General features: G+C 31.9%; 3 protein-coding genes and 1 non-coding gene across 4 annotated transcripts; 3 read left to right on the top strand and 1 right to left on the bottom strand.

The window, feature by feature from the left end:
* The first annotated feature begins 341 nt into the window (after positions 1-341).
* LOC110654915 (zinc finger CCCH domain-containing protein 20) lies at positions 342-2,414 on the top strand. The gene has a single exon (XM_021811045.2). It carries the CDS (start codon positions 900-902, stop codon positions 2,010-2,012), a length of 1,113 nt encoding a protein of 370 aa, XP_021666737.1. The 5' UTR covers positions 342-899; the 3' UTR covers positions 2,013-2,414.
* A 14,707-nt stretch (positions 2,415-17,121) lies between these two features.
* LOC110671699 (transcription factor MYB8) lies at positions 17,122-19,569 on the top strand. The gene is made up of 3 exons (XM_021834248.2): positions 17,122-17,458; positions 18,239-18,368; positions 18,564-19,569. The coding sequence occupies exons 1-3, from the start codon at positions 17,323-17,325 to the stop codon at positions 19,237-19,239; spliced, it is 942 nt and encodes a 313-aa protein (XP_021689940.2). The 5' UTR covers positions 17,122-17,322; the 3' UTR covers positions 19,240-19,569.
* An 11,115-nt stretch (positions 19,570-30,684) lies between these two features.
* On the top strand, positions 30,685-33,514 carry LOC110671697 (cytochrome P450 714A1). The gene is made up of 5 exons (XM_021834244.2): positions 30,685-31,054; positions 31,887-32,113; positions 32,200-32,450; positions 32,539-32,887; positions 32,981-33,514. Exons 1-5 carry the CDS (start codon positions 30,754-30,756, stop codon positions 33,404-33,406), a joined length of 1,554 nt encoding a protein of 517 aa, XP_021689936.2. The 5' UTR covers positions 30,685-30,753; the 3' UTR covers positions 33,407-33,514.
* Positions 33,515-50,971: 17,457 nt separating this feature from the next.
* LOC131170824 (small nucleolar RNA R71) lies at positions 50,972-51,078 on the bottom strand. The gene has a single exon (XR_009141591.1). It is a non-coding gene; the product is annotated as a small nucleolar RNA R71 (small nucleolar RNA).
* Positions 51,079-53,700: the final 2,622 nt, after the last annotated feature.

Below are 53,700 nucleotides of genomic sequence, written 5' to 3'. Positions count from 1 at the left end.
TATCACTCTTAACTTTTAAAAATTAAGGGAGCATTTTGATAAGAGTCAAATAAGATTATATAATTATTTTTATATTTAACAGCTAATTCAATAATTATTTTTTTTAAATACTTCTACTTTAATAGCTATATAAATAACAAACTATCAACAATTAATATCAAACTATTAATAGTTAATAAAATCTCAATAATTATTAAAATAATTAACGACTATAAAAAAATTAATAACTATTAAAATAATTAATATTACTAAATTTGATTTATATTATTTAATAATATAAATAAAAATAATATTATAATTATTATTAAAATATTAAATATAATCTTAAAAGTTCCCGTAGAATAGGATCTAAATTTAAAGTAGCTGTTGATGATGAAACATTGAAACTTTCATCGAATACACCCCCAGACATTTAATCCAAACAACCCCTTGTTATCAGGGCAGGAACAACTAATGGCTGATTATAATTTGCTGGAGCCAAAATCACGAGATTTACACCGATTATCCTGCGATATATGACAACTACCTCAAAATATCCGAGGGCTCCTAGCAGTAAGCCGTCGGTTTCAACATGCGGATAAGATAATAGCGTCACAAGACTACAAGGGTTTCTTTTGGTCACAGTCGCTCAACACAAGATAATGGTCGGGTCCATGAAAGGATTAATCAAATCGATAATTAAGATCAACGGTTGAGATAGGTCCGTGGCCTTAATTTGTCACACCGAAAATCGACACTATTGAAATCTCGCAACTATAACAATAGTGGAATACTGGAAAAGGAGGCAGTTGATTTATAAACCAAACCATAGTTAACAAGAACCTAACCATGGTTAAAACATGCAGTTTATATTTCAGAGACCCTCCTCTCCCTCAGACCATCCCCGATAATGTGCAAAAATGATGATCGGAGAATCTCAGCATTCAAATCCGACTGTCCAAATCCCTGCTTGGGACCCTTTTATCGACGAGCCAACGTCACCCTTACTGTCGCCGTTTGCGAAATGCGGGAATGCCAGTTCGCCTTTTCTCGACTCCTTAACGGCGCTCCACCGGTACCTTCCATCAAACGAGCCTGACTCGTTGAGCGATGACCTGGACTTGCCTGTGGATGCCTTCTCCTGCGATCATTTTCGCATGTACGAGTTCAAGGTGAGGCGCTGCGCACGTGGGAGGTCACATGATTGGACAGAATGTCCGTACGCTCATCCTGGGGAGAAGGCTCGCCGCCGGGACCCACGCAGGTATCATTACTCCGGTACGGCCTGCCCAGACTTTCGCAAAGGTGGGTGCAAGAAAGGTGACTCATGCGAGTTTGCACATGGTGTTTTTGAGTGTTGGCTTCATCCGGCTCGATATCGTACCCAACCATGCAAGGATGGTCCAGCTTGTCGCCGTCGGGTTTGTTTCTTTGCTCATACTCCGGATCAGCTTCGGGTTTTGCCTCCGCAGAGCCCGAGGGGAAACGGGTCCGGATCGGGTGATATGGAGGTTGGCTCATCTCTGAGGCACCATTTTGACTCGTATTTGACTAAGGGTGGGTCTTTTCTTTCTTCACCCACCTCGATTTTAATATCACCGCCTGTGTCGCCGCAGTCTGATTCGCCGCCAATTTCGCCGAGTAGCCCCCAGGTGGTTGGTGGGTCCTTTAACCCGATGAGCGAGCTCGTTGCGTCTATGCGGGGTTTGCAGCTAGGTAAGACGAAAGTGGGACCAGCATCCTGGAGCATGCAGAACGGATCCGGGTTTGAGTCGCCTCGTGGATCGTCTCTACGTCCCGGCTTTTGCAGTCTTCCTTCGACCCCCACCCGGATCATTAGTCGTCCCGGATTCGGTCAGCTGGACATTTGGGACTCTAGTTTGGGGGAAGAGCCTGCAATGGAGAGGGTGGAATCTGGAAGGGACTTGAGGGCAAAGATATACGCAAAGCTCAGTAAAGAAAACTCGATGAACGGGTCTAACCCGGCCGCTTCAGCACCAGACGTTGGGTGGGTTTCTGAGCTGGTGAAGTGAAGCCGAGTCGATTCAGCATGGAATTTCATTCCTTTTGTTGTTTTGTAATGGGAAATTAATTTCGGTGGCCATCGATTCTTCTTTCTGACTCTGTGAATATGAAGTTGAAGAATTTGGAACTTTGGAAATTACTCCTCTGTAAATAGTAGATGGGGAGAGAGATTTCAAGTATCTCTGTTTTGTGGCACCGGCGAAAAGAAAGAAAAAGAAAAACCTGCGACTTTTGTGTACAGACAAGAAGGATTCCTTTTGGCTTCCGCAGAGTGGGTAGCAGTTGGTTTGTTCATCAAATTTGTCTATGAACTGTATTTTCTTTTTGAACCATCTTCATCTAATTTTCCCGAAAATTAATCTTTGTAAGCTGTTATGTTTATGTCTAATCAATATAATTATCTTCATTTATCTTGTTTCTGAGATCAAATTCAAATCTCCCTTTTTCCTTGGTTATAATGTTAATTTGTTTCTCAGGAGAAATTTTCCATTGTTACATGGAATTTAATTTTATCACGCAAGAATATTGATATTGAATACTCGAGTGAAAGTTGATTTTTGTGCGAGGATACTGAATTCTTGAAGCTGCCTCTGAACCATCAAATCCATAGAATAGCTTTTTCAAGTGATGGAAACTATCTTTCATCTCTCTGGTTGCTTTGTTCTAGTTTCTTTAGCAAAGATTATCTTTACTTTTTTAAGTGAACTGCTGGCAGATTTGCTTTGGCAACATAGCAGGCTATAGATCTGTTCAATCAACTTTTTTAAATTCCAATCACAATCCAAACTGAGCCATATTCTATAATGTAAAAAGAAAAAAAGGCACAATCAGGTGGGCATAAATTATTAGTATTAATTTCTTAATAATATGGCAAGTAGCAAACTTGTTAAACAAGTGTTTTTTTGATATTATCCAGTGGGACTAGATTCGTGACGTGGGTGTTGAACTGACAAACCCGTCCTTATCTCCTGAAAATCTTTAAATTTATCTCTTTGGTGCCACTTATTATTGACCAAATAATTAAAATCCTTATTAATTAAAACTCTAATTGATGTACAGCTCCCTCTTGAAAACAGACAGGCACTAATGTGATGCCTACTTGTCCTGTAGGTTCCCTCTTAAAAAATCTATGGCTTGATTTCTAGTTTCTGATAAAAAAAATAATTTATAAAGAAGATGGGTTTCAATTAAGGAGGATTAAAAAAACATTTTTTTAAAAAGATATTATTTTAAATATTATTAAAATAATAATTTTAATATATTTTTAACACTAATTTTAGGAATATGTCAATCTAAGAAGGAATGAATTGAAAAGGGCCGACAAAGTTGACGGTAGTTCCAAGATATTGTTCATTTTTACTCCTGGAATTATGCCCTAATAAAGGTGGAATGGTTCTGCAGTAGCGTGTTCTTTAAAACTCTTTTTAGTTTAAAGAAAGCCCACAGTTCTTGAAAGTTGTTGTGTGCTTTGTCTCTGTAACAATTCCTTTACTCATGGAAAGATGCCATCTAGCAGGGAAAAAAAAAAAAGGGACTTCTCACGTTATGAAGGAAGGCTCTGGTCCCTAGCCATTTGCTGCTACAGCTAAAGCCAAAGATTGGCACCAATTCACTGTTATTATCGTCAAAACTTGCAATTCTTGAATCTTTCTTTATGGGACAAATGGGTGTATGATGTGGAATCCTGGGTAAACTTGCCTTCGCTTCTTGTACATGGGTACAAACAAGCATTGATTTCCAATCGTTGAATTTTAAACAAAAACCTTTTGCATCATTAAGTGTAAAAATAGTAACAGAAAATATGGACCTGTTTTCTAAAGTGGCGGATCATCAGAGATTGACTTTTAATCCATACGTCTTTGACTAGTATTAATTATCTCACATGCAATGTTTGTTATTTATAGACGTTGGGTATGTTTGGCATTGATATTCAAATTAATATTAAGAAAATTATTTTTTTAAAATATATTAGTTAGAGAGTATTAAAAGTTAATTTAAAATTAAATATGATAAATTTTAATCATAAGAAAATAAAATAAAATATTTAAATTATTTTTTTTAATAATATTTAAAATAATATTTTTATTCAGAAAAATAGATTTAGACATCTAAATATAATGCACGTTGTAGTTTTACTAGATGAAAAAGTAACATATTTAATTAAAAATTTGAGTTGTAGAGAAGAATTTGTTTGGATAGCGTTTTGGTTTCAAGATGCAAATATTCTAGGTTTTTAAGTTTAATCATTCAAAAGGACAACATAATAAATGAGGATATTACTTATAATTTTAAAAAATTATTGGATGAAATAAAGGTATGCGATGAGTATGGTATATAAATATAGGATTCTTGATAAAGTGAAAAGTAAATTATGTAGAATTATGGTAAAATCATGTATGTTTTATGATAATAAATGTTAAGCATTTAAACTACAATATATGCACGACACTGAGTATGATAGAAATATGGAGATTAAGATAAATGTCTGTTAATACAATAACATATATGTTTAAAAATGATAATATTTGTCAGAGATCGTATGTAACATACATAAGGTCAATTAAAATAGTTTGATCATATCAAATGTAAAGTATTAAATATCTTAATATGAAAGTGTAATAAGTTATCGGTAAAAGAAGTGAAAAAGAAATGGATAAGACTTACAATGATGCAGAGAGAGATAATATTAAAATATTTATAATTTTTAGATATTGAAGCATAATTAAATTTAAATAGAGATAAATGGCAAAATAGAATTTATCTAACCGATTTTAATTAGTGTAAAATTAAATTTTAATTGTTATTACTGTATTTTTTCCAATTAATTGTAACAAATTTATTATTAAGTAATTTATTGGATCATCAATATAAAAATAATAAAGTGTAATCAATGAGTAAGAGTAATTTTGGAGCGGTAAGAGTAATTTTGGAGTGGTAAGATATCAAATAGAGAGAGATCTAATTAATTTTTAAATCTTTTATTTAACAAAATTTATATATATATATATATATATATATATATATATATAAATGATTTAAATATATTTTTATAATTCAAATATATAACAAAAATAAAAAAAATTATCATCTAATATTTTAACTTTATTTATCATATAAACAATATCTTGATTTTCATAAAAAAAAAATTAAATTCAAAGTACAAATAATTATATTCTTCCAAATAACAATTATTAATATATTATTTTATAAAATAAAATAAAATATTTATAATATTATAAAATATAATAATAGATATAAATTAACTTATAAACAAATCGAACTCACTATACTATTCAAATGAAACTTGATTCATGAGGAAAGAGAATTGTAAATTATTTTTTGCAATCAATTAAATTATATTTTATAAATTAATCATTATTATCCGATTTCATATAAATTTTACCTATAAAATTAAGAAATTAAATTTTATAATTTTTATTATTAAGAAGATTTTACCTGAATATTAGAACCTGAAAAATTATATATTTAAAAATAAAAGGAAATAAATTAATCATTACCTTCTAGCGAAATGATAATGGTTTACTAAGTGGCGAGAAAAATAAAGTAGAGACAATATAAATAGAAATAAAGTTATCGAAAAAGATAGGATAGGATAGAATGATGATATTGCCACTTTCTAATTTAAGCCTCCAGCTCAAATGCCATATATTTTCAAACTATAATAATGTTACCATATCAAAATAGATAATTATTGCCAATTATATTAATTATTTTTCTTTATTTTAAGGTTATTTTATTTTCCCTAATAATTTATTTTTCTTTAATCAAATTTCCCAAGCACTCTTAAACATTGCAAAATAAGCAAAATATCTTCAAACAAACAGAGTCTAATTCTTCACGCTATTTGATAAATATTTAATTATTAAATTACTAATTAATTATGATAAAAATATATATATATTTTTAATTTAGATTTCACTTGAAAGCATTTAAAAATTAGTATTCTTAACTTAATTTTGATATACATGATTTATTCTAGGGATATCTTTGATTGTAAGTATACAAAATATTACTTACCCATTGATGAATTTTAAAATTTCAATTCTATTGAAGAGCATTTCAAAATTAATAATCTTTAATGCATTAAGACTTTGGATGAAAATTCACCCTTAAAATTGATTGATCTTTATTAGCCTGTATAAAAAAAATAATTTAATTCATTGATGAATTTTAAACTTTTTTAAAAAATGATTAAAGATTGACAATTGCTTAATAACTTAAGCATTCCGTGTGGGAAGCTTTCCCATCAAATTGCATCAAGAAGAAGGAAGGTGTTAAAATAATTGTTGTTTCACGTTAATTTGAGATAAAAATTTTATGCAATATAAAATTTGAATAAAATTTGAATAAATTTTAAAATTAAGTTTGATTTATTTTTTTTATAACAGGCACGTAAATTTAAGATATATATATAATCACACAATTATAATAAAATGAAGAGAAAAAGAATAAACATAAAATTTACATGGTTCAACTAGAAGATTTATATTCATGGGTAAGACACAAAAGAAAAAATTTTAAAATACAATCACTCAGAACTCTCAAATTCTAACTCAATTTTTTACTTGAATTTTTCACAATAAAATATAATATTTATATTAGTTAGGAGGTATTTGGTTCACCTATTGGGTGCAGCTGATAGTTGATAGACACCCAAGTGAATAAGAGTGTTTGGTAAGTTTTAAAAAATAAAGCTGATAACTAATGGATAGCTGATATGGTACCCATCATCTGCAGTTTGTATCAGCTCTATTTTTAGAGTTGTTTCTCATAAGCTGATAACTGATTTGATTTTATTTTTTATTTTGACCATATTATCCTTTTTTATTTAACTCAAAAATTAATATTATTAATACTTTTGTACTTTTTATTTATAATTTTAATATTTTAATTAACACATTTCAACCTTATTAAAATATCTTTTATTAATAACACAAAATATAAAATATTTATTTATATCTAAAAACTTAAAATTAATTATAAATTTTTTTTCTTTATCAAAATAATAATAATTTTATTATTTTACCTATATTTTTAAAATTATTTACTTATTTTTTAAAAAATTAATTATTTTCTTATTTCAATAATAAAATAAATAATATAATATAATAAATTAATAATTATATTTTTATTTTAATAATATAATAAATGATATAATATATTAATTTGATAATTGTATATTTAATTTAATAATAAAATATATAATATAATATAATAAATTTATAATTTTATATTTATTTTAATAATAAAATAAATTATATAATATATGCCCTTATTTGTTATTTCACAAATCAACAGCAACAGCTAAATATAGTTTTACCAAAGACTTAACATAAATCAGCTATCAGCTAATAGTAACAGCTATCAGCTCTATTCGACAGTTAACTCAAATAGGCCCTTAATACTGTAAAGACAACCACATACCTCAATATATTTTATTTGGGTTGTAATGTGAAATTTTTCAGACTAAATTACTATTTAGATCTATGAAAATAAATTTAAAATTTAAGCCACATAAAAGAAAATAATGTTTGTAGGAGAGCATGTGAGGAGAAGGTAAAATGAATAAAACGTTTGGTAGAAGATTAGAGAATGAGAAAGGGATGAAAAACTTGTTATTGTCAAAGGCATGTGGAAGAAGTGGTGGTTGGTAATGGTAGCAAAACTTAGGCTCCACTTAATCCTCATGTTATCTAATTCTAACAAATCAACCTTTGGCCTCACTCAATCGTCTCATGTTATCTTCATGGGACGGTGGGTTCCATTACGAAGACGACCTCCCCATTCTTTGTTTTTTCCTTTTGGATAAAACTTGTTGCCACTTCTCCCTTTTTTTTTTGACAACATTTTCTGTTCTTTTGTCAAGATCCGGTTTGAGTCAAAATTAAAATTGGAAATCCGTCAAAATTATAGCTAATTATTGAATCAAAATCAGATAGAAATTGGTTAATTCAGTTTCTGATGAAATTAATTTTTTATTTAAAAATGAAAAATAAAAAATTAAATTTAATGAAAATTAAATTGAAGAGAATTGAAATGAAATTATGATCACAATCCGAATCAAAATCAAAATTAAAATCGAGATGATTTAGAGTCTATTCATATTCATAACTCGGTTGCCACTTCGCTCCCCAGAAACTGTGACCCATGACAAGGCAACGTCGCCTTCTTTTTTTTGTAATTTATTTAAAATGTCATAAAAATCCATTAATTTCTACCAAAAATCACTCTTTTTTTATTATTTTATCGCATTACGATAAGTTAAATTTATTTTCTAATTAGATATTTTAGATTTTTAATCCTAAAAAAAATCAACTTGACGAAATTTTCTAATTAAATTATGAATTTAATTTTTTTATTTATAAAAATAAATTAATTAAAGCACATATAAAATTAATGCAAAAAGTATTTATTATAAATAATAAAATATAAATAAATAAATTATTTGACATCCTAAAAGGAAATATATTTTCACATATTTCTTAACTTATAATCAATTTTGCTCTTTTAATAATGCCCTCCTTTTAGCTTTAATATTTTTTCCTCTCTTTAGCTCTAATTTTTTTTCCCACTATGGGAATATATAAAAATATTTTTTACACTTTCCATGAATGAATTCTCCATTATTGTTTGGCAATAAGTGGTGGTCCTTTGCTCCTTGCTGGATGATGGAATTGGTTTCCAATTCTAATTTAGGCTCTTAAACCATTGATTTTGAGTTTGATTTAATTGATTTTGGTTCAACTGAAATTCTGAATTCATATCTAACTGGCTTTAAATTACTGAGTTAAAATTTATTAATACGATTTAAAAATATTTTTTATACATTAAAAAATTTGTAAAATATATGAAAGCTATCAAAATTTGAATTATTGAGATTTCATATTACAAAATAAATGCTCAACTATTGAAGCATGTGGTCTGAAACACTAAATCTTAAAATGTGGGAACATTTTACCATCTGCCCAAGAATGATGTCCCCATGCTCCAAGGCCTATCAATTTATATATGAAAAAATCATAGGGATCAAGTGGATCCATATTAAATGTGAAATAATAGAGATAGTAAAATCATTTTATATAAAAAATTAAGTTATTTTATTAAAATATCCTTTAAACTATTTTTATTGGAGAATGTAAAAATTTAAATTTTAAATTTTAAATTGTGTCTGTTGTATTTATTATAGTTACAAATTTTAATGCAAATTAAAAGTTTTATTTACTTGCTCTTTCTCTCCACTTTTCTTTAATCAATGATTTTTTTTTTAAAAAAAAAAAACTAGGTTTACACATTTAGAAAATAAAAAGTTACTTATGTAAATTAAAAAAAAGAAACTTAAAAATAAAAATAAAAATAAAAATATATTTTTATTATTTATTTTTATTTTGATGTGTAAATTAATATTAAAAAAGTACAATATATATTACTTTGTTATAATTGAACAAATGATCAATGTGAATTTAAATTGATTAAATTAACTCAATTAAACTAACAATATAAATCGATTAAATTGATTCGATATAATAAATGATGAATTAATATTATAATTTCAAATGAATTCAATTGACTTAATTAAAAAAAATTTCATATAAATAAATTATATATTTTTACTCAATTGAATCAATTAAATGATTAATTTACTAAAATATATGATCAATCTAATATGTCACATATTTAATTCATTCAGTTGACTAAAATATATATTCAATTGAATCATTTAAATAATAATGGTTATAGTTGATCCAAATATATATGAATAATATGACATAATGTGACATATCGCATACTCAATTGATTTAATTAACTAAAATATATATTCAATTAATCATTTAAATAATAATCGTCACAATTGACTCAAAGTATATATAGTCAGTTGATTTCATTGATTCAATTGACTCAAAATATATATGGTCAATTGACATAATGTGACATGCTACGTAATCAATTGATTCAATTTACTCAATTAAGGGCTAATAATAATCATCACAATTAACTCAAAATATATATGGTCAGTTGATTTAATTAACTCAAAATATATATCGTCAATTAATATGATGTGATGTGTTACATAATCAATTGATTCAATTTACTCAATTAAGGGCTCAATTGATAAAAATATATGATTAATGTAATATATATGTCACACACTCAATTGATTCATTTAACTAAAATATATGATCAATGTGATATATCACATACTCAATTGATTCAATTAACTAAAATATATATTTCATTGAATCATTTAAATGGTAATTGTCACAATTAATCTAAAATATATATAATTAATGTGACATTGTATATAATTAATTGATTCAATTTATTCAATTAAATATTCAATTGACTAAAGTATATGATCAATGTGATATGTCATATACTTAAAATGATTTAATTGATTTAAATATATATTATATTGAATCAATTAAATGATAATTGTTGTAATTTACTCAAATATATATGATCAATGTGATATTACACATAATCAATTGATTTAATTAACTCAATTAAAAGCTGTATTGACTAAAATAAATTATTAAAGTGACATGTTACATATTCAAATTGATTCAATTGATTTAAATATGTATTCAATTAAATCAATTAAATGATAATTTTCGTAGTTGACTTAAATATATATGATTAATGTGACATGTCACATACTCAAATTGATTCAATTGACTCAAATGTATATTTAATTAAATTATAATTTTTACAATTGACTCAAATATATATAATTAGTGTAACATTACACAAAAGCAATTTGATTTAATTGACTTAATTGACTAAAATATATGATTAATGTAACATGCAACATACTCAAATTAATTCAGTTAACTTCAATATATACATTCAATTGAATAAATTGAATTATAATTTAACAATTGACTGAAATATATATGATTAATGTGATATTGCACGTAATCAATTGATTCAATTGACTCAATTAAAAGCTTAATTAACTAAAATATATAATCAATACGGCATGTCAAATACTCAAATTGATTCAGCTGACTCAAATATATATTAAATTGAATTAATTAAATTATAATATTTGTAATTGATACAATCAATGTGACATGTTACATGCTTAATTTATTTGATTGATTAAAACATATATTGAATTGAATTCATATAGATTTACTTAAACCAAACAAGCATATTAATTTATCTATCATTGTCTAATTCAATTTCGTATCATAGATCAAATTTAAATTAATTTTCAATTGAATAATAATTAATTAATTTAATTTAAATTAAAATAATTTTGTTTAAAAATCAAATAATTAAATTTAATTAAAGTAATAAATTAAAATTAAAAATGAGATGAATAATTTGATTTAATTAAAATTAATCCTAATATTAACTGGCCAATTTTTTTTGTACCTAAACTAGTCAGATTAAATAGCAGAAAATTTGACATGTTGTACCTTTCATATTTTATGCAATATAAATAATTTTTGTCAATTGGTATAAAGTTAAGGAAAAAAATAAAAAAACCTCCAAACGATAAACATTGGCTAAGAGAAAATTATTTCATCATAAATATTGGCTAAAGGAAAAAGTACAGGTGGATTGTACTCTTTAAAGCTTTAATAAAGTAAAATTAAAATAAATTTTCAAAATTAAAATTTAAATATTAAGTATATGTTATTAAAATTTAGATAATTATATATATTTTCTTCAATATGTGTAAAGAAAATAAGTATAGAGAAAAAGTTTTTTTTTTTTCTTGAAAATGAAAGCATAGTTTATTACTATTTACTGAAAAAGATGATATTGTTGAAGGGAAAGTATTAAAAGATGAAAGAGTAAAGGATAGAGGGAAATTTTACTTCAAAAAAAATATAAAGAGTAAACAAAATATTTTATATTACTGAAAACCCTTTATCCACATTAATTATGAATCTAGTTGATCCCTCAATCATGATCCTTTATATATATATATATATATATATATATATATATATATATATTCAAATTTGCAGATTGGGTGAACTTAATCAACTATTAAAAGTTGGGTTTTATAGATTGAAGTCTTTTATTAGGTTGGCATTCAGTGGGCTGTAGGTCCTAAACTAAATCCAAAAAAATTCTATAAATAATTCAATTTGATTATTTTAATTTTAATTAAATATTATAAATAATAATAATAATAAATGTTGAGTGCAGTGGTAAGATTCATTGTAGTCTCAAAAGAAAAATTAAAATTTGATTTTTGAAAAAGGCATTATTAAGAGAGACAGTCACAAATTATGAAGAATTAATTTTTATGAACCATAGAATGAACATAAAAAATACCTCAGTATATGAAAATACATATATATATATATATATTGTAAATTTTTATATATTTAAAATTATTGTATTACAAATTCATTTTAATTTAACAGTATTAAAGTTTCGAGTTTTTAATTTGTTATTTTTCTTTTTTCATTGGGAATTTTAACACAAATAATGATAAATAATTTGGTTTTATATAATGTGATATTTATATATTGGAGTGTATACACTCAATTGAATATAATTGATCGAGAGGATAAAATTAGTGGCCAGCAAGTGTAGCGTTGGGCTTAACTAGGGCTTTTATTCTTTACGCCCAGACGAGTTCTTTTACCCATTTCGGTAGGTGGGCGTGGGTCTTCCTTTTCCGCATCTATGAATGCCCAAGGCTTTATCAACTTGTTTCAGTCCACAATTTTTTTTTTTAATTATAGAGGAGGAAATTATGTTAATGATTTCATTGGCAATTTTTAGCTAAATTTATTATATATATAAAATTTATGTATTTAATAAATAAATTTTATCATATATTTTATATTTTAAATTCACAATAAATCAGATTTAGATAAGAAAAATTCTAATTTCACTTATAAATTTTATGAAGAAAATATGGGAATTAAAAAAAAAAACTACTGAATTTATCCATAAACTTTTACAAGTATGGTGAAAACCAAAATAATATATCATACATGAGGAAATTTAAAAAAAAAAAGGAGGTAAATATTTAGGCTCTGTTTATTTCACGGAATTTCTGTATTTAATTTAATATTACAACCGAAAATTATTTTTATAGAAAATATTTTTTATATATAAGTTATTTTTCATGAAATAAATGGAGCCTTAAACTTAATTTTTTTTTATTTTTAAAATTATTTTCTCATTGTTTCTATTTTTGTTATTATAATCTTCCAATAAAAATAAAAAATAGAAAAAGCAATATAAGAAGAGGAAAAAAAAAGAGTTGTACATGAAAGAATTTTGATATTCTTGTTTGATTTTCAAAACTCAGGTAGGCATAATTGACAATGATAAGAGATAAAAATATGTAACAAAATTGTTTTTGTTAACCTGTGATATTAATTACTTTTGATTGATCAGTCATCATCTTCTTTTTATTAAAGACTCAGTGGCTGCTTCATGTCAAAGGACTAATGGAAAATTGTGTTTGAAAATTTCTCTTCTTGATGGGGAAAAGACAAGACAAATAACCAACAATAAGAACAACATGAGACTTCAATTTCAAAAGAAACATTCCCCTTTTTCTTGTTTTTGTATTCTTCCTTCTCACCAAATTAAGTTTAGTGGGGTTGGTCTTTACGCATTCCTCCTTGCCCATCTGCTTTCAAAATTCAGCTTTTCCAAAACCATGTTCTATACATGTTAAAAAGAAAAGAAAAAGGCCTATCCAATATTTTAGAATTTGTATCCTTTTCTTTTAGAAAATTATAATAGTTTCTTTTATTTGGAAAAATAATACAAATCAAGGAGATTTAAAACCTTCTTACAATATTAAAATTTCCATTAAATAAATTAATATAGACGATTGTTCTTTTCAAATATAACATTCATATAAATTAATAGTCCATATTCAGATAGCAAAAATCTAAATGTATAGAGAATGGAAACTCTTTATAGTTAATTCGTTCTATTCAATTAGAAATTTAACATACTATACATTATTTTTAAGATCAATTTTCAAGTATTTTAATCCTAATATGATATACAATATCCTTTCTAAAAATTAAATATTCATTTAATTGGGAAATAAAATCTAGCTTTTCTGTTTGAACTTCACTAAAATTATTAATCAATTAGATAAACACAAAATATAAAGACCAAATATTGCATAACCTCATTAAAATAAAATTAATGTATTGAATTAAAAATCATCATAACATAAGTTTAGGTCCATCTTTCCCTAACGAAAAAGTCTATTCCATTTCATATATGGATGAACTCCAGAAGAAAGAAGAACACATCATTAAATCTCAAAAGGAACATAAGAAAATCAAAATCTGGTTGTGTCTTGAAGCTTCAATGTGCAGAAAATCATCTTCTTGCTCTCCCAAAAGTTAGTTTTCTTTGTTCTAGATTTGTCCAATAAATATCCCCCTCTGATTTGATTTTATTTTAATTTTTATTCTCTGAAATCCTGCCCCTCTTACTGTGCAAATCTACTATTCTTAGATAGAAAGAGAAGTCTTGGTTCCATAAGGATTCTACTTAAGTCCTATTTGGTAATATTAGCTGTTTTAATAGTTGTTAGCTATTTTAGTAGCCGTCAACTATTTTCTAAGCTGTTAGTTGTTAGATATTATCTATTTATATAGCTATTAAAGTAGAAGTGTTCGATAAAAATACCTATTAGATTAACTGCTAAATGTAAATGTAGTAATAAAATCTTATTAACTTTAGTCAAAACGCTCCCTTAACTTCTAAAATATAGTATAAACATTATGCTACTGAATAGTATAAATAAGAGAAGTAAAATTTTAACTCTAGTCAAAACGCTAAACACTACCTTAAAAACTGTTATTGAACAAGTTCTTAAAATTCATCCTTGCACACAAGCTTGCCTGTGTGCGGCTCCCAGCTTAGCAAAGCAAACTCCAACGCAAATCTTCTTTTTCTCCGGCATATTTTCCATATTATTAGATCACAAGAGGATTTCATCCTAAGCAAATAAAGAAATCAAGAGTAAATATTCCAAAAAAAAAAAAAAAAGATCATAATTATCTACTAAAATAAAAATACTGAAAAAGATTAAATAACTAAAAAAAAACTAAATAAAATAACTTAAAATATGTGAATAAAACACATAAAAATAAATGCTAAATTACAACACATCAAGGCAAAGAAAGGGCTTCTTTCTCACTAGGTTTTTTAACAATGGTTTAATTACAAAGTGGCAAGAAAAGATAGAGGTCACATGAACTTTCTTTCTATGATGCTAGAGAGATACCACAGAAGGCAATGAAGAGAAATTGAGAGAGAATTTAGTATAATTTAACCTCGAACCCTCAAATTCAAGATCAAAATCATTAATTACAATATGAAACCGACTGTGGCCAGACAACCCATTTGAGATCATTAATATATTAGTATGATTTCTTAACAAAATTAGTACTGTTTTGTATGTGGTTATAATGATTATCTTGGACATGAAGACGGATACAAAACAAGAAGAAAACGCAAAGAATGTTTTATTTTTTAGCTAAAATGGAAACTTTATATAGTCCGTGACTTAAATTTTTCCAAAGTGGTACAAAAACTATTTTTAGTCAGAAAAAAAGTGAACCTACCAGAATCTTACTTCAAATTAGGTTTCACTAATTGGTAATCGACTGAATGTCTTAGCTTTATTGTTCTCTGTATGCTCATCTAGCAAAATAGTATTGGCTGACTAATATTAGAATCATTTGTCATTTAAGATGTGTTTATAAAATGTTAAAAAAATTAAGTGTTAAATATTATCTTGTAACAATTAACCTAACTATAGAAATGACAACGAGTAGAGTACTTGTGAAAATCACTCTATCTGATTAATATTTTTAAAACTCAAACTCATTCCAAACTTAATGAAAATTTATTTTTAATTATTTGAATTCATTCAAAACCCGATTGTTATTACTCAGAAAATATCCGAACTCATTTAATTTTATATATTTTAATTAAAAATCTACATAAAAATTATTTTTATTAATAATTTGTATTTTAAAATTTTAATAATTTCATAAAATATTTTAATTTTATTTTATATAAAATATAATATATAAAAAATTATAAATATTATTATAAAAATATATTTTATATTTAATTAAATATTTATATAAACGGATTTAAATAATGAATACCCATATGTAAAATCCAAATATGATCTGAACTCGTCATAGGAATTAAATTTCAAATCTGAATCCATCTCAAATTCAATTATATACTATCCAAACTCATCTTATTAGGTTCGATCAGATCGGGTATCTGCAAAAACTACACCCACTGTTATCCCTACTTAGTCCCTAAAGGTTACTCCCTCTGTCTCACTTCAATAGCTTTTAAAGTTTTTGAACAAAAATTAAGAAAATAATTGAATAGTTTCAATTTTATACAAAAAAAATGCTAACAATAGACTAAAATATCCTTATAATATCATTAGAGTGTAAAAAGGTGTTAAAAAGATATAAATATACTATAAATAATAATAGATAAGGATAAAGTTAAAAAATAATAGTCAATATTTTTTTAATTTTCTAAAATATTAAATAAAATAGGATAAAATTTTATTTCTAGATAATTTATTATAATGGGACAGAGAGTAATATTTAATCTTTTAAGAGGTATAAATATTAATGAGATGAAATTTTAATATAATCTTTTTATGTATTTAAATAATATTAATGAAGAGTTAAAAATTATAAAGATAATAATTACTCTTAATTAATCTCGTACTAAACGCCTTTTTAATATTAATTACAAAATATAAGTCAATGGTATTTTTGCTTTAAGGGATTAAATTCAAATTTGACAATCTAATTTCTTTTAAATATTTTTCAATTTTTTTAGACAAAAATAGATGTTTTTATTGTTGGCTCTGTTCTCCATTTCATAAAAAAAATATTTAAATTTAATTTATTACAAATTTAATATATAAATATATAAATTTCACCGACAAAAATTTTCCTTGGTCAGCAGAAGAAATAATAGTGTGATATTTGACTGCGTCGTAGCTATGCTATCTTAACAAACAAGATACAAAGCTAAGCCAAAGACAAAAGAAAGAAATTTTCAATAGTAAATAAATGGGAGTCCTGCAAAGTCAATATGTAGGATTCTCCATGTTTACTACTTTATAAAGCCTCTCCTCCTCCACCTGAAGCTCACTGGTTTTGCCTTATTATAAGTATATGCGTGTCTAAGTTTTCCTTCTCCTCTCTCTCTCTCTCTCTCTCTCTCTCTCTCTCTCTCTGCGTCTATCTTGCTGGGCTTGGAGGAGAAACTGTGTGAATTGGAGTTAGGCCGGAAGATATGGGGAGAGCTCCATGCTGTGACAAAGCAAACGTGAAAAGGGGTCCATGGTCTCCTGAAGAAGATGCCACTCTCAAACGCTACTTTGAGACTCATGGCACTGGTGGTAACTGGATTGCCTTGCCCAAGAAAGCTGGTCTTTTCTCTCCCTCCCTCCCTCTCCTTCTCTCTCTCTCTCTCTCTCTCTCTCTCTCTCTCTTAAAACACGCTCACACATAGATATGGTTCGTAGAAAATGCACATGATATAATCAAATTAGTTAAATGTGAGCTTTTGAAGTTTTTGAAAGTTGCATAGGACCATGTTTCTTCAATTATAATTTTCATCCAAAAACAGTCACTTTTTTGTTCATATTTTTTTTCTTTTTAAAAAAAGATGAGATTTTCTTAACCCATTTCTTCAATTTTCAACCATTTTTTGTCACGTTGTTTGTTTGTAGGATGGATTTTTCTTTCAGTTTCTTCCAATATCATATGTATATATCTTTCTGCAAAGATTCCTGCTCTTGTGCTAATAATTACTACCTCATTTTCGATTTTAATTTATTGTGAGATTTGGTGCCATTTTCGGAATCTGTGTACTTTCAATTGACTGATCAGTAAGAAAATGTAGACTGGGATTTAATATTCCTTACCAGTGATCTTCTATGGTTTCATGTTAGTACACTGTTAGAGCTGCACGCAGCTTTTCTGAGACTTAACAAGTCCAATTATTAATATAAAGAGTAAAGACCTTTTCATGGATAACTCTCTGTTTATTAAATGTTCACTTGGACATTGTTGATTATATACTAATTTTATGCCCTTCTTGCTATATCCTTGCCTATGATTTGATTTCCAAACAAGATTGTGCATCAATATATACATTTTTGCCTAATTATTAGTATCCACCTAAAAAATCTCATCCGTCATCACAGGCCTCAAGCGATGTGGCAAGAGTTGCCGTTTACGGTGGCTCAATTATCTCAGGCCAGACATCAAACATGGAGGTTTTACTGAAGAGGAAGATAAAATCATATTCACTCTCTATAGTCAAATGGGAAGCAGGCAAGTCGGTCCAATTAATTCTCATTTTTAGCTTATAGTTTGATTAAATAAATATATACATATATGTAAATTATAATAATGTTATCTTTCCATGCATGTTATATTTTCTTTATATTTGTAATATTCTGATTAATTAATTAATTAATTAATTAATTCTGTGCTTATTATAATGCTTCAACTTGCTCTTTTGGTTAGATGGTCTCTCATAGCCTCTCACCTACCAGGAAGAACCGATAATGATGTGAAAAATTATTGGAACACCAAATTAAAGAAGAAGCTATTGCTTGGAGGAAAAACAAGCCTAGCAATCAAGAACAATACAGAGATTATTGCTCCTTCTGATAATTCTAATTCTACTGCTCCTTCCTTCACGCCTTCACTGCCTCGTGTCTTCCCACAGACTGAAACTAACAGCAGCCTCACCTTCTGGGACTCGTTAACTCAAAGTTCAGTAACATTGCCCATTTCCTCTGATGCTGGTTATGATCAACATCTTCTCAATACTGCTCAAAGCTTGAGTCTAGACCCAGTTGATCAATTTTCTTATACTGCTGGAGTCATGGATAATGTATCTGAATTGGGTTCTAATTTGATAAATAATCACAATATTGTTTCATGTTCTCAAGAAGGTTCAGGCATTTCAGATTCATCTTCAATTTCTATGGATCACAATAACAAGTGTCTCTCAATGCCTGATGGGGTATTAATGGATTCTGGATTCGGATATCATTATGATCCTGCTACTGCCCTCCTGTTTGAAGACAATGCTGGTGAAGTTGCTTCAACTTGCTGCCCAAATTTAGCTGGTTTTGGGTATGCTGACATTAAGCATCAACAAGGATATAACCAAAATGCTATTAACCAATATTGACAAAGAGAAAGGCTTTTTCCTTTCACATGTATATATATGACTTGGACCTTAAATAGGCTCTGATGATGATAACAAGCATCACTCTCAAGTAACTGTAGCTTAGTAGATTTTAGGCAAAAGCTTTTGTTCTGTGCATTTGGACAACCCTTTCAGCAAGCTCTAGCTAGCTAATAGGAACCACCTATATATATATACATATATCTCTCTATCTATGAGATGTAATACTAGAAATATAGCTAGTAGCTAGCTAGTGGGATCATGAATCATGACTTGTGATTTTATTGTTTGAACTTAGATTTTTCTATATAGATATATATCTTTGAATTGGTAGCTATTTTGGTATTGTTTCTCAGATAAGGAATGTGGGCATGAATATATGACCAATGGCATCAGCATGTCCACCTGTTTCTTACTTATCAGTGGTCACGAAACTTGCATGGGCTCTCTGGCCTATTCAAACTCCACACTATATAACCACAAAAGATTCTCTCTTCTCTGGTCATCTTGCAATGGTAATTAGCACATCAGACTCCATGTGGTGGTGCCGAGTACTGTTCACTTTGCGCATTCATCTCTTTCTTTATAAATTTATCATATTATTGCAGAATACTCATTTACTTCTAATTCCCTTCTAACATATGACCACACAAAAGCAAATGTCATATATTCTTTGTATGGGAGATTATTGAGTGCGCTGTGTATATGTTTGATCTCTCATATTCATGTAGGGTTTATTTTCATATTTTAAAATCCAATTTATTAGTGAGCATTTGGTATTCTATCTCATGTCATGCAAATGTATTCAATATGTTTCCCATCTCCTTCATATTTATGATATATCCAACGCTCGTAAAAGGAGTAAGCCTTGAGATCTTAAATTCTATTGAGTTGAACGAGTACAGACAAATAAATAGACCGACTTAAGAGTCGATAAAATGTGAGATGGACTTAAGCTTAGATCAACAATTGCTAAAAGGATTAAAACTAACAAATTAGTTAGTCAGCTCTCCATTCTAACTTGAAATCCTCTCTTGAAATTTTGAATTGACGCAACGACATCACCGGTAATCTTGACACTTGAATTGAATTTAAGTCAGATTTATTCTGATACCATATTACAAACTTGAGTTTAACTGTGGCCATTTGAATTTCTTTTGGTTTTTAGATGTGAGACTCTATCTCATTATGAGACATATATATATATATATATATATATATATATATATATATATATATATATATATTACTAAGTTATCAATTAGGCATTGTTTGCTTTAGAATTAAAATCAGATTAGTCCAATTTGAAACTAAAATTGGACCAAAACAGTCAATTCAAATTAACCGAAATTAGATTTTAACTAAACTGGAATATGATGGTCTGATTTTAGACAAATATGAAATTTAAAAAAAATAATTGTTAGATTTGAATTAAAATTAGAATAAAAGAACTTTTAAGTCCGGTTTCAATCCTCTGAGTCTGAAATAGAAATCGCTGATCGTTCCAGTTCTGATCCATGGTGTACCCTGCTATCAGCCTAATAGAAATGTCCTGTATTATCCTCCAAATTAGTTAATGAAGGTGGCTTAAACTTTAACCGACTTGCATGACTAGTAACATATAGTCAATAGCTTGGTAAGCGTTTAATATTTAGGCTCTTCTTGAATAAAGAAAAAAAGGTTTTCACGTAACCTTCCATTGAAAAAGCAATTAATATGTTATGCATTCCATTTGGTGGTCGGCCGGCGACAAGACGTGTTTTATTTTTTTTTGTATTTTTATAAAATTTAAAAATGTGAATTTAATAATTACACTTTTAAAAGTCCAGACATGAAATATGTGAAAAGTTTGGAGCCAAAGCTTACAAATTTTCATGGACGGCACAAGATGGCTGGGCAGGCATGTGTCACCCAATTTGATTCCAGAGCCTAAATAATAAAGAAATTGTGAAGAATTCAAAAGTGGCCATAGAAATTTTGTTTCCTCTCCTGTGTTTAATAATAATTTTAACAAGGCATGGCTTCATCATTTCCTTCATCTAGTGCTTGTCACTGAATATTCTTAATCAAGCGTAATATTTATATGTGAAAATTAATTAAAAGGAAGAGAAGAAGATGAAATAGACAACAGTACCAATGGATATGCTAGCATTAATTAATTTTCATTTATTATTTTTTTTTTATGAATAAAAAAATTTAAGAAAGAGAAGATTCTTAGTCTAGATCAAAGCATACCGTTAATTCCTAAGAAAAACGATTGATAAAACTTGAACTTTTAATCTAATGAAAGCATTGATTTAGTTGAATCAACTCTTGTTTACTGTATTTTATTTCTGTTAATTAATGGTGATCAACATATGTGGTTGAACTTTGACTATATTGGCAATAAGGTAATATGTTGACAAAGGATTCTGCAAAGAACACTTGAGATTAAATATTATTTGGTGATCATAAAGTGGTGAAATATAAAATAAATTTCTTGATTTTTCTTTTGAGAAGGCACTTCTTGATTCTTGATTAAAAAATTAATAAGTATTAAGTCATTTTTTTTTTCTTCTTCCTTGGAGCCAATTAATGAAATAAATTATAGATGAGAAGGACAACTAGTCCTCTTCTTCTCTTTTGACTTTGAGAAAGTAAATATATGTATAAGTTTATTTTATAATTTAATTTTTAATATATGTTAAAATTATAAATTAATTTTTTATTTTTAATAAATAATAATTTAATCCTTATATTTAAATAAGATATAATTATTTAATTAAATATAAATATAAAAGTAAATAATTGAATATTTTTATTTTATTATACCAATTGATTCCTTCAATTTGATATTATTTCCATGCTCTTTTAAAAATTAATACAATGTTTAGAGTTTCAATTAAAAATAAATGTGAAGTTGGTTGGTAACATGATAAAGTGAAAAATATTGAATAATTAAAAAATTTTAAAATATTACAAACATCTCAATTATTGAGATTACAATAATAAATTTCTATGATCATAAAATTAATTTAATATCTTACTAGTAGAATTTCACATTATAGGAATATCATTAATAAATATTTAAAAATGCAATAATTAGTGCAGAGTATATTAATATCTTCCTAGTAGAATCAAACACTTTTTACTTTTTTTTTTTAAATAAGTAATAATTCATTTAAAAATTGATGGATGAATATGCAATTAGAAGTTTTATTCCACAGTATATTTAATTTTGTTAAGCAGAGTATATTAAAAATGGGCAGTCCTCTTCACTCTCAGAATTTCTTTCCCCTCCAAGTTAATGAAGGGATAATATATAATTAATCATCAAAATATAAGAAGAAAATTGAATTACAAATTTTTAAAGCAGATAGAATAAAAAAAAAATTTTGATGTTATTCTGATTTAAGAGAAGGGAAAATCTGATCAAACTGTGGGCATATAATTAGTGCAGAATTGTTAGTGTGAGTGTGACAGGCAAGTTTTTCTTATGGTGCTTGACTTGTGAATATGATAAAGAGTTAATGTAGGGTATGTATTTTGCATGCAAGAGGTCAATGAGTTGGATTCATAATATAATTATGTAATGTCATTTTCCTGCCCATGCATATGATGTGAAATCACTCTCATACCATTATTTTATACCCAAGAATCTAGTGATCATTGTGATGATAATTGATCATCCTCTACCCATCAGTTTCATGCAATCCAACATCATCCACACATACACACATACATGATTAGTTCTTATTTGATTGGAATTCGAATCTTAAATAATTTTAATATCAATGAATTAAAATTTATTAATTAAAAAATATAAAAATATTTTATATATTTAATGAATTTCTTTTATTAGCTGATTATTTTAATATTTTTTAAGTAATAATATATTTAAAGAGGCTATCAGGGGCGATTGCCCCTTTAAAATTTTAAATTTTATTTTAGAGTAGATTGAATAATAATAAATTTTTAATAAATTGTCATATTACAATGAAATCAAGATTAAATTAAATTAATTTAAATTTTAAATTTAATTAATTTAATCTTAAAAAACTATAAGACATATAATTTAAAAAAAAAATTAAAATAGCCCTTTTCACTTTAGTTAACCAAGATTAAAATAAATAAAATGAGTTAAATAAGCCGCTTTTAGTTAATTTTCTCTTTCTTTAAAAAAATAAATGAAATTTATATTTATTTTCATAAAAACAAAATTGCGAACCATAATGTTGATTGGGTTTACATATATTTTTCAAAGGATATGTAAGTAAAGCTATTGAAATGAACAAGACGGAGCCGTGTGTGTTGAGGTGGGGTTAGTCCTCAGCTTTCATCTGCAGCCACTCGTATGTACGTCGGCGTCGATATTGTCGATAACCATTCATTGAGCAGTACGTATCTCTGTGACTTTCTTTCAATTTTAGCCACAAGAAGGAGAGAAGACAAACGCCGGAAGTCTTGGATCGATTGCTACTCGTTAATGTTTAGTGAGATATCGTATCCAAATTCTTTGTTCGGTGAAGGTTGATTGAATATTATGAGACTGGGCCACTCCGATCTTCTCACACCTCATCATGGTACTCTCTTTCACGAATATTGTTCAATTTAGCGATAGGCGTTAGGCAACCAGCACGCGGAGGAGATTTGTCGTGCTTTTAACAGTAATTTATTTTTATTTCTGAATTATTTATGTCTTTTATTTACTTAAAAAAAATTAAAATTTTGACGAAAAGCAGAGAATCCTTAATTCGATATGGCTAATGGGTTGAGGTTTGTCATTGAGTTGAGCATATTTCATGAGTTGATTTTTTGAAATCTCATATTAATTATGAATGAGATATGTTATACAAAAATAAAAATTTTATTAAAATTATTATAATTTTAATAACGATTTATTCTCATCATTGAATCATTTATATATCTCCTATTTACATAATAAAAATAATTCATAATTCTGTACACATCTTGTAATGCAGAATGTATAATTGAATGAATTTTAATTTAATAGTATTGAAAACTCAAATAATATTCGGATGGGAATTGAGATTTTTATATTTTTTTTGAGCTTATCTGGTGTAGATAATAAGATGATGAGGCAAATGGACCCATTAGGGGCCTAATCAATAATCGTGTCTACCCACTTTAAGGCCTAGCAAATAGCGTCCGTAGGACATCTATTTAGGTACAATTGGGTTGGACCATTGAAGGTCAGCGTACGTGGTTCTATCCTACTATTTGTACTGCCAAATCATTAAGTTCGATCTACTCATCTTTTCAAGTTTCCACAACACACTGATGTCATTTTGATTTCTCAATTCATCGATTTACACTGTGTTTGATAATGTTAAAATAAGACAGAAAGAAAAATCTGAGAGATAAATAATTTTAATATTTAAAAAAAAGGAAAGGAAAAATTTGAGGAATATAAATTGAAGTCCATTTTTTAAAAATTATAAATGTATTTTTATATTTTATAATTATTTGAAAAAAGTTAAAATCCTTATTGATATGAATAAATTTTAAAATTTTTTATGAAATTTATTTATGATTTTAAATAAAAATTTATTACAAATTTTTAATAATTAATTTTATAAAATTTATTATATCTAAATTAAATGTCATTAAAATTAATAGAATTTATAAATAAATTTTCAGCTTAAAATCATTTATATTTTAAATGACAAAACTACCTTATTTTATATATTTTTTAATTTTTCTTATCATTTATATTCTCTCATTTTGTTTATATAACAAAAATACATAGAAATACAAATAAATATAAATATAGACACCAACATGAACACACATAAATATAGATACACGTATAAATAGATATTGACGTATACATGAATACATATATGCACAAACACCATAGACAGACAGAAACAGAGACACAAATACAAACAAACACATATATAAATTTTAGCAAAAATAAATACAGACATATATATATATATATATATACACAAACACGAATATGAACAAAAATAGATAAACACAAATATAGATATAGACATCGACACAAATAAAAATATAAACATAAATGAAAAGAAACAAATATAGATATAGACACGTATAAATATAGACAAATGAATATAAATACAGACATAAATATAAATATAGATAAATGGATACAAATCCAGACATAGATATAAATATAGACAAATACGAATAAATATAAATATATACATAAATACAAATTCAGAAAGACACTGACGTAAGCAAACATATATATACAAAATATAGACAGAGTAATATAAAGGACACAAATAAAAATATAAACATACATAAATATATACAAACATATAACACGAATACAGACAAACTCAAGCATAAATAAACAGATACATACACATATAAATAAAATTATAACTATTTTATTAAAAAATTATGAAGATGTATGTAACAATAAATATATAATAATATTTTTTTAAAAATAGCATTTTGAAATGAATTTTTGATTCATTTCGCTTGAGTGAATTTTATATTAAATATATAATTATCAAATAAAAGAATTCATTTTAAAAAAAAAATTGTCATGAAATTCATTTGCAAATTAATTAAATTAATATTATCATATAATTAAACTAAACAAAACAGGATCTAAATGTAAAAATAAATTTTTACTGTTCATAACTTTCTAATATTTTCTTCGTGTCCATAAGAGAGGGAAAAGTAATTTTCCACCCATCATCATTTTCTTCTTTTATTTTTCTCTTATTATTTTTTTTTCTCTCCTTTCTAAGGTTATCATTAAAATTTTATATTTAAAAAAAAAAAAAAGGATTAAGTTGCTTGCATGTGCTTCTACAATAAAAATTGTGAATACTCAATTTTAAGAATCGAATTAAAGATCCATTGTTGAATTATTATTTAATTACATATATTATAAGATGTTTTTAATAAAGTGATAAAAAAATTTTCAAAAAATCAAAACTTGTAAAAAAATTGTAAATTTAAAATTATATAGAGAATTAGTATTTTATTAAATTATTTTTTTACTTAATTTTTGTAATATATTGAAAATTTATATGTATTATTATTTTTTCTCATTAAATAATATACTAAATTAAATAAATAATATTTTTTTATTCACTTGGGCAATTTCCTGACTTGGCCCTTATATATATATATATATATAATTTTCACACCTAAAAGAGTAAAAGAAGGTAGTATAGGAAGAGGGTGATGCGATGGTTTTACTTTATCACTCCATTTATTTTGTAAAAATTATTTTTATATTTTTTAATATTTATAAATAAAAAAATAATCGATGAAGAATATTTTCTTATTTGTAAGGGGAATTAGTCATTTTCTTTAAAAAATAATTTTGTCTTTTTTAAAAATAAAGTCATTTTTGAAATTTTAACAGTATCATTCAAATAAAAAATATATAATATAAATATATATTATTAATTTAATATTATAATTAAATAATATAAAATATTTTTATTAAAATTTCTTTTAAAAAAATAATTTTTTAAAAATATACTTTTACATATAAATTATTTTTCTCCGGAGGCTTATTCTAAAGTTGAATGTATTTTGATGAGGAGAGGTTTATTACTTTTAAGTAATCACACATATATAATACATGCAAACATTTAGCATTATGCTCATGAGTTTAATATTTACATAAGTTATGAAATTTCTTATTGTGGATTGTGATTGCGTAACAGCAATCTCTTATTATTTATTATTTTGATAAACGAATAAAATCCACTATTTATATATATATGAGATTAAAAAGTGTATTTAAATTTAAATTTTCTCCTTTTTTTATTATGAAATTTATTATTTTATATTGAAAAATTATTCGATAAATTAGTTATGTGAACTCAATTTGTAACAAGTTAATATGAAATTTACATCTGACATATTATGATTAAGAAAATGCTCCTACCCCTGCAACTTTAAAAGTAAATTTGAATTTATTTGGCATTATTATTGAAGTTATTGTTGAGAAAACACTATAAAAATAATTAATTTTACAATCGATTATTACAATTGATTGAAATCGATTGCTATTAGTAATTAATTTTGTATTTAATTAATGATTTCTTTTTTTTAGTAAAATAATTAATTTTAAAAAATTTAACAATCGATTCAAAAATAATTTGCTGAATCAGTTATTATTAGTAATTAATTTATAATTGATTGCTAAAATCAGTTGCTAATAACAACTAATTTATAACTGATTATAAAATTTGTTGCTAATTGATATTAGAAAAGCCTTAGATATATAATTAGTAACCGATTTTAAAATCGATTGCTTTTAGCAACTAATTAAGAAATCAGTTGCTAATAGTAATTGATTTTACAATTTATTGCTAATAACAATCGATTTCGGGAATTAATTACTAAATTAAAAAATTATTTTAATTAGCTTCAAAGTTAGTAACCAATTTACAATCGATTGCTAAAATCGGTTATTATTTGCAACCAATTCCTTGTTGGTTGTTAATACTAACCGATTTTTGCAACCAAATATAAATCAGTTGCTAAATTTTTTCTCCAAAAAATTCCTACTTTTTTTTTTTATTATTTTTAACCGATTTGCAAATTGGTTGCTAGCAACTGATTTTTTTTCCTAAAAATTTCCACTCAATTTTTTTTTTGATTTGCAACTGATTTACAAATTAATTATTAATAGCAACTAATTAAAATTGATTGCTAATAGCAACCGATTAAAATTGATTGCTATTAACAACCGATTTTACAACTGATTTTTTTTTTCAAAAATTCATGCCCTTTTTTTTTTTTAAATTTTCAACCAATTTGTAAATTGGTTGCTATTAATAAATGATTTTTGAAATCAATTAAAATCGATTGTAAGTAGAAATCGATTTTGCTACCTAAATTTTTTCGGTCAAAAAATTCCCATCCATTTTTTTAATTTATTTTTTATTTTAATTTGTAACTGATTTATAAATCAGTTGCTATTAGTAATCGATTTCGTAACCAATTGCGAATCAGTTGTAAAATTTTTCCTCTAAAAATTCCTAACAAATTAAAAAAAAAAATTAGCAATCGACAATCGATTATTAAAATCAGTTGCTAATTTACTTATATAAACTACTACTTGTTTTCTTTCCTCACAACTCATTTTCTTTTTTCATTACTCATTATTTTCTCTCATTTTTCCCTTTTCTCTAATTTTCTTCATCTTCTTTTTTATTCTCATATTTTTTATTTATCATCTTTTCTTTTCTAACATATTTTCTTCATTATTTTTTCTTTTTCATCTATTTTCTTCATCATTTTTTTTCTCATATATTTTTTTCTTTATTTTTTTCTTCCTCTATTTTCTTTTTTATCGTCTTTTTCTTTCTCATCTATTTTCTTTTTTATCGTCTTTTTCTTTCTCATCTTTTTTATTTAATTTATTTTTCTTTTACATAAAATAAAAATTTTTGTACAAATATATTTTTTGTTAGTAAATTATTTGTAGTATTGATTTTTAGTATTTTTTGTTATATATATATATGTATAATTTTTTTCCGTAATTGTCTCGCAAATATGTTTTCATATTTAATTTTTTTAAATATTTTTTATAATAGTTATTATTAGTAATTTTTTATATTAATTTTAGAACTACTTTTGAAAATTTATTTATTTGAATTTGTTATTTTTTATTTGAAAATTTAATTTTGTTTTATAATTTTTTTTTAAAATTAACAACCGCCTTTTCGGTTGCTAAATTAATTACAAATAACAACCGATTTATAAAATGGTTATAAAATTACAAAATTAAAGGCACTAAATTTTTTACAACCGATTATATTTCAATTATTATTGGCAACCGATTTCGGTAACTAAATTAGCCTCTATCAGTAACCAATAGTTTTTTTTATCAAAAGTTTTATTTTTTTAAGTTTGATTAATTTAGCAACCAATTTGATTGTCAGTTGTTATTTTTAACCAATTTGATTGTTGGTTGCTATTTGCAACCATGCTCATTGCAACTGATTGAATCGGTTGCTAATCCTTTTTTTTTTTTGTGAAAATATTTTTTCAAATATATTAATTAGAGAGTTTAAAAAATGATTTAAAATTAAATTTAATAAATTTTAATTATAATAATATTAAAATAATAAAATAACTTGTCTAAATTATTTTTTCCAATAACAATTAAAATGATGCTTTACTCCTAAAAAGTAATTTCAACTTTCCAATTTCAATATCAAACAGGCATTTTGTTTTTCTCTGATGCTTGAGAAATTTAACAATCCCTCTAATGGAATTTCAAAAGCAGATCTCTCATCGTGCACACAATGAAGGCGAATCTTGTGCTTGCTTTGGTGTTGATGGTTCTCTCTTGTGCAGTTCTGCTTTCTATTTGATAGTTCTATTGGAATCTTTGGACTGACATTCTCATTGAACCCCATTCATCATTTCTCTATTGGAATCTTTGAACTCACATTTTCAAGAATTGTAATTTAAATCTCAACTCCTGGCTCAAAAAGAACTTCTTTGAGTACTTAGGGATTTATTTAGTTGGAGGTAGTTCGGTCCAAGAACTTCAAATTCTTAGGAAGTGTTAAAATTATACTTATTTGGTTGGTTATATGCCTTGACTTTTCAGGAAGTTAAGGCTCTAACTTCTTTGACCATATAAGAAGAAAAATTAATTACCTTAACCCACCTAAATTATTTCCTGAAGAGGAAAATTCTTAGAAAATAGGCTGTTGTATGCAATTGATCAGAGAATGAAGTTTGATTCTCATCATCAGTTTGATGTTTCCAGAAAAGGAAAGCGACTCTTCCTTCAAAAATGAGCTTGACTGGTTTTTGCAATTTTGAGCTATGTTTGGTTATTGAGAAAGTAAAACCAAAATACTTTTTGAAATCAGAATAGAGTTGCACAAATGTCAAGCTCTAAATTCCACCGATGCCTATTGAAATTTGCCTTCCACAAAGAATGATCTTTAAATTTCCATAGTCAGCAGCCTTGGGTTGAACTTTGCTTACTTCAGCCTTGGGTTTTTCTTTGTTTAAAAGAAAAATGGTGGCTCTATTATATTTACTTCCAGCCTGTATGATATTGAAGTTGGAGGTAAAAAGACACTTTTTTAAAAAAATCATTTTAGATATTTAAAAGAAATTATTTAATTATTTTAAAATTTTTATTATTAAAACATATTAAATTTAATTTTAAATTAATTTTTAATATATAGATAATTTAATTATTTTAATACTGTATTATTATAATTGATTCAACTCCGCAATACAATGAATGGAAGCTGGCGGCACGCAATAATTGTAGTTAATTCCCTGTCAGGTCAATATCTCCATCACCTTATTACCCAATCCACCAATAAACACCTTTTGTGTTCTCAGATGCCTCATTCCATCGTCCAATCATTTTAAGGTTGTCATCTTGCATGCATCATGCAAAATATAATAAGGGCATCCTTTTGGTCAAAACTTTTCCATATATAAATGAATTGCAAGTGGAATTATCAGCTACCCTCATACAAATACAATTTAACCAAAGCCCTTCAAGAACACCACAAAACAGAAGAACTACAAATGGAGTTCTCTGATCTTCTTCTCAGAATCTTGCCTTCTCTTGCTCTTCTTGGACTCCTTTCCTTCATCTTTCATCTCTACAGGACTGTCTTGCTTAGTTCATACACGGTCAAGAAGAAGCTCCACATGCAAGGTATTAATGGCCCTTCTCCTTCTTTTCTTTATGGGAATCTCCCTGAGATGCAGCAAATTCAATTGAAGGTCAAGAAAGAGGCTTTTCCTACTCATGGTGATGAGATTGTAGCACAAGACTACACTTCCATTGTTTTCCCCTACTTCGATCACTGGAGAAAAGAATACGGTAAGATTATATTCATTACTTCCCTGTTATATGAATCTTTCATCTCTTTCGTTAATTTCTTCCTTCTTTCGATCCAGTGTGAAACCATCACATCTTTATATTATAGAACTTAATTTTGACTAATTCTGCAATTCCTTTTTTCAATTTATTGGAACAGGCGACGTGCACATGAATATTTACACATGATTTCTATATATATCTATTTCATATCTTGGCGACGATGACCTCAAATATTGTGTTTTATATTTATATTATTATAAAATAGACACATAAATTAAAATTTAACGATGTGTCTTCCCTGTCTCTCGTGTGTTTACATTCTTAACCAATTAAAAAAAGAATTTATAATCTAGAAATTTTTATTTCTTTGCAAAGAAAAGGGATAGAACATCAACCATATTAGGTAATTGTGTAATTAAAAAAATATATAAAATTTGTGTATTTCGTGATGATTTATTTAAGGATCCGAAGTGGCAGGTAGATGGAGCTGTCAAATGAAGGGGACCAACTAGATTCGGTCCAGTCCTGAAGTAGTCAGAATCAAAGTTGGCCAATAAATAATTGTTTCACTAAAGATGGTAGTTACATACTTAGTGGCCCATACAATATGGGCTCACAAATACGAATCAAGCCTAAACCTTACGTCAAAAACCCAATAATTGCATGTTTCTATCTACCTCTACATATCAAATCGATTAAAAATATCAATAAATTACGTATGATAAGTCCTCGTAAAATCCCAGAATTCATAATTGATAATTTTTGTTTTTGCATAATGATGATATACATCACTTTTGATATGACAATTGGTGTCAATTTCATAAAATTGCAGGTCCAATATACATGTATTCGACAGGGTTTAAGCAACATTTGTACATTACCGACCCTGAGTTTGTGAAGGAAATGAACCAGTGTAATACTCTGGACTTAGGCAAGCCTCCATATGTGACTAAAAGATTCGCACCAATGTTCGGCAATGGCATAGTGAGGTCCAATGGACATTTCTGGGCTCTACAAAGGAAAATTGTAGCACCAGAGTTTTTCATGGTCAAGGTCAAGGTAATGCCTTGAATGAAAGTTGAGAATTCTGATCCCAAATCTTTATTTTACCTTGTCTTTTAACATATTAATAAAAAACCTAGCAGAGCATGGTAGGGCTAATGGTGGAATCAACAATCCCTTTGCTAAGAGAGTGGGAGCAGCGCATTGAAGCCCAAGGTGGTCTCCATGCAGAAATTACAGTTGATGATGATTTGAAGGGCCTTTCAGCTAATGTTATTGCAAGAGCTTGTTTTGGGAGTTCTTATTTCAAAGGCAATCAGATTTTCTCCAAGCTTAGAACTCTCCATAAGGCGCTTACCCAGCAGGGTACCCTTTTTGGGTTCACAAGTTTTCGGTAAGTTAACCTGCCAAAGCATCTCTTTTATTCTCTGGAAGGGGACGGAGAAGTCAGGATTTAGATCATTTTCTTTTTCTTTTCTTAGCAATAATTATAAAGAGATCAACAGCTTGGAAAGAGAGATAGACTCATTAATCTGGGAAACAGTTCAAGAACGCCAAAAGCAGAGCTCAATTGAGAGGGACCTAATGCAACTAATACTTGAAGAGGCTGTCAACAATCCTAATTCAGGGAAGCTTTCACCAAAGAAATTTATAGTTGATAATTGCAAGGGCTTATATTTTGCAGGGCATGACACAACTGCTATTTCTGCTTCTTGGGTTTTAATGCTCCTTGCTTTACACCCAGAGTGGCAATCTAGAATCCGAGCAGAGGTGGCCCAATTTTGCAATGATGGATCTATCGATGCAAATTCAATATCCAACTTGAAAATGGTATTGATTAATTTAATTGTATTTTTACAATTTTTCTTTCTAGCTAGAAATGATTCCCCAGCTAATTGATTTATATTCTATTTGCCTCTATAGATCACCATGGTGATCCAGGAGGCCTTGAGGCTATTCCCACCAGCAGGGTTTGTGGTGAGGGAGACACTTGAAGAAGTCCAAATTGGAAACATTACAATTCCAAAGGGTGTGTGCACATGGACTTTGATTTCAACCTTACACAGGGATCCTACCATTTGGGGACCAGATGCTGACAAGTTCAAACCTGAAAGGTTCTCTGATGGGGTCTCTAAAGCTTGCAAATTTCCCCAAGCTTACATCCCATTTGGACTTGGAACTCGCTTGTGTGTTGGTCGAAACTTTGCCATGGTGGAACTGAAAATTGTTATCTCCTTCATTGTCTCCAAGTTTAAGTTCTCCTTGTCTCCTAATTATGTGCATTCTCCAGTTTTCAGAATGCTTGTAGAACCTGAAAATGGTTTACAACTCATAATCCAAAAGGTTTAGAATAAGATTAGAGGTACTACTAAAATTTATATGCTAGTCTGGCTCTTGCTTTAGCTATGTGTTTCAACTGAACAGTTTGTTAGTGGAATAGCAACAATATTTCTTCTACATCAATCATTTAAAATTTAGTTTGTTTGGCAGTTCTCTTCTAAAATCAAGGCCAATGACTGCAAGTACATTCATGATCTAGCACTGATTCTTAAAATTTTGTTTAACCTCAGCAAAATGATTATAAATTATTGTCAGCCTCCAGGATTCTCTATTAATTGTTTATATAAATGGCTTAAATAGGATCAAATCACATTCACAAAGATGAAAGCTATCAAATATATAATATTTTTTTTTATATATTTTTAAGCATACATATAAATAAATATGAAGATCAACATCAATGACCTGGATTGCATTTGATGAGGTAACTTTACAAATCTGATTCTCAACAAGCATTAACAATGACCACTAAAATTAAACATTAATGTTGGCATGATAATGTTCATTTCTAGATTGTTTGTTTCATGCAAATATAATAATTGTGCAGTCTTTTTCTTCCCATCAAAATAATGCAACCAATCTCCTGTTTGCTTTAAAACAAAAATTATGAAGAGTTGATGACAACTCAAAAGGAATTATCTGCTTCTCCTCTATGCTTTCCCCCATTTAGAAACTAGAATTTTTAGTGAAAAATTCAATTGATTTCTTTCTGGTTCAATAAAAAATTTTATTTTAAAAAAATACAATTAAAATATGATGGTGTGAGAATCACGTTATGTGATGTGAGGATTGATTTAAGGAACCAAGTAGCTGGTGGATGGAGCAGTCAAATGAGGGGACCAAATAGGGTTCATATTCAGTCCAAGCAGAAATTGTAGTTTCTAAGCAAATGTCATCGCAAGAGATTGTTTTGCAAAGAAAAGAGATTTTGTCATTACCAAGCAAGGAACCTTTTTCCATGTCAGATAGTTTTCAGTATATAAAAAGTCTAGTTTTCAGTATATAAAAAGTCAGCTAGTTGGAAAGTGAGAGATAGATTCATCTGGTAGAAGGTCTGCACAAAAATTATACTGAAAATGACCAGTGCAACTAATACCTGAGAAGGCTGCCAATGGAAGTAATGTAGGGAAGCTTTCACTAAAGCAATATTTACAGTTGATAGCTCAGGGATTTATATTTTGGATTGCTTTCCTTAGTATCAATCTTATAGAGAGAAAAACCGACCTAGATCAGATATACCGTACTTATTATGTCTTGAATCGTGATGAACCAGGTGTATACAAGAATTTTCCATGCGTATATGGGCAAATAATATGAAATAAGTAATCATTAGAGGGATCCAGCGAAGAACTCACCGCCTCACTGTAACACCCCAAAATTTTAAATTTTATGAGCATTTTTGGTATTTTAATTTTATTTAAATTTTAGGAATTTTTTTGAGATTTTTCGGATTTTAAGAATCGGGTTCGATTTTCCGAAAATATAAACTTTGATGATTTTTAAAAATTAATTTAAAGACCACGTGGCAAAACTAAAAATATATTTGGAGTCTATGTATTTTTCTGAGTTTTATGAAATTTTTTCGGAATTTTTGGACCTCGTTTTCGATCCCGAGGCAGAGTAAAAATTCAAAATTTTATATCCTGAATCGAACCGGCCGAATCGAACCGGACCGGATCGGACCGGTCGAATCGGACCGGCCCTTTTCCTTCTTCCTTTTTCTTTCCCGCTGCGTCCCTCTCCTCTTCTCTCTCGCTTTCTCTCTCCTCCTCGCCGCCGGCCGCCTCCCTGCGTCCTCCTCGCCGGGCCGCCTCCCTGCCCCAGCCAATGGCCCGCCATAACGGCCGGAAACGCGCGATCTCTCCCTGCGCTGCCCGACTTCCTCGGCCAACCGGCCGATCCGCCATCAATTGGACCGGTCTTGTATCCAAAATCATCTACTCGTGAGCTTTCCATAGACACCAAGAACGCGAAATCCATCGAGCGGATTGTCCGATTTTTGCTGGGAATATTTTAGCCCATTTCGACTTTTGGGCTAGATGTCTCGAACACCGTGAATCCCACGAGAAAACCGAGGCCACCAGCACGCTCCATTCGCCGAGAGCCGCAACGACATAAATTTCGAATTTTTCCGACATTTTTGGTGGGTCCCACGAACTTCGCAGTTGTTTTTCCGAGCATTTAATGAGCTTAGAAAATTCTAAAAAATTTATGTACTAACCCCCGTATTATGGGCTTCGTGTAGGTATCCTCGATTCGCGGAAATTCGGCGATTGACCGGTTCGCAAATTTCGCCGCATGCACTACTGGAAAAGTCTCCGAATTGGACAGAGGTTTTGGCTAGCCCCCATTTTCAGACGCCCCAGCGCGTTCAAGTCGGAATCGCAAAGGTAAACCCAACCTTGTTTTTTCATAATTTTCTAGTGCTTAAATAGGATTAAAAATCCATAAAATATGCGTGGTAGCTTAGAAAATTACGATTCTTTTGCAATAGCTTAGTAATATTGCTAAGGACATGAGCAAAGTTTTATAATTTTTAGAGCTTGTTTGAGCAGTTTTTGCAAAAATGATCAATAATAAGGACTAAATTGAAATTTTGCGTATTGTGATGGATGATTGATTTGATGGGCCCAGGAGGGGCTGTGTGATATGATTGAACTGTTGATATATGGATTGTGAATATAGAAGTGCGTTTTTAGCCCTTTGCAGTTGGGTAGGTCCTAGGTATAGGAGACTCACGATTTTCGGCACGACTTAGGACGTAATTGGTCTTTTCTTTGTTTGTATTGAGTCAGATTGTATTAAATAAATGTAATATGATTGTCAGGTGAGCCGGGACAGCCTTCTTCCTCCGCCCAGCCGCCACAGTGATTGTCGTCAAGTCTGTGAGTAAAATATTAATTTTAATTGTAATTTCGATATTATTATATGTTCAGCATGCCCATGCATCACTTATATGCATATATTTATTTAGTTAAACTCTAGGCACGATTTATGTTGCATTCATAACTGTTAATATGCCATGGATGTTGTTGTGGTAATTTGGAGCAGTGTGCGTGCGTTGGCGTGCGTGTGATGTGGTGTGGACTATGGATAGGACGGGGTAGTCACGGCTTGAGTAATTCGCTGGGACCCGTTCCTTCGAGGGGTAGTCACGGCTTGAGTAATTCGCTGGGACCCTCGATTTGGTTATTAAGTGGAAGTCCGAGCTTGAGTAATTCGCTGGCACCAGGTTGGATTTAAGAGAGTCGATAGGGATCACCCCATATGTTATGATTGATACTACAGGTGTGTGAGTGCTCCAAATTACCTTTTGATGTTATGATGTGAAAATGTTGTTTATGTTGCATTTCACTCTCTGAGTGCATTAGTTCAGATAGTTATAGAGATTATAGTTAAGATTGATATTTTACTCTCTGAGTCGAACGCTCACTCCTGTTCAAAAATTTTTACAGGCCACAGGAGGATATTTATTCTGGGTTAACCTGCTTTTATACTTCGCAGGTTGTTTATCGATATTTGTGTAATTTTATTTACTCCTAGAATTTCCGCATGTGTTAGCAGTAATTATTTGAATTTGGTCTGTAATATTATTATCATGTTGGACCTGTAAACTTAATATTTTAAGTCTGTTTTGATGGATTGGATGAGGGAGCTGAGCTTCCATTTATTATTATGTTGATGAGTATGTGGAGGGTGAGCTGAGCTCCCCAATAGATTGTTTATTGTGTTTACAGGTCGGGTGAGTCAAAAACTCCCCGTTGGTAAGTCCATTTTATGGCCGGACTCTGTCCGTTTGTTTTCTTGAAATTGGGCCCAAATGGGCCTCATCATTGGGTAAATGAACAGTTAGGCTTACTACGGGCCTCGGGGGCTTTAGGCTGGCCCAGGTCCTAGTGCCGGTCCGGCCCATAGGTTGGGTCGTGACAGATGTGGTATCAGAGCTTAGGCTCCAGATTCATAGGGAAAAATTATCTAAAGTGTTGGGGAAAAGTCTAATAGGAGTCACATGCGGAAAAATAGGGTCCATATTCGTCTTGCATTGTCGTCTTTGCTTCTAGTTTCTGCTTCATATATTGTGTGTAAATGTGAGTCTATAGAGCTGTGCAATGTGCAGTTTTGAATTTTGTGGGCTAATGCTGCTGAATTTCAGGAAAATGCGTAGAAGCAGGAGAGCTGCCATCGCACTGAGCAGATGTGCTGACGAGGTGTCGGCCAGATGAGGCGCTTTGCCAGGAAGCGGGGTAGGAGGCCTAGAGCCGCTCAAGTAGAAGCGGCTACCCACGGTTCGAAACAGTCTTTCATGGCACAGGTCCCATGGACCCCATGGCGGCTACTCTAGGTGATGCAGAGAACCATCGACATGATGGCGCGAGATATGGTCCACCCTCCACAAGCAGCGATCCAACGCACCAAGAGGGGAACCTTACAAAAAGATCATAAATTAAAAGAAGTTGGTTCCATGTACTTATGACGTGTCAGACGATGCATATCGGTTTAGATTCTGATGACAGCGGGAATAGAATTACTGATTGGTGATAGAAGATTGATAGAGTGTGTGCGGCATGTCATGGGGCCTATGCCTAGACAATGGATGAATGACTACGTGTTACCGGATGGAGGGTTTGACATGGGCTCGGTTGTGGAACTTTTATCAATCGGTTTGTGCGTAAAGCTTGAGAGATCGAAAGCAGTGGGCCTTTGAGGCCTAAGACGAATGGCAGTGCAGTAGATGAATATGCTACTGAATTTACGAATTGGCAGATATGCCCCTACAGCGGTGGCTACGAAACTATGAAGGTGAAGAGGTTCCTAAAGGGGCTTGACAGAGGTATGCGAACTGGCCATGATGTCGGATCGATCTTTTGATGTGGTGGTTGATCGAGCCAGACAGATTGAGATTAGCTATGCTGTGGATGACAGTGGGAGAGCAAAGAAAAACAGAGCAGAGGGTTCCTCAGGTGTCCCTTCCATGGGTACTCCGGACAGTGGTGGCCAGGGTAATTACAGAGGAAAGGGTAGGAGCAAGAGAAGTGGTTTTGAACCACGCACCACGAGGATTGCACGGTATGGATCCAGCGGTGGTCACGATTCGAATCTGCGATTAGCCTGCAGTTTCAGGATCCTCCTTGGCACCTTGTGCACAGTGTGGAAGAGGACATTCAGGACCTTGTTTGATGGGATCAGGAGTATGCTTCAGGTGTGGCCAACCGGGTCACTTTGCTAGAGAATGCCCCATGTTCAGCGAGCCACAGATGGGGTCACAGGGTTCTGTTGCGAATGTTCCTCGACAGTTGTATCCGGGCGCTTCCAACATGGCGGCGATCGATTCGATGGCCAGGCCGAGGACAAGGGGCGTGGATTTGGAGGCGGTCAGAGGTAGAAGTCGATGTCGAGTTACGCCACTCGGGGTAGTCAAGCTCGAGTTTTCACCACGACCCACCGGGATGCTCAAGCTTCAAATGCACGGTTGTGGCGGTATTCTTCCAGTGCATTCTTATGAGGCTCGTGTTTTGATAGATCCGGGTGCTACGCACTCATTTGTCTCCCCTGTGTTTGCCATGAGGTTGGGTAGAAACCCTACAACCTTAGAATGCCCTTTGTCGGTAGCTACCCCACTTAGTGACAACATAGATGTAGATATGGTTTTTCCGGGTAGCCCGAGAGTAGTGGATGGAAAGATCCTCCCAGATTTGGTTCCTCTACCAGTAATGGATTTCGATGTAATCTTGGGGATGGATTGGTTGGCAACTCACTATGCCACCTTAGACTGCAGGAACAAAAAGGTATACTTCCACATACCTGGTGTGGAAGAGTTTAGCTTTGATGGTGACAGGAGCGTGGCTCCATATAATTTGGTGTCAGCAATTAGTGCCAGAAAAATGTTGAGGCGTGGATGCCAAGGGTATTTGGCATTGGTGAGAGATACATCTGTAGAAGGTGTCAGCATGGAAAATGTTCCTGTTGTCGAGAATTCATGGATGTCTTCCTGAAGAGCTTCGGGGTTGCCACGTAAAGGGAATAGAGTTTTGTATTGATGTTGTGCCGGGTACAAACCCCATATCCATGCCACCTTACAGGATGGCACCAGCAGAATTGAAAGAGCTGAAGGAGCAACTACAGGAGCTTTTGGACAAGGGTTTCATACGTCCGAGCACTTCACCCTGGGGTGCTCCTGTTTTATTTGTGAGAAAGAAGGATGGGTCATTGAGGTTGTGTATCGACTACAGACAGCTGAACAAGGTGACTGTGAAGAACAAGTATCCACTTCCTCGGATCGATGATTTGTTTGATCAGCTCCAAGGGGCTAGATTCTTTTCCAAGATAGACTGCGATCGTGCTACCATCGATTGAGAATCGGGAATGAGGCGTGTCCAAAAGCGGCTTTCGTGACAAGATATGGTCATTATGAGTTCTTGGTGATGTCTTTTGGACTCACTAATGCACCAAAGACCTTCATGGACACGATGAGCAGGTGTTCAAGCCATTTTGGACCGTTTGTCATCGTATTCATAGATGACATTCTGGTATACTCTCGGACCGAGGAAGAACACGTGTGGCACTTGAGGATGGTGTTGCAAACATTGAGGGAGCACCAGCTATATGCCAAATTTTCAAAATGTGAATTTTGGCTAGAAAGCATCTCATTCTTGGGACACGTGGTTTCTAGTGACGGTATTCAAGTGGATCCCAAGAAAATTGAAGTCAGAATCGATTGGCTTAGGCCTACAACGATCACCGAGGTGCGAAGTTTTAGGTTTAGCGGCTACTACAAAGCGTTTTGTACAAGATTTCTCCAGGATAGCGGCTCCCTTAACTAAGTTGACCAGGAAGAATGTTCCATTCATTTGGACAGATGACTGTGAGGTGAGTTTCCAGAAGGTTAAGGAGTGTCTAACCACTGCCCCTGTGTTGACACTACCTGTGAGTGGTGAAGGATACACCGTGTATTGTGACGCCTCCAGAGTTGGCCTAGGGTGTGTTTTGATGCAGAATGGAAAGGTAGTGGCTTATGCTTCAAGGCGGTGAAGAGGCATGAGCGAACTACCCCACCCATGATTTGGAAATGGCGGCTGTAATCTTTTCACTAAAGATTTGAAGACACTATCTGTATGGTAAGGTATGCGAGATTTACACCGAACATAAAATTTTGAAGTACATCTTCTAGCAGAGAGATTTAAATCTAAGGCAGAAGAGATGGATGGAGCTTACGAAAGACTATGATTGCACCATCGGTACCACCACCAGGAAGGCCAATGTTGTGGCGGATGCTCTGGCGAGAAAATCTTACAGCGATTTGGCGCACATTTCAAAGAGAGAAGAGACCATTGATTCAGAGGTACATGAGTTGATGGATCAAGGTTTAATCCTAGATCTTTCGGATGAGGGGTATTGTTGGCTCACTTTTCGGTGAGGCCGGACTTGAGGGACAGAGTTAGAGTTTCCCGGCCACGAGACCAACAATTGATGAAGATCATAGAAAGAGTACAGAAGGTGAAGGTGGTGAGTTTGGGTTTGCCAATGATAGCGCCCTAGTGCAAGGTTCTAGGATATGTGTGCCCGATGTGGACAACCTCAGGAATGAAATCATGCGAGAGGCACACTATACATGCTGATGTCCACCGTGTTCCACCAAGATGTACCATGATGTGAAAGATAGCTATTGGTGGAATGGCATGAAGAGAGACATAGCAGACTTTGTGTCCAAGTGCTTGACTTGTCAGAAGGTGAAGTTTGAACACCAGAGACCGTCAGGGAAGCTGCAAGAGCTCCCTATCCCAGAATGGAAGTGGGAAATGATCACTATGGATTTTGTGATTGGGTTGCCTCGTACCACGCGAGGATATGATTCGATATGGGTAATTGTAGACCGCTTGACCAAATCAGCTCACTTCTTACCTGTGAAGACTACATATTCAGTGGCACAGTATGCCCGGCTCTAAATTCGAGAAATAGTCAGATTGCATGGAGTTCCGGCTTCCATAATATCGGCGAGAGGGCCGATTCACTTCTCGGTTTTGGAGAAAGTTGCGGGAGGCACTTGGCACAGCTGAATTTCAGATGCGGCTTTCCACCCTCGCAGACAGACGGTCGAAAGGATAATCCAAACACTGGAAGACATGTTTCGCATGAGTGTCTTGGATTTTGGAGGTCAATGGGATGAGCAGCTAGCTTTGGTGGAGTTTGCCTACAACAACAGTTACCACTCCAGCATAGGGATGGCACCCTATGAAGCATTATATGGAAGAAAGTGTAGGTCTCCTCTGTGTTGGACAGAAATGGGGGAAGCAAAGGTGCATGATGTAGACCTGGTGCAGTACACTTCAGATATGGTTCCCTTAATCAGGGAACGACTGAAAACAACTTTCGATGGCGTAAGAGTTATGCACTTGACTGAGGGAGGATGTGGAGTTTGCGTGGCGACTATGTATTCTGAAGGTATCTCCAATGAAGGGAGTCATGAGATTCGGAAAGAAGGGCAAGTTGGCACCTCGGTATATCGGACCTTTTGAGGTTACGGATAGAGTTGGAGCAGTTGCCTACCGGTTGGAGCTACCACCCAACCTTTCTCACGTTCATCCCGTGTTTCACATCTCCATGCTCAGGAAATACATTCCCGATCCTTCTCATGTACTGCAGCCGGATGTGATAGAGCTAAAGGAGAATTTGACATTTGAGGAGCAACCTGTAGCCATAGTGGACTACCAAGTGAGACAGCTGAGATCAAAGCAGATCCCTATGGTTAAGGTTTTGTGGAGGAGTCAGTCAGTGGAAGAGTGCACCTGGGAGTCAGAGCGGGACATGCGTAGCAAGTACCCTTACTTGTTCAATGTATAATCATGTGCTTTATTCTGCCTTGTGTAAAATTCGAGGACGAATTTTCTGTAAGGGGGGAAGAATGTAACACCCCAAAATTTTAAATTTTATGAGCATTTTTGGTATTTTAATTTTATTTAAATTTTAGGAATTTTTTTGAGATTTTTCGGATTTTAAGAATCGGGTTCGATTTTCCGAAAATATAAACTTTGATGATTTTTAAAAATTAATTTAAAGACCACGTGGCAAAACTAAAAATATATTTGGAGTCTATGTATTTTTCTGAGTTTTATGGAATTTTTTCGGAATTTTTGGACCTCGTTTTCGGTCCCGAGGCAGAGTAAAAATTCAAAATTTTGTATCCTGAATCGAACCGGCCGAATCGAACCGGACCGGATCGGACCGGTCGAATCGGACCGGCCCTTTTCCTTCTTCCTTTTTCTTTCCCCGCGCGTCGTCCCTCCCCTCTTCTCTCTCTCGTTTCTCTCTCCTCCCCTCCCCTGCCGCCGGCCAGCCGCCTCCCCTGCGTCCTCCCCTCGCCGGCGCCGCCTCCCAGCTGTCCCAGCCAGCCGGCAGCCGCCCAGAACGGCCGGAAAACGCGCGCGATCTCCCCCCCTGCGCGCGCGCGCCGCTTCGACTTCCTCGGCCGATCCGGCCACCAATTGGACCGGGTCTTGTGTCCAAAATCATCTACTCGGCGAGAGCTTTCCATAGACACCAAGAACGCCGAAATCCATCGAGCGGATTGTCCGATTTTTGCTCGGGAAGATTTTAGCCCATTTCGACTTTTGGGCTAGATTTCTCGAAAACCGTGAATCCCACGAGAAAACCGAGGCCACCAGCACGCTCCATTCGTCGAGAGCTTCGCAACGACATAAATTTCGAATTTTTCCGACACCGTTTTTCGGTGGGTCCCACGGAACTTCGCAGTGTTTTTCCGAGCATTTAATGAGCTTAGAAAATTCTGAAAAATTTATGTACTAACCCCCGTGTTATGGGCTTCGTGTAGGTATCCTCGATTCGCGGACATTCGACGATTGGCCAAGATGCGCAAATTTGGGCGAACGGACCGTTCTGGAAAAGTCTCCGAATTGGACCGAGGTTTTGGCTAGCCCCCCATTTTCAGATGTCCCGAGCACGTTCCCGAAGTCGGAATCGGCAAAGGTAAACCCGAACCTTGTTTTTTCGTAATTTTCTAGTGCTTAAATAGGATTAAAAATCCATAAAATATGCGTGGTAGCTTAGAAAATTACGATTCTTTTTGCAATAGCTTAGTAATATTGCTAAGGACCGCGGAGCAAAGTTTTATAATTTTTAGAGCTTGTTTGAGCAGTTTTTGCAAAAATGATCAATAATAAGGACTAAATTGAAATTTTGCGTATTGTGATGGATGATTGATTTGATGGGCCGGGAGGGGGCTGAGTGATATGATTGAACTGTTGATATATGGATTGTGAATATAGAAGTGCGTTTTTAGCCCTTTTGCAGGTTGGGTAGGTCCTAGGTATAGGGGAGACTCTGCCGGATTTTCGGCACGACTTAAGACGTAATTGGTCTTTTCTTGGTTTGTATTGAGTCAGATTGTATTAAATAAATGTAATATGATTGTCAGGTGAGCGATGACCTTCTTCCTCCGCCCACCGCCACGATTATTGTCAAAGTCTGTGAGTAAAATATTAATTTTAATTGTAATTTCGATATTATTATATGTTCAGCATGCCCATGCATCACTTATATGCATATATTTATTTAGTTAAACTCTAGGCACGATTTATGTTGCATTCATAACTGTTAATATGCCATGGATGTTGTTGTGGTAATTTGGAGGCGGTGTCGTGCGTTGGCGTGCGTGTGATGTGGTGTGGACTATGGATAGGACGGGTAGTCACGGCTTGAGTAATTCGCTGGGACCCGTTCCTTCGAGGGGTAGTCACGGCTTGAGTAATTCGCTGGGACCCTCGATTTGGTTATTAAGTGGAAGTCCGAGCTTGAGTAATTCGCTGGCACTAGGTTGGATTTAAGAGAGAGGCGTATAGGATCGGCTCCCATATGTTATGATTGATACTACGAGTGTGTGAGTGCTCCAAATTACCTTTTTGATGTTATGATGTGAAAATGTTGTTTATGTTGCATTTCACTCTACAGGGTGCATTAGTTCAGATAGTTATAGAGATTATAGTTAAGATTGATATTTTACTCTCTGAGTCGAACGCTCACTCCTGTTCAAAAATTTTTACAGGCTACAGGAGGATATTTATTCTGGGTTAAGCTGCTTTTATACTTCGCAGGTTGTTTATCGATATTTGTGTAATTTTATTTACTCCTAGAATTTCCGCATGTGTTAGCAGTAATTATTTGAATTTGGTCTGTAATATTATTATCATGTTGGACCTGTAAACTTAATATTTTAAGTCTGTTTTGATGGATTGGATGAGGGAGCTGAGCTCCCATTTATTATTATGTTGATGAGTATGTGGAGGGTGAGCTGAGCTCCCCAATGGATTGTTTATTGTGTTTACAGGTCGGGTGAGTCAAAAACTCCCCATTGGTAAGTCCATTTTATGGCCGGACTCTGTCTGTTTGTTTTCTTGAAATTGGGCCCAAATGGGCCTCATCATTGGGTAAATGAACAGTTAGGCTTATTACGGGCCTCGGGGGCTTTAGGCTGGCCCAGGTCCTAGTGCCGGTCCGGCCCATAGGTTGGGTCGTGACACTCACCGTAATCCTTCACATGATGCAGGTTTCACCTGACAAGCTCTTAGGCTCTTAGGACTTGTTGGGCTTGAACCACATCAGTTATTGATGCCGTTTGCGGGCACACTATATGCTCTTTTTTCTTCCCAAGATCTAACGAACGCTTGTTTCAAGAACTACAACCATGTCTAAACCCATTGAATTTTGTGGGAAATGTCATGCGACCCATCTGTTACTCTCGCTTCTCAAAAGCCATAACAAACCATAAACTAAGTAGATCATACAACTCGTATCCAATCCAATGAGCCACCAAACTGTGCTTTAAATTTGATCCTTACGGGTACATCCGCCTTCAATAGGTTATGCAAGACTAAATGCAGCAACATATGGAGGCTTGAAAGCACATATCGACAACTTAGATGACAAAATTCATAAAACCCCACCTTAGCAAGCAGTGGCAGAGTCAAAAACTTTAGTCAATGGGATGAATTTCATTTTAAACGTAACCAATTCCCACATTCATCAAACCACGAAAGATTAAAGCGCCTCAACACTCCTCTAATATTTCTTTGTGGAAATTTATGATTACGAGGTTGAGAAGGACCTTTTTGCGATATCTTTGAATTTTATCTAAGTCATTAGAATGATAGTCCAATATTTCAGTGCACAATGTCAGATCACCATGAAGATTTTTCAAGTCAATCTCCACACGAGATTACTATGAAGATTTTTTAAGTCAATCTCCACACGAGATTTCTTTGAAGATTTTTGCTCCTTTTATTTGCCATTGGTTATTTTTTGACAATTTGTGGTTGGTTTTTCTTTTAATAAATAATTTATCCATTACCTAAAAAACAAAATATGTTTCATAATTAAAATTTTAATTCTTAAAAAAATAAAGAAGTAAATGCAATTGTATCAGGTACATACAAGTGTTGAAGGATATGTATGAAGGAGCAGCTACTATTGTGCACACAGTGGGAGGAGACACAATAAATTTTCCTATCTCAGTTGGATTACACTAAGGTTCAGCTGTAAGCTCTTACCTTTTTACATTAGTTTTAGATGAATTGACGAAACATATACAAGAGAGTATCCCTTGGTGCATTTTATTTGCGGATGATATAATTCTGATAGATGAGATGCGAGGAGTCAATAGAAAGCTAGAGCTTTGGAGAAGTATTCTAGAGTTAAAGGGCTTTAAGTTAAGTAGAATAAAGACAGAATACATGCATTGCAAGTTCAGTGAAGGCCGAACTGGAGATAGGGAAGGAGTTAGTTTAGATGGAGTGGTATTGTCCCAAAGTAATCACTTTAAATATCTCGGCTCAATCCTTCAAGTAGATGGGGGATGTGAGGAGGATGTTAGTCATAGGATTAAAGCAGGATAGTTGAAGTGGAGATGTGCCACAGGATTTTTATGTAATCGCAAGATTTCCAATAAGCTGAAAGGAAAATTTTACCATACAGCCATACGATCGGCCATGTTATATAGTAGTGAGTGTTGGGCACTAAAAGAGTCGTATGTGTCTACGATAAGAGTTACGGAGATGAGAACGTTAAGGTGGATGAGTGGCCATACTAGACTCGATAAAGTTCATAATGAGAGTATTAGAGAAAAGGTTGGAGTGGTGCCAATTGAGGATAAGTTGAGAGAAGGGAGATTGAAGTGATTTGATCATGTGAAACGTAGATATACGGAGGCTCCAGTTAGACAAGTAGAGCACATTAGATTAGAGAATAGAAAGAAAAGAATGAGTAAACCTAAACTTATTTAAAGGAGAGTAGTACAATATGACCTAGAAGGATTACATATTTCCAAAGATTTAACAAAAAATTATTTAGAGTAGAGAAAGAGAATCTATATAGCCGACTCGAAATTTTTGGGATAAAAGTTTAACTGAGTTAAGTTGAGTTAAATGCAATTGTATTAGATTGATGTCAAACTAAACAGGTTGAAACAAAATAGAAATTTTGATACATATTAAATTGACATCATCAAACTAAATTGATTAAAATAATTTCTACATAATTAATTTATTAAAATTTATGCTAATTAAGTCAAGGAAATAAAATAATATCCATACAATGAAGTAAAAATGAATTTTAATCATTTACCCAATTCATTAATTACAAATTAATTTTCAATTAAAATTGATAAAATTAAAATAATATCTTTTACTACTGAATTTTCTAAGACAAACCCAACAAATTTTAATGGGGCTATATTGAATTTTTGATAATGGGATGAAAAGAACATAGTAGAAATGAGGGATATTAAAAGAAAGGTACAAGAGGGAGAAAGGAATAAGAGGAAGAAAGTGGCAGAGTAGTGGAAGGAGAAGAGAGTGGCTGCACAATTTATTTCTCTTCTCACATTCTTCCTTTGAAAATTTTAACTATTTTGTGGGGTTATAATTTTAAACTTTGTGGGGTCCAATTAAGTCAATAATATATAATATTATGAGATAAAGCTATTATTTTTCTGTTAGTCAAGACAACAAAGACTAGTTAGAGATGAAATAAAGTTTTTAATTCTAAAAATACCCTTTCATAAATGAGATAAACCTCAAACCCCAACTATGTCTATTCTCTCATCACCTTCATTCTTTCCCCATCTCCCTTCCCCATGAACTAATCACCTCATGTAGTCCTGACCAAAGGCCTTAAATTGAACCAAGACTAACTTGGGTCAAATTTGAAATCAGTCCTGAACCGAGGTTAGGGGTTAGTTAAAGGCCTTGCCCTTTGAATAGAGCTTGGAATTGGTTAGTTCGAACTGATGGTTCTGAACAGGAATTGGCCCGATTCAAAACTTTTTTTTCTTAATTTATTTTGAGTTTATATCTAGGTTTTTAAATTTTACATTAGGAAGTAAATTATTTAATTTAAAAATGATGTCTAAAAATTTATTATAATTTGATAATACTTAGGGCTGAACCAGAAATGTCTTGAAATTGTTTTCAAATTAAAATTGGGCTGAATTGGCGATTTTGGCTTGGAACTCTCCTGTGGCCAAGTCTAGCTCTACCCCCACTAAAATGCTTTATACCTCCTTACCCTCATCCAAAACCTAACTCATTCCATCATTCACTAGCTCTCTTGTTTGCCACCATTCCTAAGAAACTTGTTGTCATTGTCCCTATTCTTAACGGCACCTTCAACATTGAAGGCATCCACTTTGACTCATGAATGCCCTTTACCCTCTATGTTCTCATGAACCCATCAAACCTCTGATCCCCTCCAAATGAATTGACTCCTTCTCAGAATAATGACGTTATAAGGAATTGAGGATTTGTTATCCATAAACAAAAGTTTAATTACCAAAAAAACCTTGAAGTGCTTTGGCAAATTTTGCAATTGAATCCTGAAATTTGCATAATTGCTAATTAAATGCTCACATTTGATTGATATCTCAAATTAATCTGATCGTAAAAAATCATTAGTATACTTAATGGGAGTTCTATGTCAGTTGCCATATCATCAATGTAGAACCCAAATTAGGGTTAACTGCCAAAAAAAAAAAAATGAAGTTTGTCAACTTTTATAATTAAAGCCTAAAGTTTGCATAATTATAAATTAAATTCTCACGTTTGATTGATGTCTTAACTTGATCCGACCGTTAATAAGTCGTTAGTATGTGGTGATTGAAAGATAGTTATAATGACTTTTATTTTGACTATTTTAGTTGGGAGCTATAGTTTATTGATGCATACATTTTGCATAGTCATTTAGGTCTAATTTCATAGCCATTTTATTTTATTATTAGTCATTTTTAGCCAATTTCATTAGTTATTTAGTTAGTTTTTCATAGTTATCAATTTTGCATTAATTTGTAATTTTTACTTTGTTTTGTAGGAAAAATGGTGTTTTTGAAGGACTGAAGAGAAATTTTGCCATTGAGGAGTGACTTCTACAGCCAAAGATGTCAAAAATAAGTTTTCAAGCTGAAATATGCATTGACCAAATTGTGCATAACTTGCCGCATAAGCTATGCAGATCTGCATAAGGAGGAAAATCACTGTTCCAATACCTGCCGAATGGTGCATAAGGAGAGTGCATGGCTTATGCAGATTCACGCCTCCCTTATGCACTCTCACAGAATTGTGCATAACTTATGCGCCAAGTCATGCAGTTTCGCATAAGTGAACCAGAAGCTTGAATCGCATAAGGGTGCATAACTTATGCGATCCACTTATCTGATCCCACAAAGGTTTCATTAATGAGCTGGCAGAAGATTCCCTCAGAAAATCCCTCCTTAAACACACCATTTTAGGGCTCCATGTCAGAAATTTCTATAAATAGCCCCATTTCCCATTTTAGAAAGGGACAAGGAAGGAGGAGAGCAGAAAAGGAAAGGGATAGGAGCAAAAGGGCAGCTGAAGAGTCACAAATCTCTCCCACACCATTTCCAACCAGATTTGGAGATTTCTTTCCTTTCTTACATTTTTCCTACATTTCTAGTGTTTAGTTTCTTGTTTCTTAGCTTAGATTAAAGCTTTATTTCCATTTAAACTTAGAATATCTTGTAAGCATTATGGGTAGTGAGTAGTTTAATTAGATTCTGGAGTAAGGGTTGTAATATTTGAGATATTTTGTGGATTTTGATTGGGTAATCCATATTTGGTGGTCTTAATGAGTTTTATTCATTTCTTGTATGCTTAATGACATGCTTAGTGTAGGATCCCATTAAGTAATGTTCTTAATCCATGGTTGAGGCACCGAAAGGAGAAGGCTTTGTGATAGATAATCAAGAAATTGGACTTAATTAACTTAGATCTAGAAATAGACTAAGGATTAAGAGGATTCACAGATTAATTAAAGAACCTAATGGGTCTTAATTAACTCTAACTCCACGAAAGTAGGATTAGATTGATTAAGGCACTCTTTGTCTCACTCGAAAGGGTATTCAAAGGATTTAAGAATTAATCTCCTTAAAACCCATAAGTTCCGCAAAATTGGATAACCAATTTAAAAATCCCAAAATAGCTCGAATATGAAATCCCAAACTCCGGAATCGCCTTTTTATTATTGTTAATTTCCAATTGAATTTAATTGCTTGCCATTTAAAATCTTGCCATATTTGAACTTGCTTATTTCAAATTGATGCAATTTTAGTTTAATTAATACATTGTTGGATAGATTATTAATTTTGCACATATAGATTTCATACTCCAATACCCATCAATTTATTGCTTTAATTTCAGAAATAGTTCAATTTAGTCAACTTTTTATATCAAAAATTCAATCATTAACACAACTCCTCGTGGGAATGATATCTTATCTATATTACTTGTACGACCCGTGCACTTGCGGTTGGGCCACATCAAGTTTTTGGCGCCGTTGCCGGGGAGTTGTTTGTTTAAGATTGAATTCTTGATTATTTTAGTCGTTTTTAGTTTTATCTTTGTTATATTTTCATTTTGTGTTTGTTTGTTCTTTTTCAGGTACTTTTAATCTTTTATGAGAAGAGCTAGAAGCACAAGTGACACATCCTTACTATTTAATCCTGAAATTGAGAAATTTTGTAAAGCCAACAAGAAAGAAACCAGAAAATGGAAAGAAGCTTTGAGAGAAACTGAAATTGAAGCAGACATGGCTGATGAAAGAATTAGAATTGGTGGTGGTAATGCTGGAAATGATCGAAACAACGAAAATGCAGCCCAAGGTGAAGAGGTTGTAAATGCTAATGTACCCAGGGGAAGTATGATGGATCATGCTTTTCCTCGTTTTGATTACTTGAGAGAGAGCATAGCAAGACCAAGAATCGATGCAAATAGTTACAAGATGGATTTTGGAGTTCTTCAAATGATTCAAAATTCTCAATTCGGAGGACATCCTTCTGAAAATCCACACACACATCTGAAGAAGTTTGCTATGATTTGTGATGTGCAAAAACAACCTAGAGTGTCTGATGATGCAGCAAGATTGAAGGTATTCCCATTCTCTTTGAAAGATAGAGCATTGGATTGGCTTGATTCTTTACCTCACAATTCCATCACAAATTGGGAGCAACTCACTGATGCATTTCTTGCACAATATTTTCCACCTGGAAAAACTCAAGAATTGAGGAATCAAATGACAGCTTTCAGACCAAGAGAAGATGAAACTCTCTATGAGTCATGGATGAGATGGAAAGAATTAGAGAGACAATGCCCACATCATGCCATTCCAAAATGGATGATAAACCAGAATTTTTACACAAATGTCACTCCTGCTATCAGAGGAATTATTGATGCTCAAACAGGAGGAGAATTTATTATGAAGCATGAAGATGAAGCTTATGAGCTATTGGAGAAAATTGCAAAGAATACTCATCTTTGGAGTAGTCCAAGAGGACCAGCTCCAACTCAAAAAAGGCAAGCTGCTAGAATGTATGACCTTGATCCGTTCAACATGATTAATGCAAAGTTTGATGCACTTACAAATGTCTTGGCTAAGAAGATGGAAGATTTAAGTATGTTGGTTAGTTCATCATCATCATCTGGAAGTTCACAACAAGTTGCTTATGCAGAGGGAACTACCAGCTGTGGAGTAGACTATGGAGAGCAAGCAGCATATGTTGGTAATTATGGAAACAAGCAAATGGGGAATCCTTATTCTCAAACTTATAATCCAACTTGGAGGAATCATCCCAACTTTTCGTGGGGAAATCAGCAAAGTCAAGTTTCAAATCAGAATTTTCAACCACAACAGCAACAAGGAATTCCATATCAGCAAAATAGGCAACCATTGCCTAATTTTCAGCAGAAAAATATGAATCCCTCACCAAAATAGCAAGAACAAAGTTCCAACACTGAAGCTTTATTACAACAGATTCTTGTTAACCAAACTAAGCATGATGAGGAGATGAGAGAGATGAAAGCAAGGCTAGAACAGATGCAAACGCATAACAGAATGCTGGAAAATCAGATTGCACAACAAGCATCTTCCTCAAGTACCAAGTCTTTTGGAAAGCTTCCAAGTCAACCAGAAAACCCAAGAGAGCAGTGTCAAGCTATTACTTTAAGAAGTGGGAAAGTTGTAAATAATGAGAAGAGTGAAAAAAATGAGAAAAGTGAAAATAGTGAGAGGAGAGAAAATGAGAAAGAAATTGATGAGAATGAAAAACAAGAAAGTGAAAAACAAGAGAGTGCAGAAAAATGTAAAGAGAAAATTAAAGAGAAGGAAGAGAAGTATATACCTCCAGAGCCCTACAAGCCACAGCTTCCCTTTCCACAAAGATTTCAAAAAGCCAAGCTTGATAAGCAATTTGGGAAGTTTTTAGAGATTTTGAAGAAGCTATACATAAATGTGCCTTTTATTGATGCTCTTTCACAAATGCCCTCTTATGCAAAATTCTTAAAAGAAATTCTCTCAAACAAGAGGAAAATTGAAGACCATAAAACTGTAGCTTTGACAGAAGAATGTAGTGCTATCCTCCAAAAGAAACTTCCTCCAAAGCTCAAGGACCCAGGGAGTTTCTCAATTCCATGCCACATTGGGGAATCATGTTCTACAAAAGCTCTATGTGATTTAGGGGCTAGTGTTAGCCTCATGCCCCTCTCCATTTATGAGAAGCTCAATATGGGAGATTTAAAACCAACCCACATTTCTCTTCAGTTAGCTGACAGATCAATTAAGTATCCTGAAGGGATTTTGGAGAATGTGCCTCTGAAGCTTGGGAAGTTCTATATACCTGTCGACTTTGTCATCTTGGACATGGAAGAGGATTCTAATATCCCAATTATCTTGGGAAGACCCTTTCTAGCTACAGCAGGAGCATTGATTGATGTTAAGGGAGAAAAATTGACTCTTAGAGTTGGTGAAGATCAATTGGTTTTCAACATTAATAACTCTATGAAGAAGCATCATTCTGAAGCTGATACTTGCTTGAGAATTGATATTATTGATGAGCTGGTTGAAGAACATTTCAGAAAGAAATATCCGGAAGATCCACTTGAAAATTGTTTGGTTCATGGAGGAGGCATAGACTATGACAACCCTCATGTGGCTGCATATGCTCAACATTTAGAGGGTAGTCCACCATTCATTTCTGCTCCAGTTTTTCAACTCACACAAAAGGAAAAAGTCGAATCTAAGCAACCATCATTCAAGGAAGAAGATGCACCTAAGGTAGAACTTAAGCAACTTCCTTCTCAGCTCAGGTATGAATTTCTTGGCGCTAATAACACTTATCCAGTAATTGTAAATGCAAACTTGAGTACCTTAGAGGCTGATAAGTTGTTAAGAGTGTTGAGGCAATTTAGGAAAGTTTTAGGATATACTATAGATGACATTAAGGGAATAAGCCCACACTTTTGCATGCATAGAATTATTTTGGAAGAAAATTGTAAGCCATCTATTGAACATCAGAGGAGGTTGAACCCAAATATGAAAGAAGTTGTTAAAAAGGAAATTTTGAAGTTGCTTGATGCAGGGATCATATACCCTATCTCAGACAGTACTTGGGTGAGCCCAATACATGTTGTCCCAAAAAAAGGTGGAATGACAGTGGTCAAAAATGAAAATAATGAATTAATTCCCACCATAACAGTGACTAGTTGCCGAATGTGCATAGATTACAGAAAACTAAATGTTGCCACTAGAAAAGATCATTTTCCACTTCCCTTCATTGATCAAATGTTAGAAAGACTGGCTAGGCATTCTTATTTTTGCTATTTAGATGGATACTCAGGTTTTTTTCAAATCCCTATCCATCCAAATGATCAAGAGAAAACCACTTTTACTTGTCCATATGGAACCTTTGCTTATAGGAGGATGCCATTTGGGTTGTGTAATGCACCAGCCAC

This window comes from Hevea brasiliensis, chromosome 11 (genome assembly GCF_030052815.1).
Source record: "Hevea brasiliensis isolate MT/VB/25A 57/8 chromosome 11, ASM3005281v1, whole genome shotgun sequence".
NCBI lineage: Eukaryota > Viridiplantae > Streptophyta > Magnoliopsida > Malpighiales > Euphorbiaceae > Hevea > Hevea brasiliensis.
Note: the sequence above shows the minus strand (reverse complement) of the source record. Positions and strands in the feature narration are given on the sequence as shown.

Bases quoted from the DNA above. Each gene is read 5' to 3' on its own strand.
- LOC110671699 (XM_021834248.2), top strand. From the start codon at position 17,323: ATGGGGAGAGCTCCATGCTGTGACAAAGCAAACGTGAAAAGGGGTCCA. The intron at 17,459-18,238 runs GTCTTTTCTCTC...CCGTCATCACAG, and splicing joins TGCCTTGCCCAAGAAAGCTG to GCCTCAAGCGATGTGGCAAG. The intron at 18,369-18,563 runs GCAAGTCGGTCC...TCTTTTGGTTAG, and splicing joins TATAGTCAAATGGGAAGCAG to ATGGTCTCTCATAGCCTCTC.
- LOC110654915 (XM_021811045.2), top strand. From the start codon at position 900: ATGATGATCGGAGAATCTCAGCATTCAAATCCGACTGTCCAAATCCCT.
- LOC110671697 (XM_021834244.2), top strand. From the start codon at position 30,754: ATGGAGTTCTCTGATCTTCTTCTCAGAATCTTGCCTTCTCTTGCTCTT. The intron at 31,055-31,886 runs GTAAGATTATAT...ATAAAATTGCAG, and splicing joins TCACTGGAGAAAAGAATACG to GTCCAATATACATGTATTCG. The intron at 32,451-32,538 runs GTAAGTTAACCT...TTCTTTTCTTAG, and splicing joins TTTGGGTTCACAAGTTTTCG to CAATAATTATAAAGAGATCA.